The sequence below is a fragment of the Prosopis cineraria genome, unplaced genomic scaffold (assembly GCF_029017545.1).
Source record: "Prosopis cineraria cultivar Desert tree isolate PC_DT_omini unplaced genomic scaffold, ASM2901754v1 PC11, whole genome shotgun sequence".
Lineage (NCBI taxonomy): Eukaryota > Viridiplantae > Streptophyta > Magnoliopsida > Fabales > Fabaceae > Prosopis > Prosopis cineraria.
In genome coordinates, this window is record NW_026555342.1 from 6,289,643 (window position 1) to 6,360,955 (window position 71,313).

At 32.9% G+C, this 71,313-nt stretch overlaps 8 protein-coding genes across 14 annotated transcripts in view; 3 read left to right on the forward strand and 5 right to left on the reverse strand.

The window, feature by feature from the left end:
• Positions 1–1,397: 1,397 nt before the first annotated feature.
• LOC129284844 (uncharacterized) lies at positions 1,398–2,070 on the forward strand. The gene has a single exon (XM_054920335.1). It carries the CDS (start codon positions 1,461–1,463, stop codon positions 1,857–1,859), a length of 399 nt encoding a protein of 132 aa, XP_054776310.1. The 5' UTR covers positions 1,398–1,460; the 3' UTR covers positions 1,860–2,070.
• A 6,686-nt stretch (positions 2,071–8,756) lies between these two features.
• Positions 8,757–25,907, reverse strand: LOC129286783 (protein CHROMATIN REMODELING 4). 3 transcript variants are annotated; one of them, XM_054922824.1, is made up of 12 exons: positions 25,309–25,907; positions 22,838–23,060; positions 21,966–22,067; positions 21,086–21,856; positions 19,353–19,466; positions 16,391–19,228; positions 15,463–15,620; positions 14,132–14,246; positions 12,740–12,822; positions 11,545–11,813; positions 11,180–11,436; positions 8,757–11,057 (listed from the first exon to the last, which is right to left on the reverse strand). In XM_054922824.1, the coding sequence occupies exons 2-12, from the start codon at positions 23,042–23,044 to the stop codon at positions 8,946–8,948; spliced, it is 7,026 nt and encodes a 2,341-aa protein (XP_054778799.1). In that variant the 5' UTR covers positions 23,045–23,060; positions 25,309–25,907; the 3' UTR covers positions 8,757–8,945. The 3 variants fall into 3 exon arrangements, with proteins under 3 accessions (XP_054778799.1, XP_054778798.1, XP_054778797.1); XM_054922823.1 differs by having other exon boundaries at positions 11,180–11,813; positions 25,317–25,907; XM_054922822.1 differs by having other exon boundaries at positions 11,180–11,813.
• Positions 25,908–29,586: 3,679 nt separating this feature from the next.
• LOC129285886 (potassium transporter 10-like) lies at positions 29,587–38,147 on the reverse strand. Of its 4 annotated transcripts, none has more exons than XM_054921842.1 (9): positions 37,831–38,147; positions 37,283–37,482; positions 36,473–36,698; positions 35,703–35,948; positions 33,681–33,731; positions 33,306–33,566; positions 33,038–33,205; positions 32,477–32,731; positions 29,587–30,950 (listed from the first exon to the last, which is right to left on the reverse strand). In XM_054921842.1, the coding sequence occupies exons 2-9, from the start codon at positions 37,403–37,405 to the stop codon at positions 29,905–29,907; spliced, it is 2,376 nt and encodes a 791-aa protein (XP_054777817.1). In that variant the 5' UTR covers positions 37,406–37,482; positions 37,831–38,147; the 3' UTR covers positions 29,587–29,904. The 4 variants fall into 4 exon arrangements, with proteins under 4 accessions (XP_054777817.1, XP_054777819.1, XP_054777818.1 ...); XM_054921844.1 differs by having other exon boundaries at positions 33,038–33,112; positions 37,283–37,591; XM_054921843.1 differs by having other exon boundaries at positions 33,038–33,160; positions 37,283–37,591.
• An 11,174-nt stretch (positions 38,148–49,321) lies between these two features.
• Positions 49,322–50,062, forward strand: LOC129286049 (uncharacterized mitochondrial protein AtMg00810-like). The gene has a single exon (XM_054922090.1). The coding sequence runs from the start codon at positions 49,322–49,324 to the stop codon at positions 50,060–50,062; it is 741 nt and encodes a 246-aa protein (XP_054778065.1).
• A 4,366-nt stretch (positions 50,063–54,428) lies between these two features.
• Positions 54,429–58,842, reverse strand: LOC129284834 (aspartate carbamoyltransferase 3, chloroplastic). Its single transcript, XM_054920319.1, has 6 exons — positions 58,429–58,842; positions 57,237–57,735; positions 57,024–57,163; positions 55,959–56,132; positions 55,200–55,436; positions 54,429–55,028 (listed from the first exon to the last, which is right to left on the reverse strand). The coding sequence occupies exons 2-6, from the start codon at positions 57,715–57,717 to the stop codon at positions 54,921–54,923; spliced, it is 1,140 nt and encodes a 379-aa protein (XP_054776294.1). The 5' UTR covers positions 57,718–57,735; positions 58,429–58,842; the 3' UTR covers positions 54,429–54,920.
• A 4,402-nt stretch (positions 58,843–63,244) lies between these two features.
• LOC129286594 (uncharacterized) lies at positions 63,245–64,567 on the reverse strand. Its single transcript, XM_054922541.1, has one exon. The coding sequence runs from the start codon at positions 64,420–64,422 to the stop codon at positions 63,460–63,462; it is 963 nt and encodes a 320-aa protein (XP_054778516.1). The 5' UTR covers positions 64,423–64,567; the 3' UTR covers positions 63,245–63,459.
• Positions 64,568–66,948: 2,381 nt separating this feature from the next.
• LOC129286876 (uncharacterized) lies at positions 66,949–70,196 on the reverse strand. 2 transcript variants are annotated; one of them, XM_054922958.1, is made up of 2 exons: positions 69,039–70,196; positions 66,949–67,183 (listed from the first exon to the last, which is right to left on the reverse strand). In XM_054922958.1, exon 1 carries the CDS (start codon positions 70,005–70,007, stop codon positions 69,045–69,047), a length of 963 nt encoding a protein of 320 aa, XP_054778933.1. In that variant the 5' UTR covers positions 70,008–70,196; the 3' UTR covers positions 66,949–67,183; positions 69,039–69,044. The 2 variants fall into 2 exon arrangements, with proteins under 2 accessions (XP_054778933.1, XP_054778932.1); XM_054922957.1 differs by having other exon boundaries at positions 66,949–67,191.
• A 952-nt stretch (positions 70,197–71,148) lies between these two features.
• The window catches only part of LOC129285188 (WD-40 repeat-containing protein MSI1), a 4,927-nt gene continuing 4,762 nt past the window's right edge, over positions 71,149–71,313 (forward strand). Inside the window, exon 1 of the mRNA XM_054920765.1 lies at positions 71,149–71,307. The gene's annotated coding sequence lies outside the window, so the exon portion shown is untranslated. The remainder of the gene's footprint in view (positions 71,308–71,313) is intronic.

The following is a 71,313-nucleotide window of genomic DNA, read 5'->3' on the forward strand; positions in this document are numbered from 1 at the left end:
AAGAGTAATCTAAAAGGAGTACAAGGCATAAACAGAGATAATTTTTCTACTTATAAAGTGTTACTTTCTCTGTTAAAAAATATAAAATATTTTTAATCGAATCTCGCCCTTCAATAAAATAGTTACTTACTTTCAAATTAACTCCATATTTTCATATTCATCTCTATTAAACACCCTATAAAAAATATAAAGTCATTATTAACAGGGCTACTTTTAAAAAAAGGTAATGATTACACCTCGAAAGACTAAAAATATTTTATATTTTTAAACATTCAATTTCTTAAAAATATTTTATATTTTTAAGTGGAGGGAGTATCTTTTATTACAAATTTGTTTTACTTTTATTATTAAAATATGTATATTTAATAAAATTTAAATTAAAATTTTTTAAAGAGAATAAAATAATTTTAAATTTCTTAATCGAATTGATGAGCAGTAGATTTCAAGTTGGCATTCATCTCTTTGCACGTGAAGACAAAAATTTACCCTAAGGTAATTTTGAAAATATTTCGGACTAGACCTTGCTGCTTGTGAAATTGTTTTGCTCGAAACGAATCTGGTGACAGACCATACAGAGAGATCAACAATTTTGTTTTCTTAACCTCGAGTGAAAGATTACGTATATCATTTAAGATTACACCACCTCTATTTGAAATATATATATCATTTGAGATTATATACATATATTCTGAAAACTACTAGATAGTTTAGATGGTAGCGTAACATCTAATGACATCTGAGGAGTAAAATATTATTATTTATTTTTTAGGGAAACAACTCCTTTCCCTATCATTATCTTTTATTAACAATGGCCAAAATAGTTAAAAATAGTCAAAATTTTTAAAGCAATACTCAATCTAGGATAATATAGGACACTGATAAATAATTTATAATTCTTACAAAATTTTAGATGAAACCTTAATTTATTAAAAAAATTACACCTTTTTAATTATATTTTTATTAAATATTTTATGTAATTTTTTTGATAATAGAAATTAAAATTTAAACATATCATTTTTTAAAAAATAATAAAAAAATAGGGATATAATCAAAAAATAATTATAAAAATTATCTAATTTTTTATATTGTGAACAAAGTAAAGCTTTTAGAAAATGAATTATATTGTGTTATGAGGAACTAGGTATTTAAAAATAATTATTCAAATTTTTTTTTTATAATAGGATCAGTAATATTAAAAAGAAGATTATTTAAATTCTTTTAATTAAAGCTAGCCAACCATCATCATAATATAAAATTTATAAAAATTATAACACGACGGATATTTTTAAAAAATATATGATTTCACCATACGCTCCGGGTGGGCGCGTCAGAAAACAAATCATCGGCCTATAAATAGCAACAGTCAAAGGGAGAATGCATGCCCCAAGAATCTCCCAATCCCTTTTCACACCCAACAACAGTCACTCCCCCCGCCATACGCCCCCCAATTCAACACTCAAATGTGGTCTCTCTGGTGCCCTAAAGTCACCTCACCTTCCACCGCCGCCGTCAAGATGGAAGAGGAATCAGCCACTGCAGCAACCGCCGCCGCCTCGATTGCCAGCAGTACCGGCAGTTCGAGATGCAGTTGCTGCTGTCTGGTGACAAAACTAGTGAGAAAACTGAAGAGGCGCCGACATAGCAAACGGCTGCGATCTGCGAGCCGGCAAGGTTCGTTCCAATGCCGATACGATCCGCTGAGCTATTCTTTGAACTTCGACGACGGAAGAGGCGGATGCGGAAGCTTGTTGGATGAAGATTACTACAAGTTCTACGCATTCTCTTCGAGGTTTGTGGCCAATCCGCAGAGATCTTCTTCCTGTCCGATTATTCCTGTAGTTGCAGGAGGATCTCACTAGTTGCAGAAATTATATATTGGAGAGAAACTAGAACTGAGTGTATAAAGGAAAAAGTGAAGGTGATATATCGATAGGTTATCCAATTTCCGTTAGATCTTAAGTTTCTTCCGTCCTTTTAATTATTTTCCCGGTTTTTTTTTTTTTTTTACCATTCTGATTGGGTTCATATCTTCATGTGTCTTCATCAATGGTAAAGCTGGGTTTATGATACTATACTTTATAGAGCTGTACTTAGATTTATTCGTTTTTCGTTTTCAAAAGTTATTAGTCTATGTATAATTAATTCAGTTCATGAACATCATTAATGAAGTCCTGAGTTTATTCCTTTTGCTGGGCGGTACAGCAGGGAACTGTTGAGAGTAATAATTCAAATGAGCTATCATTTTGAAAAATTGAAGAAATCACTTATATTTTTGGCTGAGAATTTATAAACCAAAAGAAAACTAAGGTTTGGTAGCATTAAATTAATAAGGTAGAAATGGAATTAAAGATGAAATTTTAATTTAAGCATGATTGATATGTAAGAATTACAATTTCTAAGAATTTTAATTTCACCAAAAATGTTAGAATTCAATTCCATCATATTGATCATAGAATTGCTTAAATTCCCTTGAATTTAATCTGTGGACTCCACTATACTCATCTGTTTTGTCCATTTATAACAAGATAGGTCTTTTTAATTTAAAAAAAAGGATAATTTAGTCTTTTCTTATTTTAAGTATATATATAAATTAATATTATATTAGAATTCTATCTTTATAACAAACATACTTTTAAAATTCAATTCTATTTCGATTCTGATTCTATTAAAAACTCTTCCATCATACCAAACGAGGCCTAAATAAACAGAAGGTTGAATTTGATGGAAAGGATGAATTCCTCACGTGTTGAACCAAAATTTAAATGTCTATTTGAAGAGCGTTCATAATTTATATTTAGTGTTTGATGTTTGACGATACCTTTCAACAATTAAAAATAAAGCTAAATAATTTTGATTTTAACTATTATTTTTCATCAACTTAAGTCGGCATGTATTTTTGCATGCACTCTTGGTATTTAGAACCTTTTGAGTCCTACCTAATCTAAATTGAGTAAGGTTAAAATATAAGAGTAGCAAACTTTCCTAACAAGTATTTGATGTAATTGCATGCTTAAAGCTTGAATTTGCTATTTTTGGTTAAGATATCACAACTCCAATCCAATCGAACTACACGCACGTTGTTTAAGTTGGTATCTTCTAAACAAATACTCGGAAGTTCAATCTCAATATTTTATCTATAAAACAAGGGGCATCTTTTAAACAAGTAGTTTCAAAGTTCGATTTTCAAATATTATCTATAAAACGAATCAAATTAGGAGGAGCCAGTCACTTGCCCCTTGCACTTGTCATCCGCGGAGGATGCTTTTACTCCAACAAAATAAATAAATAAATATTATTTTTCAAACTAATGATATTAAATGAGTTGGACAAATAGTTAAGGATTCCGTTTAAAATTTGAGAATTATATTTATTATTTGGGTTAAAAGTGCATTTTTTTTATATTTTCTTTTGAAGAATGCTAAACACTCTAGAATAATCAGAGGGTCATTTTTATTTTAAATGACTTTTTAAAAGGGCAAAAATCTCTCTTCATTAATGGCTCGTTAACTTTATCATTTTCTATTAATGTGATTTATTTTTTGGTGTTAATTTGCTCCTAAATTTATTTTTTTAGCACTGGACACCTTAAAATTTATCTTTAAGAAGAACCGAACACTTTATACAAAAATAAGTGGGTTATTTTTTGTTCCCTAAACTATTTTTGGTTCCTTAAAATTTTTTGTTCCCTCTATTTTACAAAGCACGCACGTTGTTTAAGTTGGTATCTTCTAATATTATCTATAAAACGAATCAAATTAGGAGGAGTCAGCCACTTGACTTTTGCACTTGTCATCGGTGGAGGATGCTTTTAGTCCGACAAAATAAATAAATAAATATCATTTTTCAAACTAATGGTATTAAAGGAGTTGGACAAATAGTTAAGGATTCCGTTTAAAAATTGAGAATCATATTTATTATTTATTATTTGAGTTAAAGTGCATTTTTTCTTATATTTTTTTTTAGAGAACGTTGAGCACTCTATACTAATAAATAGATCATTTTATCTCTAAATGATTTTTTCAAAGGATAAAAATCTCTCTCCATTAATGACTCGTTAACTATTATTTTTTTGTTAATGTAGCATATTTTTTATGTTAATTTATCCTTAAATTTATTGTTTAAGAGTACTGGACACAATAAAATTTATTTTTAAGAAGCACTAAACGCTTTATACAAAAATAAGTGAATTATTTTTTCCTTTAAACTATTTTACAAAGGAGCAAAGATCCCCCTTTATTGCAAAATGGTTTAGGAAAAACATATCCCAATTATCAGTATAAGATGCTCAACACTCATTGAAAAAAATATGAAAAGAAAAATGCACTTTAACCCTTAATTGATATTTAAAAGAATGTATTCCTCTTGTATATCATTGCCGAGTTTGATGTCCAATGGACTGTACTTGTAGGTTTTGGTTTGACACAAAAATGTTTTTTAGGTATTCAAAGATTTCTTCTAAAGTCTTGGTTGTGTTTTTATTGCTTCTCCTATTCAAGATTATTATGTTGAGAGATAATCTGACACTAAATTTTGTTGTAGTTATTTTGTGTGTCAAAAGAAAAAAAATCTCACATTGTCCACATAAAGAGAGCTCTTAGTGTATATATACTAAGGAATGAAATGGACTAGCAAAATAGATTTGAAGGAGAAGTAGGCTCCTGCGTATGAAACAAGCCAACTCAAGGAAATTGCAGTTGAAAACAGTCAATTCACCCCCTGCAAATGAGTTAAAAAGACACTGGGTTCTTTTTATCAAATTATTTTTGCAAAAAATAAATAATTATTTATTTAAATTAGCTTACTAGAAAACCTTGTTTTTTGGCCATTTGAAGTTTGAATTCAAACCTTAACCGTTTTGTAAGCTTTAAGCAATTTCTTAAACAGATTTTACTAATCAATTTTCATTAGTGTTTTGTCCCCGAATAGCTCTAGAAATAATATACGTGTAATTGAAATTTAATTGTGGTTTATTCCAGTGATTAAAGACCCAACGTTCATATCCAGAATCTTGGCCTATATATAGGCATGCATGCAGACAAAACATTTCGCCTGGCTCTTGAGTTTTTGAGCCGCTTTTTTCCTCCTCCTTGTATGCTATATGTTGTGCTGTCTGAGTTACTTTTGTTGGTTTGTGCTGTTCTGTGGCCTTGCTTATTTGCAAGATGAGCTTATTTAATCCTAAAGAACTGCTGATCTACCATAGCAATGTAACGAAATAGTTTTTAAGGATGATGCCTTTTAGCATGAATTAAGCTTTTACTTTCTTACCTATTGCTAACTAATTTGAGCATTTAAATTTTGATTTGTCATATTGTAAGATATTAACTTCTTCTACTAAATCTAACTCCAATAGTAGAGTCTTAGCTTTTCCTGTACAAAGCAAACTTCAGTTTTCATAAATTAGATTCATGACTTCATGATTTTGATTTTTAATTTAGAATTAATTCAGAGAAGGTACAGCTAAAGAAACTGAACTTTAGAATGTCATTATTTTATCACCTTAAATTACCTCCCCACCCACCAGTCTTCCTCATGGAAGTAGCATTTTTTTATGCCTTACTTTAAAAGTAATATTTAAAAAAATGATACCCTCCTAAATACGAAGGAAAAAAAATATACTAGACCTAAGTTGGTCTAAAAAAATACAATAGACCTAAAGTAAAACTTACTTTTTTTTTATATGTAAAATTATATAAAATAACTCGAAACCTAAGAATCAGACACTGTTTAAGAAATGTTTTACAAATGCATTATTATTAAATAAATACCTCTTTACATTATTAATTAATTCTTATGCAATATTACTATTTATAAACTAAAATTTGTGCACTACGATTCTTATAAAATTTTTCACTTGAAATATTTCAATTTACAGTTTTATTTAAATAAAAAATATTTTGGAGTAGTTCTGGAAAGAGTGGAGCGGGTGCGTTTGCCACGGATCCGTCTTTGGTACTCAGTAGCTCGTTGAGTACCGAAGTGCTCATTGCCCTGGAAAAAATTTGGGCCATCCAAATTTTTTCAATTTTAATTTTAATTTTATATTTTATTAAAATAAAAAATTATATTTTTTATAAATATATTTAACATCAATCTAGACAGTATTGATTTAATTTGAGTGGTTCAATTTAATGTTATAATTTTTATATATTGATTATCTAAATGTACTCTGAACAGTCCAAATTTAATATTAAATTTTTATTTGTAAGGTCTAGATTTAAAGCTTTTATTTTTATTTTTATTTTATATTTATTAAAATAAAAAATTATTAAAAATTTTAATATTGAATCTGTATTATCTACAGTATATTTAGATATTCAATTTATAAAAATTATAATATTAAATTGAACTATCTAAATTAAATTAATATTATTCAGATTAATAATGAATATATTTAAAAAAATTATAAATTTTTATTTTTATAAAATATAAAAAATTAAATTAAATTTAAATTTTAAAAAAAATCTAAACCATCTAAATTTAATTTCAGGATGGTTCAAACTTATTTTGAACGATGAGCACCTCAATGCTTAGCAAGCTGCTAATCTCCAAAAACGAACCTGTTTGGCACGTGCATAGGTCAGCTACATTGTATGAGCAAATTGTATTTTAATTATCATAGAGAAGAGACTAAAATGCGTGATTAATGGTCAACACTAACTCACATGCCTTTAACATTAAACCAGCTGTTAAAAATTCTTTTCCTCTTTCTTTTCGAAAAACTAGTACTTCTTCCTCCTATTTTATTTATAAATCATTTTTAATATATTAATTAAAATAGAAAACATAAAATTTATTAATTATTTTAAAAAATTTAATAAAATTTTAACCTTACCACTACTAAATTATACTTTAATTACATATCCTCTCACTAACATTTGATACAAGCAAAAGAAATAATTTATTATTAAAAGTCAATGAAAGGCATTATAATTAGACCAAAAAAAAATCTTTCTTCTTATGCTTTATAAATAGGATTAGAACAAGCATTCCATAGAATTAAAAAAACGTATTACAAATGGTTTTATAAATAGTACATTTAGTTAGAATTTTTATATGTTATAAATAAATGTAGATTATTATGTGTTAAAATACCTTGACTTCATCTTTTATTCTAGGATTTTTCTTAATCTTGATTTAATATTTTAATTTTGTTTCAAGCTTATTTTTAACTGTTTCAAGAGAAGATATAGAAATGGACATGACATTATATCTTAATTCAAAATATTAAGACGTTAAGTTTACAAGTCTTTTTTACTTGTATATCTTTTTTCTAGCTCAACCCTATTTGACATTGGACTTTTCTCCATTTATCAAGCTAAATTCATTCATATTTGCCCCCCAACATGACAAAATAAACAGTAAAATTCTAACTAAGTAGATGTTTTATACTAGAATTTGAAAAATAAAATGCATTATATACCACATGTGAATGATTTGTTATATGTTGATATAACCCATAAGGATTTTTGAATTTGTTATTTTAACTCTTTTTTTTTTTGGGTACCTTTATTATGAGGGCAGCAGGCATTGGATGTGGAGCTCGATATATACTTCAGAAATAAAGTGTTTTAAATGGTTTTTTTTTTTAGTCTATTTTGTGATTTTGTCCCACTTCATGATGAACAATGCCAGTCAAATTTTCTAAGCACATGAATATGTCAAATATCTTTCCCAGCTGTTAATTTCATAAACAATTTAGTTTGTGATTGGAAGCAAACCAAATCAAATAAAAAAAAACGAATTAAGTAAAAGTAACAAGAGATAAGATCCAGTTAGATTTTCACATGTCAAAGCTATTTGGTACATTGCTAAAAAAAAAAAACTATTTGGTAAAATATATTTGGTTTGTTCCAATTTTGAATCAAATTAAATAGTACTCTTTTTTAAATTATAAAACACTTTTAAATAAAATCTCATGTAAAAATAAATCTTATTAAATACATTTAACAACCTTATTTTTTTAAAATAAAAATATAAGTTTAAAAACATATCCATCATTTAATATATTGAAAAAATTAATTATAAAGAGAGAAAGGATAATATTAAAATTGACATATTTAATAAAATTTTAACCTGCCTAAAGTATCGTATATTTTGAAATGGAGAAACTTTTTTGAAATGGAAAAACTTTTTTAAAAGTGCCATGTAATTCAAGATAGAGGGATTTTAAGTTATAATCAATATGTGATTCATTTCTAACTTCTCACAACATTAATATTACAAACATGTTAACACTAGCTTTGAACTTATTATTATTATTATTTTTTAAAAGAAGATGACGCTACCACTTAGACAACTAGTTGTTGACAAATAACACAACTTATTATTCAAACTAACATACAAAAAACATTCCTAGTTAGAAAAATATTATATATATATATATATATATATTGTATTTGAAGCCCATGAAATATGAATGTCTGAGTGCAAAGAACAACTTGTTTCATGATTTCGTCAATAAAATTTATATATTTCTTTTTTATTAAAAAAAAGGACCAATTTATTCTCTAACCACAGACCTAGTGACTTTTAAGATAGGATGAATATGCGTTTAAGTGAAGGTCCAGCATCATGAAGAATCCTGAAATCAAGTATTGCAACAGGAATCTCATCCTTCACTGAGGCCACTCGAAACCTCATTTCACTTGCACAAATTGTCATGTAAAGACATCTCTATTTCTCATTAACTTGACTTGGGTTTCTTTGAGAATCATATCCCTACTTTAATTACCAGAAACATAAAAAACCGAAAATAAAATAACGAACAGACAACGCTATATTTCATTTTACTTGATGAAAACTTTACACGTTTTCAACCACCCCGTATTTTCTAGTTCACTCATTGTCATAATACCCTACAAAAATTCCAGCGCAAAGGTTGAAGAGGCCACCTTTAGAACCATGAAATTATATAGCCCAATTTTTTTATCTGAGACACTAAGCTATGTTTCCTTATCTCTTAAAGCGTGATCGGATACAGTCCCCTCAGATGATACCTCCACTTCATCAGGCCGTTCAGTCCTAGAGGGATCTGACTGAGTCTTGCTGGAATCTCCACTGTCAGGGTGTTCTACATTATGTTGCTCCTCATGCGAACCCAAATTTTTTGGTGAAGTCTGCCTAGGCAAAATCTTATTTCCAAAGGCACCTTCGGTGGCTTTGAATTTCGCCGGCTTAATAGGCCTAGGCAATGGGAGTTTGCCCTCAGGAAATCTTGAAGAGCCAGAAATGGATGGAACATTTGGACCAGGAGCAACAGAGGATGCCACCAGCTGGAGCACTTCAGGAGAAGGAGACAGTCCTGAACTGCTCGTCCTTTTAAGTTGGTTTGCTGATGAGTGTGACAGGTTTAATGAATTGAGGCCAGATTCAATCTGCTGAAGTCCTGTCTGAGGAAGGAGGGGTAAAGGAGGGATCAAAGAAGTTGAGCAGGAAGCACCGTTGTCATCGATGTTGAGGTCACTGAGGATATCATTGCTGCTTCCGGCAACATCTAGCAGGCCCCTCCGGTGGAACTTAGATCTTCTAAATTTTCCATGCCTCTTCCGGCAGGATCTGAGGTCATTATTGCTCCCAGCAACTTCTGGTAGGACCTGACTGAACTTATGAGTTCTTTTAACCTTCCGCCTTCTCAAACTACATCTGGGGTCATCTGGACGGGAAGGAGGTGGGCTAGGAATCACAAATGGAGGTATTGTAGGCTTATTTTCTCCATAAACCAAGCGAACTGATTGAGCAACTGCTGAAACAGTGGGTGGCAGTTCTGGATCAGAGCGTTTAGCAGGGGAGCTTACTGCTTCTCGTAACCAGTGGGGAAGCTTGTCTTTTGAAGTACTACTCCCTACTCCTTCCTCACCTTTTGAAGTGAAAGGTTCAGCTCCTTTAACAGGGTTAGATGGAAATACAGAGCTGGTAGATTCACCATTTCCTGCATTATTTCGAGTATCACGCATATCATTAAAAGACCCATCAAGAAGTCCAGGTGATTTTTCAAACTTACTGGCGCCTTGTTGATCCTCTTTTTGTTGCCTATTAAAGCTTCCTGGGCCATTCAAACCAAGAGAACCCAAGCAACTGGTTCCATAAGAATCTAGTAAAAATGGCCTTTCAGCAGGTACATAGGAAGAAGTCCCTGGTCTATCAGATTGCTCAGCAGAAGCATCTCCAGGAAATTTTGCTCTGTTTATATCATGACTAAAAGAAGGAAGAGGGGCAAAATGATCATTTTGAAAATGAGGTCGATCTGGTGTCCTAAAATGCGACATACTCGATGAAGGATCACCCACTCCTAGTTTCATGTCAGTCAAATGGTTTTGAAATTTTGGTGGCAAGATAAATCGGCTCCCCTGCAGGGCCCTTTCCATCATTCCATCAGAGATAGGAAAAAGGGCGGATTTAGTAGACTTCGACATCTTGGCCAGTTTTGACACAGGAAAAGCTGGCCCCTGAAAGACCTTGAGTTGTTCCTCTTCCCACCTCATCGCCAAATCTTCAGATGTTTTATACTTTGAAAACTTCAACTTGGGATCTCTAAGCATAACATCCCAATTACCTCTTCCATGTCTACGAACACCAATCCAGAGGCAATCAAGTTCATCTTCAGACCACCCATCTAATTTTGACTTCTTTTTATACAAGCTGCTTGACGCAGACCCAGTTCTCAACATTATGTTTTCAAGCACCTTCCTATGATTTTCTGGGAATGATGTGGATATTGTGCCCTGGCCTAAACCCAACGTGGGGGGCACATCCCCATCTTGCTGATTAAATCTGAACAAATCTTCTGGGGGAATTTTGAATTTAGGTAATAACGGCATTGTTTGAAGGTCTTGTAATGGGCCACTCAAAGCTTCATTTCTGCTGCTGCTGCTGCCTAGTGACAAATTAGGTAAAAGATCCAGATGCGAATTTGGCATGTTCTTAGTTGCGGGTGGAAATCTGGCCAGCAATGTTTCATCAAATGGCAGGTTTGGCAGGCCCATCTTCTCCCGGAAAGCAGAGAATCTAGCCCCTTCAAGTGCATCAGATTCCTTTCCTTGCAAAGCTAGATGAAACTGTGTGTATATATATATATATATATATATAAAGCGCACGATTTATATGGTAAGCTATACCCATAAAGATGAATAAATAGAATTGATCCAAAATCAATACAAAGCATGCAAGGAGAACTTACAGGAAGAAATGGGAGGTTATGATCAGGGATTCTATTCTTGAAACTCTCTTGCAAAATATGTGCCAGTGAATCTGGTAGTCTAGCATTTGCTGCTCCTTCCTGACTTCTGACCTCAGCCTCCATGGATGTTGTCCCAGAGGAAGGGGCAAGACTAAATGGAAACTCCTGTCTGGCTCCCCGTCTATTTTGTCTCCAATTTAACTTTGGAGGATTGCTTTCTGATGTTTTCACCAGGTTGGCATTTGGAGCACAAAGTCCTAGAACAGGTAACAAATTGCTGGTGGGCATAGAGTTTGTGGCGTTTATCCCCTTATAATAGGGTGGAGAATGGTCTAGATTATTGACTGAAACATCAATGTGACTACCCATTATGTGTTTTGATAGCCTGCCCATTCTTGCAATGGAATCATTGTGGCTCTTCTGAGCATCTGAAAGCATGTCAGATTTGTTCTCCTCTAAATTGATAGGACCATCTCCAACTAAATTTATTGGTCCATTTTCAAGATCAGCACTCTTTGCATTGGCAGAAGACTGAAGGAGTGACTCAGCTCCAGGGAGTCCCTCAACAGGTTGAGATACACCAACTGCATTCCTCTGGGCGAGTCGTTCTTTCTGCCGAGCACGGAGCTTAGCACTGTTCAAAATTAATATCAATATCAAGTCTTTTCAGAATTATTAAGGGCTCAGATAATGATAGAGCTAACTGCCATTGTATCTTAAAGTACCAACCAGCACAAAGGTTAAGGATTTTAAGTCCTGGCGAGAGAAAATTACCAAGGGAAAAGTTAGAGGGAGAATGCCATTTGGGTCCCTTGCAAGGAATTATTAATACTTCAGTCCCCAAGTTCAAAAATAAAATTAATGTAGTATATCACATCTGTCAATCTTAAAGACCAAAGTGTTAATAATTCCCTTACAAGAGACCCACATGTCATTCTCCCAAAAATTAAAAGGAGCAACTCATCAGCACTCTAAAGGGATACCAATACACCCATCTATTGCTCAATTGATAAAGCAAGTGACATGGATTTTTAATCAGTCAGGATTGATTTGTCAATAACATTTAGGACTTGCTATGAAGGTAAGAGCTCCATGTGAATCATTCACAGAATTTGTAGAAAGAGATAATTTAAGGTGTGGATCCCCCATCAATTGCATCGAGTCATGCTTATCTTATGATTGCCAAGGGGCCACATAGCTCAGACTGAAATTAAAAAGGCAAAAAACAGACAAAGCATAGTAAGAAAACATAAATGATGGACAAGTTTCTTTGCCTTTTTAATTATAGTCTAAGCCATGTAGCACATTGATAATTGTAAGATAAACATAAATGGCTGAATCGGATGCAATGAAAGGACAATTAGGATAGTGGCAATTGAGGAGATCCATTGCCAATGATTTAGTGTTTTTAAACTGTCAATATACTGTCAAGAGAAACCCCCTGAAAGAAGCCATAATGACCATCCCATCTAATTGCAATGACACAGCCAGAAGTAGGTGTTCTATATCAATGTTTAATCACAGTAAAGCAACTTTAATTCACAAAAGGCATAAACATACAATTTTGCTTTTAGAGCCCGCCCTGCGGGTGTATATTCACGCTCAGGCTCTGGTTCTGGTTCTTTTTCCTGCTCATCCCCACTCTGCTTGAGGCAAAATATAAGAATAACATCAAGAGGAGGATCTGATGAAAAATATACACTAATTTGTGTGACAATGCAATATATGAAGATAAAGTTCCAGAAAATTACCAAAAATATTTCCCCAGCAATAGAGGTTTTATGTGGCAAAAAGCTTCTAGACTAACATGTTAAAATATGAAAATTATACTAGGATAACGAGGCACAAAACGGCTAAAAATCAAGTAGTTAATTGACATGGGAGGATATGCAACAAAGTTTGAAAGATTAGTTTCAGACAGGAGACTTGAGAGCTGAAATACTGAAACTAAAAGAGTTCGAGTATCTGAACAATTCATTGATATTGAACAGCTAGTGGCTATTTTTCATCCAGAAATTGTAATAAAGTCAATTTTCAACCTTTTTAATTTTTGTAATTCTAATCAGAAAATTGAAAATGATAACAAAATTTTTCTCGTTTGCTTCTATTTTGCAGTTAAAAGAATCCACAAGGTTGGTTTTGAATATCAAACAAGATCTATTCTTTAATGATGGAAACTGTACCTTAAATCTGAAAGAAATCTTAAAGATTGGAGATGCTAAAAGCATATCATTCCATCTGAGAATTACTGCAATGATAAATCTTGTTGAAATTGTCTTGTGAGAGCTATCCTTGGTTTTATACAACCATGGAGGTGATGCTCAATGGGAAAATAATGATTTTCTATTTATTATAGAGGTGCTGGCCCCAGAATAAAAAGCCATTCACTCCAGACAAACAGAGAGCAAAATTCAGGGGAAAAAAATGAGCCATGAGGCTAAAAAAATGTCAACATAAGAAATACGATATTAATTAGGATTTGAGTTTAATATTTTTATGTGTTTTGTTTTATTCAACACGTTTTTTATTTTAATTATCCATGGGCTCCACATAAGTGTGTCGTAAGAATTTGAGATGAAAGTAAATAAGTAAAAAATAAAGTTAAAGTCATAAAATAAGAAAATACATAAAAGTACCATATTTCTAAACTTTCCCATGGGAAACTTGTTTTAGGTGTAAGAAAATTTAATTTAGAAATATTGTACTTTTAGCATTTTTCTTATTTTATGATTTTTACTTTATTTTTTGCTTTTATTTTTCTAATTCTCAAATCACAGTTTTCGTTTTAATAACTTAATAAAGGGACCATGGATAATTAAAATAAAACACGTTAAATAAAAAACATTAAAATATAAAATTCCAAACTTGATTAAAATCTCATTTCCTATATTCATATTTAATTCTTCATTTTCCATCTTCCATCACTTTGCAAGCAGAAGGAAAGCAAATTACCTCGCTCAATGTTTCACTTGGGTTGGGAGCATATGCTTCCCTATAAGAAACTGCTTTTCTCTGCCGCTTTCCTCGACCAAGAGCTGCTTCCTCCTCATTCTGATACTTCTCCCACCTAGATACCAAACAGATTCAGAAGTAATTTCAGATAAGCAAGTTTATTCAGTCTGCTTGATAACTAAACTATTCTACTAAAATGCAAGGTAACATGAATTTCAAGATTTTCGACACATACGTCACTATAAACTTGGAGATAAAACCTGTTCTTAGGCTTGTAACAAATAGTCTATTTTAAAAAGTGGGTTTATGGGATAGACATGTTAGAAAATAAGATAGCCAAAGGTTCACAGTTAACTAATGATTTTAAAATGTTTAATTGTGTCAATAAGTGAAAGAAAGGGAGAGAATTGATAAAAGTGTCAAGGGGATCACTAGCTTGCTTTGGGATATGAAGGCAGAATAGCTAGTGACAGTAGTGAAGCTGATAGCAAGAAGCATCAATACAGGTAAATGTATCAGATACGATAATATAAAAATTTTCAAAATTTTAAGATACAAACACGAGAAAATATATATATTTCAACATTTGATGATACAGGTATAGGTATCTTGATTTTTAAACAAGTATTTCTAACATAACATAAAAATACTTTTAACAATCAACTAAAATATTAAGTTTTTACCAACGAGCATGCAGCTTGGCTGGTTAGAGGCTTTACTAGCTTAACTAGAAGCGTCAAATTCAAGCCTTAGGTATAAAGCTGCATTAAACACTAGTTGAGAGAGCTTGCCGCCCTTGTGGTCTGATCTGGCTTAGTCGGAGTCCAAAGGACTCCAGATATCAGGTGTACATGCAAAACATATATATATATATATATATATACACATATATATTTTCAAGTTTTTAGTAACAAAAAATTTTTTGAAAAAAAGATCATCATACAAATGTTAGAACATGAGATACATACTACAAAGTATTGTACGTGTATCATACCGGATACATTTACTTTTTTGAAGTATTGGTCTTCATACGAACAGCCATAACAACCTTCCAGAGTTTGCTAGGCTCTAATTACCCATCCATATAAAGGGGAACCCCCTAACTCGTGAATGACAGTACAACAAATGATCAAGTTCTCTGTTCCTCTCATTCTCTCTCTATTGCTCTATCCTTCTTTTCCCACATTCTAATTCCCTCCAAAGTTCTTAAAGCCTCAACAAGCATTATATTAATTATAACCAAGTGTCGAATTTATACTATAAATAAACTCAGTGGTTGGATGTCGTAATATACAACAAGGAAAGGATGTAACCAAATAGAATTTCCTTACCTCACCCGAAGTAGTCTGTCCCATTCATTTTCTTCAGTACCATTCACCATATTATCCTCTTTCCTTTCAGAATTTTGTGTAGAGACATCATCAGTTCCGCAAGGAGGTGATTCACCTAAACCCTGTTCTTCAGCTGGTTCATCATTCCATTCAAGGGACTGATTAAGACAAAGCAAACTTCAATCAGAATAAATTATAGAATAATATTCACTTTTGGCATCTATTTAAATGTTTAGTCAAGGAGGTGCAACTTTTTTTAACAGAAAAAATATCGTATCAGGAAGAAATTACAAGGGAGGATAAACCATCCTACTACAAGGAAAACTAAAGAAATGAGGACAGGAAAGCAGAAAGCCACAAAAACCATATATTAAACAATTTAGACTAATCTCTCTGCATATACAAGAGAGCAGCCTTGCGTTACTAAGCCAGTAGCAGGGTTACAAAAAGAATCAATGAAAAGCATCCCATTCTCTAAACATATATCTAAGACGCAACTTAAGGGGAAAAACTTACAACTTCATTAAACTATTTAGAGGCTAATGAATACCAACTTATGGGATAATGAGACTTCTATCAAGTTCCAAAGAAGATTAACAAGAACAGGTCTTCAGAACATTCAGTATGAGGGCAACCGAAACTGAAGCAGCAGCATCAATTTACCTATTTAGCTTGTACACATACTAGTGATAGATGCAACTTCAAAAGATTAGGTAAATATAGAACCAAGTAAATTGGTCTAAAACATAGATATATCAATGTATGGATAGCCCCAGAAAAAAAGCCACCTGAGAGGGAGATAGAAAGGGTTTACAAGTAGAAGTGGCAAAAATATTGATTCACGTATTTCACAATGCACCAAACGATCAAATTTAGCATAAACAATTAACTAACGACTTCAAGCTTAGGTATTCAATAAACACTTCACCTTAACTGAACCCAGCAAATCATTCTCAGAATCTCCTTCAGCAACATCATTTGAGCCATCTTGAAGGTTTGAACGATCAAGCAATTTTAAAACTGCACTTTCATCCCACACAAATTTGCTGCTACCATCTGTACACTTGTCCTTATATACATCTCCCAAACCACCAGTCCTCTTTCGATGCTTATGTTCAACATCCACAACTGTCTCTTCTTTGTTGCCATTATTTTCACTTCCATTCATCCCATTCTGACCAGGAGAATCACTGAAGAGTTCTTCAGTACCCCATTTCAAAATATCCTCTACTTCCTTTTGAGATCCAGACTTATTTACAAAAAGCTGATCAAGCATCAGTTTCTTCTTAGCAAGCTGCAAGATGCGCTCTTCAACACTGGCACGAACGACAAGCCGATATACTAAAAGTCTATTTGACTGTCCAATCCTATGCGCTCGATTCATTGCTTGGATATCAGCATGTGGATTGAAATCAGAATCATAGATAATGACAGTGTCAGCTGTTGCCAAATTTATCCCAAGACCACAGGATCGTGTGGATAACAAGAACACAAATCGACTTTTGTCTTGGTTAAAGCGTGCAATTGCTGCTTGACGATCAGCCACAGAAACAGAGCCATCCACTCTCTCGTAAGTTTTAGGCCCATACTCAATACTTAAGTAGTCCTCTAGGATGTCAAGCAGCTTGGTCATTTGTGAGAAAATAAGGACTCTGTGTCCTTCTTTATGCAAAATCTTCAGCATAGAATGCAGAAGAGTCAATTTGGCCGAAGCCTTTATTCTCATTTCATGAAGAAACTCAGCTGATCCAGAATCAGGCTCAGTTCCTGGTATGAGATATGGATGATTGCAGACTTTTCTAAGTTGCATCACAATGTTAAGCATAGATTGCTGTGCAACCCCTTTCCCGATATTACGCAATATCTGATAATTCTTTGTAAGCATGGCACGGTAATATTCGGCTTGGATAGATGACAACTCAACAGGAACCATTCTCTCTGTCTTGGGTGGAATATTTTGCATGGCATCCCTTTTAAGCCTACGGAGCATATGAGGGGCAACCAGTTTTTTCAATTCGTCAACTTTCTCAGCAGTTGTAAGATCATTGAATTTCTCCTCAAATGTAGACAGAGAAGGAAATGAAGCTGGTTGTAAAAAATTGAGTAAGTTGTACATCTCACCAATGTTGTTCTGAAGAGGGGTACCAGTCAAAAGTACACGATGTTGAAAAGAGAATGTATTGAGCAAGCTGAAAAGCTTACTTTCAGAATTCTTCAGTCGATGTCCCTCATCGACCACAAGAACTTCCCAGGGAACTCCACGTAAATGAGAAGAGTCAGCAAGCACCATTTCATATGTAGTCAAAAGAACATTAAATTTATAGGAAGCAGTTCTTTTATTAAATCCACTGGGATCACTAGCATGCCATTCATACTGGCGAATTATGGCTCTTGCTTTTGCACAGCCATGATATTCCACAACATTCAAGTCTGGAGCCCATAATGCAAATTCAGCAAGCCAATTAGGCATTGTGGAAAGTGGGACCAATACCAAGCAAGGCAGTACAACTTTGAATTCAAAATACAATGATGACATGAAGGCACAAGCAGATACTGTTTTTCCGAGCCCCATTTCATCAGCAAGTATCACATTTTTGGATCTACACCAGCATTTTCTCAACCAGTTCAAAGCCTCAAGCTGATGGGGAAACAGAGAACCACCTTTTAGCTCATGAGGTTGTTCTGGAAGATTAACTACATCATTTTGATGGTCATTGTTTTTCCTAGTTGAATTATCCTTCAATGCATCCCTTTCCAGGGTAAGGGTTTCAAATTTGTTAAAAAGATCGAGTAGATGTGAAGAAGCCTGGAGAACAGGCTCATCTAAACTTTCCCAAGTGCATTCATCATAAGGGAGTCCAGTCCATTTTACAAATGCTTCTGACGTTCCATTTTTTGATGTACGGATAGCAAGCAGCCGTTGAGGCTGCTTCCAACGTTCCTCACAGATATTTATTATAGCTGTCCCATACTTGGCCTTGTAATTTTCTAATTTTCTCTTTGCAAGAATTTTCAAATGGGATTCAGAAATCCAACTATTATGAATATGTGACTTTCCTACCCACTTAACCAAAAATTCATAGAAGACTTTCTCCTGGTTTAGACATGAAGGTTCAGCCACGTTAGCTTCCTGAACTTTGTTAGCAACAGCACTGCTCATCCCCTTATCTGCATCCACCTCTTTTGATTTGGTTTTGGGAGAGACCTGTGCTTCACAATTTTTCAGAAGCTCACTATTGTCCTCGCTTCTTAAAGTAACATTTACATCCTCCACAATCTCCATCTTGTCATTTGTTTTTGCCAAATGCTCAGCACTTGCAGCAGAATCATCATGTTTTTTATTATCTGTCGCACTGGAATCTAAATCACCTGGAGTTTTACTCAATGAATTTATGGGATTGCCTTTTTTACTGTCTTTTGTCATTGATCTTCTGTATACATTAAGTCTTTCCACTTTATTATTGTTTTTCAAGCTTTCTTTATCAGCAATCTTGACAACATTTGGACAATCATCTGGGATATTTGCAGCAGTTTCAACATTCATATCATTACCACAAGCAGAACTATTCTCTACTAGTCTGTTTTCATTTTCTGGGATTGGCAGATCCCGAGTGTCTCCACTTTCTGGGATAGGGAGATCTCGAGCGTCTCCATTTTCAGGGATTGGCAGATCATGAGAGGGTAGATCATCCAGGACAGTCACAGATAAAATTTGTGATGGTTTTGTGTTCTTATCCTGAACTCGACAGCCTAGAACCCGGTCAACCTGTGATACATACATAACAGAAACTACAAAATCAGTCATGATCATCACTTGCAAGAACCCAGGGAGAATACCGCCTCCATTAAACTAATGCAAACCATTAACATAAGCTATTTGAGATAGTTACCTGCAGAGATTCACCTACAGTATTGTCCTCATGCGTTAAAGTTTCATCCACATGACTAGCTGCCTTATCAAACTCACATGCTTTGTTTTTATTTGCCTGAGGAATCTCCTGCATCTACTTATAAACCCAAATGTGTGTCATTAACACCGCAACAGAGTAATTGACAGAAATAACAACGCCAAAATGAAACATAGGAAAACACAAAAAGTTCACATATCAAGGATGAAAACACACTTGTATGCAGCAATCCAATAGATCCAAGCAGTTTTTCAAGTGTCTGACACTAAGCTGGATGGGTACATGACTTCTTTTTCTATAGGTACTTAGTCGTGCAGTAGTAGTTATCAAGAATTAGAGCTCAACTACTTCTGCAGGTTTGAGAAATAATTTTCAATATAACTTTTTTAGAAGAAGGAGGATTCTCCATTTCCCTGTTTGGCAGCATCCAGAAGTTGTTTTGAAGGGGGGAAGTGGAAGTGGAAGAGGAAGAGGAAATGGGGATGGCAATGTGTTTTAGAAACATGTATGATATGAGCATAGAATCCTTATACAACTTTTATTTGAAATATATATATTTATAATAGCAAAACCAAAATATCATTATTCAACCGAAAAAATGGAACCGCCGTCAGACCCACTCTCCACGCTAAATACCAGCAGCACCTCCACCGCCAGAAACCAGAACCAGAACCCACAAGTCTAACCAAGAAATCAATGCTTTGTCAAACCAGAGAAAGAAGATTGCAAAGCAGACAGAGACATCAAACATGGAGCAGCAAAAAGAGAACTGCCATTGAAATCTAACAACAATCCGAAAATCACAAAATTGAACAGATCCAGATGCAGATATATCAAAACAAATCCAAGTATATTTTTGAAACAAACAAGAAGCCGCCTCAGGTTCATCAACCATGATCATCATCCTCACATCTCCATTGCAAGGCCCTCGACACTTCTGTCAGCACCTCATACAAAGAACACATCAAACATTGGTGGGACAATCACATGAGGTGTCTCAGACCATCGTTGCCACCACCTAGAATCATCATTGACCTCTATTGCTCTCAGCCATTGTTGTCATCATCAACCACTAGGGTTAACGCAAAGCTATATCCGAGACAAAATTGCAAAGAGCAAGATTGTCCAAAACATTGCTGGTTGAAGATAAAATTGTCTCTAAAAATGAGTTCCATGGAACTTTTCCCACTTCCACAAGGTTGAGCATGGAAGCCACTTCCACCAAAATGGGTTGGCACTTGACAGTTGAAACTAACAAGGATGTCTTGCAAGAAAAAGGGAGATCAACATAGAGCCACAGCACATAAAAATTCACGTTTAAATAGAAAACCATATCAAGTGAAAAGCTGACATGAATTTTTATGGCATCTTTGGCAAGACAAATTTTAGTGTAATGCATCATTGGCCTTTGTTTCTTCCAAATTTTCACTTCCGGTCTCAGAGATTTCAAGTAAGATGAGAGAGATAACAAGTAAAAGGCATTCCAAATCTTCTTCCTACAGCATAGGTTTTTAAGATGAATTGACACTTGATAATTCTAATTAGGAATAACTGAAGGCAAAGGGGACAACGAAAGAAGAATAGGGAGTCAAAATGGTATTAGATTAGGAAGCATTTCAATAATTATTCATCATTTGGACACCAAATGAAATGCTTATGCAGTCACAACCAAACATACTTAAACAGAAAAGAATTCAAGAGAGTAAAAACAATACCTCATCTTTTGGCTCAACATCAGAATCCTTATTTCCAACTTCCTCTCTTGATAAAGATGCAGAAACACTATTGTTCACAGACTTCTGCTTCTTGTGCACTTTATTATTTCCAGATTTGCACTTCATGGAAGTCTTGACAGTAGATTTACCCTTTTCAGTCTTCAAGTTCTTTTTACTGATATTATTATTAGCCTCATGCTTCCTCTTTCTAACTTCCCCTCCAACAGCAGCAATTGCAAGAACAAGTTGTTTTCTTGAAGGCACGTCATCACAAGATAAATCAGGCTTCCCATCCACCTGTTCATCATCTGCATCTAAATTAGTACTTTTAGGAGTTGACAAAACTTCATCAGCTGTTGAGGTTGACTTCCTATCAACAGGAGAGACTGTTGGGGGCATGTTAGATTTCTTGTCTTCATCAGCATCTGCACATGATGAAGTTCCCTCGATCGAAATCCCAAGAGACGGATCACTTAGCTTGTTACTACTTGTTACATCTAAAGGGGAAGAAAACAATTCCTTTCTTAAGAATTTGTCTCCCCCAGTTGAAATAGATTTTCCTTTGCTGGAAGACCTTTTCTTTGATATTAGTGTGCTACCAAAAATCTGGGATACTTTGCCCATATTAAGTGAACTAACTCCATCTTTTGCTTTTGCAGTGACAACTTTTGACCTGGCTCGTTTTGCAATTGAATCCAAATGGTTTATCGGTTTCAGTCGATCATTTCCTTGAGAGCAGCTTGGGCATTGCCACTTTCCCATAGGGATGCGCTTCAGAGGATAAATTATAAATTAGAAATGAAGTTTAGACTAAAAGTAAATTCTGAATATCACCATTTAATGTTGATAGACAGCCTTATATTGGCTGAAATGAGCATACCTTAAGAGGTGGAGAAAGGCACTGTAAATGATAAGTGCGAGGACAGCTATCACAGCACAATAAGTTTCCACCAAGATCACAAATTACACATTCATAGAAATACTGGATCCAAAGATTTAGGACATCACAGTTAGCGCAGTCAAAAGAATCATAAAAAAAATTTTAAAAATACACTAAAATGATGCCTTAAACTAACTATAACTCTGTAGAGCTGTCCCCTCTTCAAAAGTTTGGTTTTTGAAACTTGCTATTTCTAACTTGAGATGATTGTGGGTTGGTAATATGGTCCCCATCCCCAAAATAAATTTAGCAAGCAAGAAATTCCCCATCCTCATTAATCCGTTCAATCCTTAGACCCAATCCCATTTACTTGGAAAATTTTCAAGATAAACATGTTTTTAGGAAATTGAGTCCCATTTAGATGAAATAAGTTCATATAAAATCACAAAAAAGAATCATGTCGTGAACAACTAATAATTCAAAATCTATATAATGCCAGTTGGGGGGTACTTTTTATTTTTAATAATAGATTATATAGATTAATACCATAAAAACGTGTGCATAAATATTGAGAGATAGATATATAAACATTATGGATCTAAAAAAGGGTGGATTTCATACGAGTGAGACCCATACTAAGAAAATATCCAAAAAATATCCCCATGCCCAAGTCCAAGTGGGTAAATTTTATGTGTACCCAGAGTATATGGGTATTTAGTCCATCCCCATCTCTAAATTTCTAATTAGAATGGAAAAGAACATCATCCACCACACGTTCCTTTAATTCCCTCCACTTTTTAAGCCGAATATTATCCTTGGGTTAAACCTTCACTTGTACATGTGATCAATTATTCAAAGAAAAGGTAACTCACCCCATCATTTCCTTTCTTCTTAGAGGAAAATTGACCGGTAGGTACTTCAGTCTTTAGCGATCGTTTTGTTGAGGCGTTCCTAGAAGAATCAGGCACTATTGAATTGTCTACTTTACCATTGGAATGTTCAATTGAAAGTTTTCTCCGCTTGCGTTTTAAAACCCAGTTCCTGTTGATCATTCTACTTGACGATTTGTTCTCCTTCATTACTCATATAAAGGTCCTATAGAAGAAATCAATTTCTTGAACTTTCAGCATCCCACGGGGCAATGAAAATTCAATGCAAAAGAGAATGAACATTTGATTGAGACAGGTCTTTTACTGGTAGACTTTATCCAATTATTGACTGTTGCAGTGCAGAGACAGAAAAATTGAAACAGGATAACAAAGTATTACAAGCACATAATGCAAAAGTTTAAAATTTGAGGAACTTGCAGCATTAGTTAATAACTAAATGATGAAATTCCCCTTAAATTAAGTCTCGGAATAATCACAACATCTGGTTTAAATAATCAATCTAGTCCATTTTGAGACAGTTGTACAATGTGAAATTAGAGATCTTGTCCCCGACCTAATATTTATCAGTTGATAAGACAAATTCCAGCCCCTTTGGAAGTCAAGAAAACGTCAAAAGGATCAATCAGGGGGGAAAAGGGACTTGTCCTTGGTAACTAAGAGGAACTAGTCCAACAAATTAATCTTGTGATAGTTTCAGTCTCGAAGGTAATTAAACACTGTTGCAAAATGAGTTCAGTTAGTTCATACATCTTGGGCTCATCTACGTTATTAAGAATCATAAGTATTTCAATTTATGTTTTCTTAACATCTGAGACATTCAGAAATCCTGGCCTGACCAAGTCTGGGAAGCATTTCCCAAGGTCTATAATTATCCCATCATTATGACTCAAGGGAGTTTCCTAAGTTCAATAAATGAAAGCTCATAATCTATAATTATCTTGTCTCCTTCATTGCTCCTCTCTTCTTTACTATTATTATGCTACCACTATGTGTTATTCTTAACACATATAACAGTTCTCTGCTAAAATTTAGAAGCCTTCCGTCTCAAATTTAGTGCCTGTTTAAATTTCAGTTTACATATGGCAAAAGTACATTTAGGGGATCCAGCTATTCGTTGGATTTGGCAAAAACACATTCCAGATATGGTTTGAATATACTTTTGATAGTTACCCAAGCAAGCCCTTAATTGTCATAAATCAGTCTTAGTTAAAGAAAATAAGAAATAGCACGATGCCCTCAAAATGTTATTGGCCTAAAAATAAGGGCCAGACTAAGCTTCTTTGAACATCAGAAACAGCAGAATGAAAGATAAGAAAGAAATCCAAGTTTTCAACTATAAGAAAGGAAATCAAAGCCGATATAAGATTTTGCTTGATAATGAACAATTTAGGAATTTCCACTAGAGAAAGAAATAAAAAGTCAGAATTCTGTCATCTAAACTGGGTAATATTTGCATTTGGTCAATTTAATTGGTGTATCTTTCACAAGAGATAAACATGCATTTCCTTTAATAATACAAATAAAAAATCAACGGCCTGCATCAATCCCATTACAAATGCTAGGCCACTGTTTGCAGTTACATTAATAGTAAGCAGGAAATATTTCCAAAAAAACATTATATTAACAATTAGGCCCCAGCATGAATTGTCTGGTGCAAATAGTTTTAAGCCCAAAGATTAGTGAGTGTGTGAGTTAGTCCTTGAAAATAACAAACTCTTCGCACATTAGTCCTATTATCAAGTGACTCAAAAATGTTGAAAGAACAAATGTGCAACAAGTTAATATTTTAGGACACTAATCCATGCACTAGCAGTTTTTCATGCTAAATTTAAATGACAAAATAATTACTTTGCTTCTTCCAAAAAACAGAAAAAGCAGTGCAGGCTTAAAAGCTATGGATTCCCAGGGAACAAAAATTGAATCTGTACAACCTAAGACTACAAGTGCACAGGAGGAAATAACTAGAGATATTATAGTATTAGCTATTATGTTGGAATCCATTTATATTCCAAGTCCAAAGCAGGATCAGATTATTTACACTAGCATCAACTGACTACTGTGGGGACCCTCTCTTCCACAACCTATAAAATGTGCTCAATTCAACACACGCCTACCTTCCTTCAACAACTGGTGAATGTATGCTTAAGGACACCACAAAAACAGAAAAGCTACAGTTCAACAATTCACTCTAGTTGAACATTATGCACATTGAACTCAGACTAGACAGATAGAAACCTCATTTAAATTTAAGCAACTACTTTGCTCAGGAACTACTACTCCAAAATCCAAGCACTATAGCTGCTCGCTAAAAGCAGAAACTTCGCAGCAAAGACTACAATTACAGGTGAAGTAGCTTTACCAATTAAGGAGACATAGATAGATTCCGGGCAATAATTAACGATGCCAAAAATTCAGCTAAAACGATAAAGAAACAGCAAAGGAAACAAATTTACCAGCATACCAATCTTGCAGGTGGATCAAAAAGCATGAATCAAATAGATTGCATCAGATAAGGAGATGAGAAGTAGATAGTAGGCGTGGGGGAGAGAGGTGGGAGATTAGGGCATAGAAGCGAGCGAGGAACGAGAAGGGGCAGCCAAAAGAAAAAATAAAGAGAGAGAGAGAGAGAGAGATAAAAAGATAGTTGTTGATGTTGGCTTTGTAGATAGAGAAAGAGTGTTTGTTTAGAGAGAGAAAGCATACTACAAATACGGAATCGCCGGGGTCATAGTCCCCATGGGACGGGGTTACACTCTGACATGGCAGGAGAGAGAGAGAGAGAAGGCGTGGGATGTTGTTGTTGATGTTCTCGTTGAACCCTCCAAAGCGTTCGACCACTCCAGCTCCGCCACGTGGCGAAACCAGGAGAGTTTGCTCCTCTTCCTGCTCTCTCCTCTTCGAATTTGCTTCGCTTGTGTTGCTTCCCATTCTTCTCTTTTTTGTGTTGAGGTTTCATTCTCGCTTTCCTTTTCTGTGATTTGCTTTTTCTCTCTCCCTTTCTCTCCCTCCTCCGACGATTCTGAGAGCAAGCAAGTGCTCTCTTCTTTCTCATCATCGCTTCGCCGCCATCAATTGCTTTCTTTCCCTTTTTTTTTTTTTTAATGTGTGTGTTGTGTTCGCTCCGATTTTTTAATTTCACTTTTGATCTTTTTCACTGGCAGTTTTGAAAACCGTTTTTGTTTTCTTTTGGAGGTCTTCTATAAGTTTTCTATTCCTGATTTCCTTCTCAGATGATTTTTTAAAATAAATTCGGTTATTTTTTAAATAATTCAGATTTTTATGTAATCATTAGTCGAAATTTTGTTTTATTTTAAGTAAATTATTTTCAGAATTGTTCATATTTTAATTTTGTTTTTTAGACAAAGAAAAATTGCCAAGTTAGTCATTCAAATTATCTTATTGCAGGATTTTTTTTTTTTTCAAAGAGAAGCCATGGTTATTTAGTAGACATGCTAACTTGACATGAATGAAAGATCTTTTTATGGATAATTTATGAAATTTAATTTACCAATTTATTGTTAACTAAGATTCATTCAAACTACATTTTTGAATGAATCTTACTATCATATGAACTACACTGTAATTTATTGTAAGTTTTACTATCATATGATAATTAATATGGATGTTTCTCAAAGACACATCTAATTTTGTAAAACAAAATCATATTTTTTACCAGCAAACAAAAATGATATTTAAAGACTTTTCTCAATGAACTCTGTCCATTATTGTCAATGGGCAAAAAAAAAAAAAAACTTAAGTTCATGGCAAGTCCATTTTTTTTTTTTTGAGCGTTGACAAATAGAGCCAAGTTCTTGAGCCAACCAAAAAATCTCCGCATAGTAAAAAATAAATGATACTCCGACCAAAAGAAAACATATTATTAATATTTTTCGTATAAACAAAAATAAAGTAATATATTAACTACGGGAATTTATTACTACTATTAATATTAATATTAATATTAATCAATATTAACATTTGTGTTAATGTTACTATCAACATCTCTCGCAACTGAATCTTCGTTTGTAAAGTTTCATGATTTGAAATTGAGTAAAGATCCTTTTATATGTAACAAGATAATGCATTCAATACGAAGAGGATAGAAAATAATCATTGATCCATTCCACTAATTTGGAATTTAGGATAGAAAATATTTTAAAATTTTTTTGTTAGATTTCTTATCTAAAAAGAACAGATGACACACAAAAAAAAAAAGACTCTACAAATATGCGTATAAAGTAAAAGGATAATTGAATAGTCTAATTACTTTGAAGTCCCAACTCCTTTTTTAATCAAATTTTTTGGTGAAATAACATTATTTTCTTTATGAGAAAAAAAAAACCCCATCAACTATCAATTTTCAAAGTTTCAACGGTCCGTCTGTCAGATAATTGTTGAAAATGGAGTGACCTAGAGATCAATGATTATTTCACCATAAGAAATAGTAATTTTAATTATACGATGGTAATTAAAATTTTAGCAAAGACAACTCCTGTTAGAAACACATTTGAACATTAAATATGAACATTTTTTCAATGGGGACGTTAGTTTGTTACATTGTAAGGGAGTAACTCTCTTTATTAAATTCAATGCCAGTTGGTTCAGCTTTTTAGTTTTAAAGTTATCACCAATGAAAGTTATGTTGTCATTTCATATAATTAAAGTTGTTGTTTCTTAACCAACGAGGATAAATTTAATAAAAAAGATTAATTTTTCATAACATAATGGATCAAAATTTGAATTGTCATTGAAAGATGCAGTCATATTTAGTGCCTAATCATATCTCAAATAAGATTACCTCAAATAGAATGACATTTAAAACCCAAACCTAACTTTTTAAAATGATAATTGTCAGCGTTGAAGTTTTTATTGTCACCTTAAACAATTGAAGTTGTTATTTCTTAAAGTGAATTAGTCATTGATCTTCACGTTATCTTTTATCCAATAATTAAAGTTGTTATTTCTTAAAGTGAATTGGTCATTGATTTCAACGTCATCTTTTTTTTTCAATAATTTCTTGATAGTGGTGGAGGGCGATCAATAGTGAAGAGATTTTTTTTTCCCCACAAAGATAGTAACACCAGTTTACCCCAAAAAAAAAAACTTAATATCAGAAAAGGAGTGGGAGAGTTGAGAATAATTAGGCCGTTTTGGACAGAATTTGCCATATGCCTACTTCAGTGGCCATTCTGCTGTTAAAGAAAAGACTTTGCGCCTGTGATTGTGAATATATAAAGCCATAGAAGTGACTCCGAGAATAGCAAAGCAGGGCCCAGCTGACAGAACCTAATGGATTCTACCCATAATTGTTGTCTCTATTTGACACAGCCAAGATGGGTGCAGCGAATTAAACGTTTAATTGTGAAAATTATATTTAAGAACCTATAATTAATATTATTGATGATTAATTTGTCATTATTTCTTAACAAGCTTGCAGACATTGAAAAGATGGCTTTATCTGAGATGTTTGGGGTCACTGAATATTTACCCCTCCGATTAGATAACCGCTACTTCTCTGCCTCTCCCCTTTCCTCCACTGGTCCCCTAGTTTTCTTTACCCTTCTTTTTTCTGTGTTTTTGGGTTCCAGTTTCGAAAACCTAATTTGGAATTTTCAGCTTTTTCTCAATCCTATTTTATCCTTGTTTGAAAATTTTATGCTTGAAGACAGCTATCATGGAATGAATGGTAGTGCCATGATATGTTTTGTTGGCCATAGGCTACTTCGTTTTACACTGTTTTTAAAGGGTCATTGCTATCCCCACCTGGCCGTGTTTATGCTTTTTGTTTTTCGTTTTAGTTTAGTCAGGGATCTTGATCTAAGTTTGCTTTGGGTTATCTTAGTGATAATTAAGGTGTAAAAATACTGACTTAAAAATATTAAAAGTTATTACAAAAATTTATATAATTATTAAATGCAAGCATTGTAAGATCCAATTAGGATAATTCTTTCAAAAATATTTTGTATATTCACAAAGACTTGAACTCGATATCTTACATTTATACTGCCTATGTTTGACAAGGTCAACGAGGTCAATTTGTACATTATAAATTGTGTATAAGTTTATTATTATAAGGCTACCTACTATACCAGTCAGTAATTTCTCTCATCTGCCTTCTCTACCCTCTCATTTTCACTATACTCTTTGCTCAAGTTAAGAGAGTCTGATAGGTTGCAATGAAGGAAGATAGTTGGTGTTTCTTTATTTGAATGAAGATGGAATTCTATGAGAAATAGCATAGAAAAGGGTAACAGTAGAAAATGATATGTGAAATAGTTAATATATACACACACACACACACACATATATATATAGAGAGAGAGAGAGAGAGAGGAGAGTGGGAAAAAAAGTGATTTCAAAAATGACAAGAACTGAAAGAAAAGCTGCCCCAATTTCAATAAAAAATTTATTAGGTGTTAACAATAATTTCATACAATACTCTCCGAAAAAGATTTGAAATCTAAAAGTACAAGGAAAACTAAAGCAAAGGGAGGGGGAAAAAAACCTATACACAGTTATACTTTCTGACCACTCTCTGAAGGCACAACTCAAAAAAAGAAAAAAAAAAAAACCAGTTTAGTGATCATGTACTCATTTTGATACATTTCTATTACCGCGAATAAATGTGAGGCGCAGACAAAAATTGCCCACTTGTTATTGGGGAGTCATGAGAGAACCTGCATGCATGACTTTACCATGACAAAAGATTAAATCAAAGCTTCAACACAAAATAAGAAATAAGAGATTACGATCCATTACGCTTGGTGCCGCCCAATGAGCATGGACTTGAAAGAATAATGATCTCTCCAATCTGAAGGTTCAAGCGACTTGCCATGCAAATCATGTTCAATATCCAAGCAGATTATTGAAGGGATCAACCTGGCCAGCCGTTCGAGGCTTAAAACGAGTTTCTTTTCTAGCCTTTTTCCTTCCATTTGTGACACGATTGCCATATTCTACACTATGCTCAACGGTGCACAAAATGGCAGTTTCAAAGGATACATCTTATTGACCATGGACCAAAATAAAGAGAATGGGAGGGGGAAGGGCTATACATAGAATATCTGACCAACATTTAGAAGACTCTCATGAGGGACATTGAAGATGACACTATGCTCCCTGCATATCTTCCTAAGGAATGCATATATGTAATCAACAGCTATTTTCTTGTAGAACTTTGAATCCCTCCTAGCTCTCACAACTGTGTTCCCGAGTATGTGAACCACTCCTGCACCCCTGCAGCTTTTCAAAAATTCAAGTTCATCAACCTCAGGATGGCCACTTGATAGACCAGAGGACCCGAGAGTATTATTTACATGGGATGGAGATCTGGCTGGCACTATCGAATCCACAGATGAAATGGTTAAATCCACCAGAGATGAAAATGTGTTTTCGTTGTTATTTAGCAGCAGGCCATCTTTTGACTGCTCTGTTTGTTGTCCAGGTAAACTGTAGTTATCTGAATCTGAACATCCTTCCATCATAGACTCAAGCCGGACAAAAATGAAAAGGTTGTCGAAGAGTTTTCTCTCAAAATCCTCATCTTTCTTATGCAGGTCTTTATAGCCATATCGTGCCACACATCGGAAAATGTGAAAATTTTTGGGTCCAATTCGCTTGACAAGGAATCGTTCATCTTCAGGGACAGTATAGACGGGGAGGTATTTCACACATACAAAAACAACAACAGAATGGAGAGCTGGCAGGTTGGTGATGAAGTGGGAAAAGATGTGGGGTACTCCACTTGCAAGCTCGGTGTAGACTAAACCAATCCCAGGGACACGAACAAGCCCTAAACTTGGACCAAGCCCAAGAAGCCATGCCATTGAGACCCTACTATGCATTTCAAACTCATAGCGTTTCACGGTGCCATAGTGCCAAACATACATAATAAGAAGAAATGCTGCAGCAATTACAAGGGGAACCCACCCGCCTTGATCAACTTTGAAGAGGACAGCTGAGAAGTATGTGCATTCCACTATCAGTGATAAGCCAGTGAAGATGAAGACAAGAATCCAGTGGCAGCGCCATACTAATATCATGATTAGAATCATAAGCAATGTTGTAACCAGCATAACTATCACGACCGCAGTACCTGTCATAACAATAACACTATTGAATTGACCAGACGCTTGAAAAAAATTATGAAATAAGTTATATGTGCAGCAGTGAAATAACAAGTTGCTGAGAATCAAATAGTTCCCTACACTGCAGGTTGCTTTTGAAGGATTTAAGGAGTTTATTGATGCTTTGATTCTTATTATTTTAAATGTCCAAGTCATGCATAAATTAATGAAGGGAATTTTATTGATAATAAAAAATTAAACTAAGTATAACACAACTTTTTATTTCAGGGGAAGTTCATATACAACAACAACAATAACAATAACAAGCTTTATCCCACTAAGTAAGATCGGCCATACGGATTGCAGGATGCCATTGTACTCCATCATCAACCAAGCTTTTAAAAATATTGTTAACTAAAAAATCTCGTTTACAAATCTTCTCTTTAGTCTTCCTCTACCCCTCTTATTTTGAAATTATAAGAAAGCTGCATAATTTTAACAAAACTCAGAAAAAGTCCATGTAATTTATTCTTCTCCTAGACTGCAAAATTTCCACTCATTGAGCATGATTACTGAGATACTTCACATATCTATGTAGATGTAGGGACTGTAGGATGAAATTTCCCCCTCAGATATCATGGAACTCATAAGCCATGATATAACCAAATAATTTTGAGCAACCTAAAGCTGGTGTTTTGGGTTGCTGGGGCCAAGGTGCTTCACTTCACCAATGAGGATTTCCTCCTTTATTTCTGAAAGAAAGGAGATGGAAAGATGATCCCACCTATCTTTCTATCTCATGGGACTGTTTAAAATGATCCGATATGGATCCTCTACATTCATGTTTGTGGATGTAGACCGTATTCAGTGAGAGAGACAACGAAAATGGTATATGTATGTAATTATGAGGTGTGAACTTCATGCACAACTACATTATTTTGTGTCACTCTCTTTCCAAATGTATGAATACATTAAAGAACAAAATCAAATTTTTAATGGTTACTCATTCAAAATTTTGAAATGTAGGCTCTAATACCAGAAGAACGTAAAGAGTTTAATGGTGTTTTGATTCTTATTGTCCCAAATACTCAAGTAAATGGATTGATGGTCAAAAGATCAGTCCATCCCAAGCGGCCTAACTAACTTGCAAAAATTTAAAATATATTATCTTATTATAAGATATAGAAAGATAAGATAAAAACCTGACAACACTATGTCTTCTAAAATAAATAAAAATTATTATTAAAAAAAGCTACAGAATTATGATTAAATTAACATCAAAATATGATAAATTACATTTGCTGTAAAGGACATTCTCCAAACAGTTTTTATTCAGGAAATGAAAATATAGAACTCCAATAACGCCGTTTCACAAGAGGCTCCATTTTAATAAATGCTTATGAATTATTATCTTAGACATCTCGAAATTTTTTGGCATCAAGATCATTCGAGTATTAGATTGTCTTCTCATAAACCATGATACTAGAAATTCAATTTCAACATTTAATCAACAGCACATAACATATGCCACAAACAATGGGAGGAAAAAGCTTACCATACGCATTTCCAATCTGATTTTGATTTTTGAAGCCAGCAGTAACAGAGATGCAAAGAATCATGAGGATCCAATTAATATCTGGAATATATATCTGGCCAAGGAACTTCTTCGATGTGTGTACAACTTTCACTCTTGGAAAACAACCATGTGCTAGGGCTTGCTTGATAATTGAAAAGGTTGCAGTTATTGTGGCCTGGCTTGCAACTATAGCTGCTGCTGTTGCTACCACAAATACTGGCCAATATATTCTATCTGCAGAACTAAGGATTATCAAATTCAACATCTAACAAATGACCAGTTACTGCACGAAGAAATAGAGCACATTATTCTAATTATAAAAATCTTTTAATAGTTTCATCTCACTGAAATACAAACGGTAGTAATCCCCACAAACTGGATGCAATCACACAAGCAATTTGGACCAAGTGCTTCAATTCATTTATTTCTAGTTAAATTTGCTAAGTAACTAATTTGGCAGTTGTCAACAAGATTCTAAATATGACAAGCCAATGTACACTACAAGCACAAATTCAGTAGAGACTGAAGCATATAACAAACCTGGAATGGAGCGATAAAAAGCATCTTGTGCATGATCCATGTTATTCATTAGGTAGGCAGCTTGTCCAGAATAAGCTAAAAGAAGACAGGGGAACACAAGTAGAGTAAATGCGATCTGTACAGCTGAAACAGGAAAATGAGCTAGATCGGCAAAAAGAGCCTCTGTCCCTGTAATGAATCATTGCAAGTTGTCTAAACATAAAGTACCACATACTTCCGTTATTAATGATTCTGAACAAGAAGGAAATAAAACAAATACTTAATTTACCTGTTATGCTGAGCATGATACCTCCAAGGGAAGTCCAACCATCTTTTCCTCCTCTTCTAAAATATCTATAGACATACACAGGTGAAAAAGCTTTTAGAACAGTGGTGCCATATTTCTGGATGTTGAATATGCCTATACCTCCGATCAAAAGAAACCAAAGAAGGACAACCGGAGCGAAGAGCCAACCAACTTTATCTGTACCATAGTGTTGCATGCTGAATAAAGCAACTAATATTACCACAGCAACCAGCACAACTATACCTGCTTCCCAGAAAGAAATAGGATTTAAAGGACAAGGAAATTAAACTCATTTGAAACCCACAAGGACTTAATTTCAAAACAAAGAAGTAGAAGAAAAATGGTATGAGATCATACTACTGTTCATTCCAGGCTTGTTCACCTTGATGCCACCAGCAGCTGATAAAACTACAACAGAAAAAATGTTTTCAGGTCAATTGGTAGCACTAGAGACTTACCAAAGGTGATGCTTAAGAAACAAGAGAGAAGCTTACAAAGCAGAGTAATTGCACTGAATTATAATTTTCTGGGCCTTCTAGCAATTCAACATACTTAACAGAAATATTGAAGAATGTTTGAAATCAGAAATGCATATGTATTCTCCAATCACCCATATTAATGTTTTTCTCATATAACTTCATCCATAAGGAATGACGATTTTAGCAAGCACCATAAGGGCACAGCACAGAAATGCCCACCTCCTAGGAAATAGAAGAGCAATCTAGCTAAGCTTCAAATTTTAACCCAATTAAGACTTCAAGGCAGGTGAAGATCTGAGACAAGTTAATTGAATCAGTTATAACAAAAAATACATAAAATTATCACTGTGTCTACCAAGGTTTCTCCTCATCGTTGAAGGTATGATAATCCTTCTCTTGCCAAAGGTACCAACAATATCACAGAGATAGGATAAGTACTTAACCCCATAACTTGTTCTAGGAGACTGTACAAAAAATTTGCAAGCAGGCAATGCAAAAGATTGTTTTCATTTGAATGGAAGAATTATCTAAAGAGTTGCAACCAACCAAGAAGAACTCTTAAGGAAGTTACTGAACAGCACTTTTTGGTGAACAGTCTATATAAAGAGTTGGTTGTTAATAGAGCACAAAGATGTTCTGCAATCCATGTAGCCAATGTCACCTAGTGAGACAAGGTATTATTGTTTTTATTGTTCTTATTGTTGTGTGGAAAAGTTATCAATAAAATGCAGTTAATTTTTCTTAGGGAAAACACAATCTTTGGTCTTTATAGTTTCATCAGGTTTTGTTTTTAATCCCTATAGTTTCAAAAAACTGGATAACTTTTGTTTTTCAGGCCGATAGTTTTTATTTTTTCAATGGTTTTAATCCCTATAGGGACCGAAAACACTGGAAGAAAAACTACAAGGACTAAAAGCAAAACCTAATAAAACTATAGAGACTAAAGATTAAGTTTTCCCTTTTTCTTACAATGTTTGTTTTTAAATCCTTCCCAACAAGGTCATCAATACATAAGGAAAACTTTAATAAAACCTCAGAGCTCAAAGTTAGATATCAAAAGTATTGCCACTAGTATTCCAAGGCTCCAATTAACTTCATGCATCAAATTTTTCCTATCTTATTAATTTCAAAGCCAGATCACCCTCCTCATCCAGGTGAAAACAAGCTCATAAAATATAATAGCAAATCAAACAGAACAATGAAATTCCATAATCATGCATATACATATTATTTGAAGATAAATTACTGCAGCATTGCAGGTTTTGAGCGAAATATAGCTATTTGAGAGAACAATTCTAAGTATTCTGATTAGATTCCTACAATACACAATAACATCAGATGACCTTTTTTCTCTATTATATAGTGGCCAATGGAATAGATTGTTAAGAGCAAGGCACCAAAGTAGAGGAGAAATATAAGAATATCTGTAATTTTATTTGGCAACTATAAGGGCAATGAACATGGGAATTGGGGATGCATCCAAAGAAAAGAAAAGAATGGTCTTTTGCAAAATAAACAACCATATCCCCCCTCCCCCAAAAAATCCCCTGGAATAAATACACCAAAAAGAAAAAAGTTTTACTAGTAATGTATTAAGAATTTAAGATCATGTGTTTTTGGTCCCTTTCAAGCTCCAACACTGAATCAGTTTGCGTTACCATTTCAACAAGTTCCACTTGATCAATAAAATAATTCAACAACAGAATAATTTTAAATTATAAGCCTTTTGCGTGCCACTTCTCTCAGTCCAAGAAATCATTTTGCTTTATTTTAGCGTGGTGAATCCGCACGTTCAATATATGAAGGTATACATACAGAAATATATCTAGCAATTATGTCGACAGTTGATGACAAAAGGATAAATGGGAACAAGAAGATCAGCTTCAAATGGAAGACATACCTGAAATGGCAGGGGTAAGTATACCATCTCCAATCACCATGCAGGTGCCAACGAGGACAAGAATAAGAATGGCATTCTTCTTAAATGCATTTTCCTCTAACCACCTTTTAGTTTTTGCAGCAAATGACCTTTCATGGAAGGTAGAATGACTATATGTTGTTAGCTCCTCATCAGTGCGATGTTGGTTAGGAATTGTTTTTATTTTAGCATGTCGGCAAAGCAAGGAATAAAGTGCAAAAGTTCCACCTGCATCACAAATATGTAAGTTTGGAAAAACTCATAGCAGCACTGCAGTGTTGAATAGACAGATAAATCTAAAACACAACCACTTCAATATACTAGAGGGGTTTAGATACAATAATTGCTGAAATCCAGATTGGTTCTTTTGTCAGAAGTTGCTTATGTATAGATCCTTAGATATCATTCCCAGACTAAACTAAGTAAGGAGTAGAAGTTTTGGAATTAAGAAATCTATATGTTTTCAGAATTAAATCAGCACAAACATGATTATGTAAGATGTGATAGCTTACTTCCAAAGAACCTATGCTACATTTGATGACACTAAATATGAAAGGAAATAGAGATTATAGTTGCAACCACTTAAAATGCAACCTACTCCTAATCCAGCTCAAATATCTTAAGACCAAAATCAATAAAATCGTCCATATTTTGGCCATTGTCATTGTGCTCTTGATCAATGAAAGAGCATGTTCCAGAGTGAGAGAGTATATAATCAATGAAAGAACTCCAAAATTAACAAAACACTATACCTTGGCCATTGTCATTTGCCCTTAATACAACAAAAACATATTTGAGGAGTGGCACCAGAGTGAGAGAGTATATAATCAAAGAAAGAGCTCCAATAATGTCCTCTTGATCTGTAATTCCTTGAGGGAACGTATTGTAGAAAACATACAGAGGGGAAGTACCCAAATCTCCATAAACCACACCAAGACTCTGATATGCAAGCCGCAGAAGTAATAGCGCAGAAAATTTCTGAACAAATCAAAACATCAGCCAGGAATTATAACCAGCATGCCTATAGCTGACCAGGTATATTTCTTTTTTATCAGTAAAAATGAATGAGAAGATATAAACTAAAATTTACTTTACAATCACTTGCATGACTTCACACATAGAATTCAAATTCACATCCACAAATCCTAAGCAATTTCAAAAGTATTGACTATATAACAAGCAGAGAAATCAGTATTGCTGCGGTGTATCTCTTTTGATAAACCTACTTAATTTGAATAGCAAACCAATCAATAACTAGGAGTTCCAGCCAAAATCCAACATCTCATTGAAGGCGAATTAGAGAGCTGCTCGGAGAAAGATACTACAGAGGCCTAGACTAATTACACTTACATATGTCACATTCCTTGTGCGCGCGCGCGCGCGCGCTGTTGGGGGGGGGGTTTAATGAACGGTTATTACAACCGTTTACTTGTGTTCTGGTAAGAAATCCATTAAGGACTAACATTTTGCGGTTCCCTCGACTAGATATTCAAATTTTGTGCAAGTGGGCAAGAGGATGAAAGAGAGAAAAATAAGAAAGTTAAAAGAGAATAGCAACATACCTTTTCCCTGTACATATTTCTGAGCCTTCCTGCCTCTTCATCCATAGGCTGGTCAATCTTCTGATCCAAAACCCACATGCTACCTTTGTTATCACTGTCTCCATCGGCCTCTAATGAAGCCATTTAGATATTTCTTCGATAAGTTCTAAGTTGTAATCAGTAACAGTTCCCCTGCCTCTTATTCCCTTTCCTCAGCTCCGCTGACCACAAGCAAAATATACAGGATAGTATTCGCAAGAAAGTCTTCTACTCTAGCGTCACTGGGAAAACACAACCCGCTCCAACTACAGATCGAAACTAATCGAGAATCTGGAAATGTAACCAGAACCGAATATCATCAGACTGAGTAATTCTATTTACAAATTGCAACCATGCCATCTCTGAAATAAGCTTGAAAGTTCTACTAAGCCAAAAAAGATAGGAAGAAGAGAGCCCAAGATTTCAATTTTTGAAGAGAGAAATACAATCAAAGCTGGAGAAGTAGATATTGAACAAGGCTTCACCTGCCAGACAATAGGAAAAGACAAAGCGTTCATCTTGTATATTACCTGTCAAAGAGAACACCAAAATGGGGTCAGCCGAAGAAACGGTCCAGCCTGAGCCACAGGATCACGAAACCCAGCTAGGTCTCACATCTCCAAGCACCAGCACTTGGAGATGGACACAAATTGAAGTCGGTTCTCGAGAAGGCGAAGACTGTAAAACAGAAGAAGAGAGATATTGGCGTATTGTTACTCAAGATAGCAAGCGTCTTTTTGTTCTTCTTGTAATCCCTCCTCGAACACAAACACACAGCTCTGTCCTATGAGCTAACAGTAACAGACAAGATAGCCACTGCACCGCAAGTGGGGGGAGAGAGAGACGGCACGGAAGGCCTCTCCGATATAGGGAGGGAACATAGGGTGAGACAGAGGCGGACGAAAAATGTGAGTGGGGCCCGCGTACTGTTCTTTGTAATAAAAAATTGTTGTGTGGGTTTCTTTTAACATTATAAAATTAAGACTTGAAAGTTACCTATTGTGCAAATTTAAAATCCCACTTTAATCAAGGTTAAGTTTTTCTAGAAAATAATATATTACCATTAATTATTTGTATTTACAAGGGGAGGGGTTGTGTTTACTTGTATATTAAAATGATATAAAACAAAATTTAGATACATATAATATATAAAAACCATTTTTAATAAAATTTAATACATGATTAAAATTTCGTACTATTAAATGTACGTAATAAGTCTAACAGTGTCAATTTATTACCATTACTATCTTAAATCTAAACACAGTAATTGACAAATTTTATAAAATCATAAACGCATGTATATCTTTTTTGCAGCTTATAAAAATATAGTATATCACGCACCATTGTTCATCAGGTTTATTAATTTCATTTTTGAGAAAATAAATAATATTATGTTTAGTTAATATTTTAAAAATTAATATTGAAAAAAACCAAAATATATAATTATTACCGTCAGTTTCCAATTTTTTAAATAAATTAATTTTATATTTAAAGCTCACACGCGTGTGTTAATAATATAGGTGGTTAGAATCCTAAACCTCATATTCGACAAAGGTGCCTTTGCCATTTTTTTTTTTTTTTTTGGGTTAAAACCATCCAACCTCACGTTGAAAAGATGTGATGACTAATGATTCGTGGAATAAATTATCTGGTACATCCAAAGTTATTTGGGTTTTTAAGTGTGTGTTTGGAAAACTTTTTCAACCTAGGTTGAGGGCCCCTGACCTAAGTTAGGAGTAAAAAAATCCATCGGCACATGTTTGTTAAAAAAAAGAAGATTAAACGCACGATCTGGCTAAAAAGACGTTCTGGGTGAAGCTCATTTGAGGAGCTTTTAACCAAGCGTTGGGTGAGAGAGATCACATTGGCAGTATTAAATGTCTTTTAAAAATTTGTTCTTACCTTTTTCATCTTTATTCTCATGAGAGTCTGTTTATTTCTCAGAGTTCTCCTCTCGTCTCCTTGATCTGTCAGTCTTTAAAGGTTCAAAAATTTCATAAATTTTTTCTTGAGCTGGACCTTCTCTTAAATATTGAGATCTTACTTGAACTTTTTCAAAAGTCAATACTCATCTTGTTCCTAAACTTGCTCTAACCTCAATGCATTCACCTTTGATGAAGAAGCAACATGAGTCATTATCACAATTACAAAGATCAAATGAAATAATTGTCCATTATTATATTATATTATAATTATATTATATCTTGTTAGTATATTAATACAATTATGTATATATAAATATATAAATATATATATATATATAAATTGTTGGCAGTTTATAATTAAAAAAACATTGAACATAATTAATTTTAATTTTTTCAAACAATTGATTAATATCTTAGATTAATTAACTAAATCACTTTATGCTGCCTAAATTAAATTACTATATATACATATACACATATTTTGTTGGCAATATTAAAAATTAAGATTTTTGATTTATCAATGTATTTTTTATTTGTAATCTAATTATTTAAAAAATTATAATTTTAAGTTTAATATCTTTTCTTAAAAATATTAAATTAGTCACAAAAATATATATAAAAAATTTCATATCTATTTTTATTATTATATGTTTCAACTGATTTTTAAATTAAATTATTTAAATAAATTTTAGTTTGTTCAACTGACTTTAAAAAAAATATTTAAATATAAATCACGATAAAGTCATAGACTTTTGTTTTAACTTCAATTGAATCTTAATTTTAATTATAAATTTTTTAATTTAAACACACACTAAGTAGTTAAAGATTAAAGTGACGGGGTGTAAGTAGGAAATGTGAATCACAAGTATTCATGTCGCCATCACATTATTCAGTTCTTCTTATAACGCATTCTTAAAGTGGCTTAGCATTTTTTAATGACTAGATTAAATTGTTAATTAACATTGGAGAATAGTACATATTTAATATTTTCAATTTTATTCAATATTTTATTTTAGTTCTTTCATTTTATAAAAAATAAATAAATAAATTACCTGTTAAACTTTGAATCAAATAGCATGATAACCTATAAACTTATTTATTGTACAAATTATTAATTTAAAAAGGGTGTAATTTGGTTCCTGATATTAATAAAAGTTAGTTTTAACTATTAGTTAATTATAAATAATAGAAAATGATATCAAAAGTTAAACAAAATGACTCAATTTTTTTTATCCCTTTCTATAATTTTTGCTATCTTTTTATGGTCAATTAATGATCAAGATGGACTTTGTTAACTGGATGGGTCAAAATGTATTATTTTTAAAATTTGAGAGAATAATTTATACAATAAACAAATTTAAAGTTTATAATACTACTAGACTTAAAATTTAAAAGATAATTTACTCATTTAACATTTTATAAAATATCTTTTCACACCTTTAACTCCCATGTTATCAATTTCATTGATGAAAAATATTAATATTGTAATTTTAAATGCTAGCAAAAAAATTTCTCAAATGATATTTGAAATCAACCATGTTTCTTTTTTAAAATTAAACTTAATATATTAGTGTTTGAAAATACTTTGTCAAAATTAAAAATCATGCTATTGACATTTTTTATTAATGAAACTAATAATGTTAGGATTGGAGAATTGAAGAAATATTTTATGAAATTGAGAAATTAAGTTGAAATCTTATGTAAAGTTGAACATGTATGTTTGTTTTTTTCCTAACCATTGTGAGGAAAAATAAAATTTCACCATTTTTCATAGCTTTTCTCCTATTTTTTTCGTCTATAATTTTTTCCCATCCAAACAAAGGTTACATATTTTGGCATGCTATACAATGTGTTAATGTCTTTGTTGATTTAATGGAGGGATTATTTAAATTTTTTATTTTGAGCGGAAAGAAAAAAAAAATAAGTCATGAAATATCAAGGGGAAATGCTTAATCAACAACAGAACACATCATACATCCTTATATAGGACAAGAATTATAATTTATTTAGCCCAAAAAATAATCTATGTTTAACAAAATAAGCTGCCGCTTTTAAATAAAAGGAAATTACATTCAAGGGCCTAACAACAAATTTATTTACAAACAAAAATTAATATAAAATAAATTATTATTAAAACAAAAATGTGAACTTATATTTTTTAAAATAAATTTTTTTATTAATTCTTATTTATAAATAAATTTTTTACTGAATTTTTTAGTACAATTCATCACTTAAACGTTGACTTTGGAAAACTTCTTCAATACCTTGGATCTTTAGACTCATCTCACTCACATTGGAAAATGAGAAAATTTTGATATAAATGCTTGGAGAAAATTACATTCAAGAATCCAAAATTGACATAGCCGCAGCTTCTTGTACAAAAATATTTTAGGGTCCGTTTAAATTTTAATTGAGTATGATAGATTATGAAAATAATTGATTGAGTGGTAAATTTTAATCATAATTAATTATGTTATAACGTAATATGTTTGGATACTGTTTTTCTAAAATTAATTTTGATAGAATTGGAGATATTTAGATAATTTAATCAAAATTAATTTTTAGCTATATAAATTACTATATAATTTAATTTTTAAATATCAAATATTAATTTTTTAAACATACAAAGTTTAAATTTTATTAAGGAAAAAAAGGAAAAAGAAGAGAGTTTAATTTTATTTTTATTAAATTATGTGCTTTCTTTATAATTTTTTCTTGAGCCTATCTTTATAATTTTCCCAATGTTTTTGACATACTTTCATCAGAAAGCTATCGAAGTAGCTTAGGGAAAAACGCAGGTATGGGCTCAGAATCAATTTTCATTCTTTTCTGACCGTTTGGCTAATTTAAATTTTTCCCTCTATCCAAACACACACTTAGATTTTGTAAGCTTTGAATTAAATTAAAATAGTATTTTATCATTTGAAGATACTATAAAGTTGCGGAGGCTGTCTGCATGATAATTTTATGAAGCAAAAAGAATAATGCACTTTTCATTCTCAAAGAAAATAATTTTTGAGATTTGCATCTGCCAACATTAAAAGTCACAAGTCAATCGTCGTTTTTCTCCAAAATAATCTTTATTTACATGTAGGACCAAACAATTGTTTTCTTTTATTAAAATAAACAATCGTTGTTTTTTCATTAGTAGTGGCTTGTGATACTCACAATTAAATAAAGAAACAAACGCATTTTGAGGAAAATGAATGAATAATAAAGAAATAAATAAATAATAAAAACTGTGATATTCAATGTAACTGTTGAACGCCGCATCTCATCACGTTCTACGCATCAGGCATGATGAGTTGAGAGTGGCACCAGATGCATTGAATGTCTTTTTTATATTTAAAAAAATTGCACCTAATTTAAGTTTATTTCATATCTTTATTTTTAATTAGGCGGGGAGACAAATAGATAATTATTTACATTTATTTGATTATTTTCTTAAAAAAAGTTATCATGTTTGGAAGGGAAAAAAAGGGGGGACGCTAAATGACAAAAATAACAATAGATTAATGTTGCCAAAGCACAAGAGCGTGGGTATATTAAAATTTTAATAGCCTATTATAAAAATAAATGAAATTCAATTCAAAAAGATTATGTCAGAATGCATGAGGATGACAAGGAAAAACCCGAGGCATAAACTAATGAAACCCAAAGTCCACTCCTTACCGGTCAAACCCGTCAATAAATATGGGTTAAAATATATTTTTTATTACCTAATTTTATAAAGCATTTTTTCAACTCTTCAATCTTAATACTATTAGTTTTCACACACACACAAATTATACATTAAACTCTTAAATATTAATAAAATATTTTTAAATATTGATATATCAAATTTAAATTTTTAAAATAATAATGATTGACATAAAAAATAATTATTTGAAATAAACGGGTGTTAAAGAATTGAAAAAATATTTTATAAAATTAAAAAAATGATAATAAAATCTTATTAAAATATATAAATAATAATTAGATCCCTTAAAATATCATAATTTCTCTTAAATCATGGATACTTTTCTAACATTAATGATCTTATGTTAAATAACTAAATTGCTCGTTATTTAAAATAAAAATAATGAACCTAACTCCATTTTTGTCAATTATAATTTTTGTTTAAGTAATCACAACTTTCATTCTGTGAATCACAAATTTGAACAAAAAATTTCAACTTTTCATGTAAAATTTCTATTTATGATTGATAAATAAGTTTTGAAAATAACCAATTCCAAATGCAAGTTTTGTTTAAATAATCACAACTTTAATTTTGTGAATTGCAAAAACTGGACAAAAATCACAACTTCTCACTTGAAATATCTTTTATTATTGAAGTCTAAGTTTTAAAAACAATCAATAACAAATTTTATTATGTGAGTTGTAAGAATTAAATAAGAAGTCACAACTTTTTATATGATTTTTTCATTATTATTGAAGTCTAAGTTCAAAAAATGACCAAGTATAAATGTTATTTCAGCAATCACAAATTTTATTCTATAAATTATAAAAATTAAACAAAAAATTATAAGTTCCCACATAAATCCATTATTTTTTTATTCTAAATAAGAGATAATTCAATTATTTAATCTAAAATTGTTAATGCCAAAAAAATATTCAGAAATTTCAAAGGAATTATGACATTTAAAGTGACCTAATTGTCATTTATATATTTTGATATAATTTTATTGTCATTTTCTCTTATATGACCATCAAATGTTATAAGAAATTAATATATTTTAGGTTAAAGCGTAAGTTTTTATCTTCTAACTTTATAAATGATTTTAATTTGATCATGTAATTTTATAAAAATATATTTTTATTCTTCTAATCTTGACACTATCAATTTTTATGATTACTTTTGTTGTCAATAATTATTATTTTAAAAAAATTGTTGATGAAACTAACCATGATAGGGATTAAAATCAAATTGGACCTATTTGAATGAATGGGGGGAGGGGGGGGAGACAACAGTTAAATAGCTATATTAAAACACCATATTAGAATTAAATTACTGTCATTTAATAATTTTCTAGGATAAAATAAAGAAAATGTTAACTAATAGGCATTCATGTGATTTATATTAATAATCAAATAATAATTCTTCTAAAACGGGTTATACTGAATACGGGAGAGAGTAGTAATGTTCTTGATTCAAAGTCTTGAAAAAAGTTTGATGATATGCTATTCTTTATAATTTAGAATAAAAGGTCTTATTTGGTGGTCTTGAAAGAAATAAGTAAAATTTTAGCATACACGAATCCTACGCACGAAATACATTTCCCTTTTTATTAAAGGGAGAATTTTGTCTAAAAATCATAAATGTGACATATTTTTAAATAAAACCTACTACAATATGAAATTTTAATGTAAGATGTTGAACCTGAATTGAAATAAAATTTTTGAACAAAATGATCAAATACAAATTTTCCAAATCCATGATAATTTAGTTAAAGCATAATAAATTCTAACCCAAAATATTAAACTCTTGCTATACACAAAACATTAATATTACCTTTATAAAACCTCAATGATTTTTATAATTATTTACTTTTTATTTCTTGCTCAATGATTTTAGAATATAAAGTCAAAAAATATTATACTTTAGAGATTATTTTCACCTCTGTTCTTGTAATGTGTATAGTTATTTTTGAATTATTAACTTTTTATTTTTTTTAGAATATTAATATTTTAAATTATGCCATAGCCTCCTGAGCTAGGGTCCTGACTTTGTCGCTAGTTGTAATGTATTGGATGTAACAAGTAATGTAATTGATTTTATAAGTTATAATAATTATTTAATGAGTAACAAATTCATTTCACCACATGGACTTTTATTGTTAATCAAACTACATTGCTTGTTAAATGTTTCACTTGTTAATTTCTTCAGATGTCTTGTTACATTGCAAAACATTGAAAGAGAGATATTTTGGTCATCTTATTTTAAAATTTTATTTCAACTCATGCCTAACATCCTACAGTGAAATGTTAAATTGTGCTGAGCTTGATTTGAAAGTATATCACACCTATGGTCGTTGGATGAAATTCACCCTTCATTAAATATGATAGAAAAGAAAGATACTCTTAATCTTAATTGATAATAAGCTAACGTTGTGTTTGGATTATTTAAATTTGAGACAATTTCCTTATTTAAATACATGAAATTTTATGAACCCAACCATTTCTCATTATATTTTTTTATAATTTTAAATTCTTTTTACATTTTTTGTGGTTAGTGCCTTTGTCTTTCTTCCCTCATCTTGCATTTTTGTTTCTCAGCGGTTGAATAATAGAATAAACTTGTCACTCATCGTCTTTTGTTTTCACTTTAAATTTCAATTTGTCTCTCATTTTCTTTTAAAATTTTAAATGCATGAATTTTAAATATTTGATTCTAAATATGAAATTTAACTTTGTTAAAGATATGTAACGGTCTTATATTATTTGTTGATTTAATTTGTTATTAGTTATTGGGGGTATTGTTGTATTTTGCCTGGAATTCATTTGTATAAATACTGGATATTTGTATCTATTTAGTTTAATGCAAAATAGTGTTATTCATTTTGAAATATTGCATTCACTCTATAGTGTTATCTGTAGATACATTATTTTCATCATGGTATCTAGAGCTAAAACTTGTGCCAATTCTTGTTCTTTGGATGCGTCTTTCAGTTTTTACCGGTTTATCAAGAATTAGGCTGTGACTTCAAGAAGTGAATAAGCACAGAAGCCCAATATTTAGACGCACCGTGTCTTTTCCCTGTAGCTCAATTGTAGCGTTCCTTGTATAATCTATCATCTTCGAGAATCGCTCGTCCTCTTCTCTCGTCTTCTCTAAACCCTACTTATCTCTCACAAAGCCAAAAATCTGAGAGGATATGGAATTATGAGAAGAACGACAACTTAAAAGATAGCTCGGTGGCTGCAATGATCAACTTTATCCATCCGCTCTATTTACATCCTTTAAACACTCAGGCGATGGCGCTCGTTCCACACGTGCTCACCAGACCAGAGAACTACCCTGTCTGGAGTCATGGGATGCGGATCGCCCTTCTTGGCAGACACAAATTGGGCATAGTCGATGGATCTTGCTCGAAAGAATTGCAAGATCCTTCTCTACACAACTAGTGGGAACGGTGTAACACTGTTGTGCTGTCTTGGCTGCTAAGTTCTGTCTCGAAAGAAATAGCTAGTGGAATTGCCTTCTCTCAGAGCGCACATCTCGTATGGATTGACTTTAAGGAACGATTCGATAAGGTTACATGTTCATGCATTTTCTCCATTCACTAAGAGATTAATTCTCTTACCCAGTCATCTTTTTTGATTTCTAGTTACTTTACCAAGCTTAAGGAGCTCTGGGAGGAACAATCTGCTTTAGTCGTGATACCTTCCTGTAAGTGTGAAGCCTCGAAAGTATATGCTAATGTAATGCAGCATCAATGTTTACTGCAATTTCTGATGGGGCTTAGTGATTCCTATAGCCAGGCCAAATCACATATCCTCTTAATGACTCCACTACCAATGGTGAATCAAGCTTATAGCATGATTATGGAAGATAAAGCACAAAAGAATATAGTTGAAGTAAATTAGCCTCCACTGATTGAAGGCAATGCCATGGTTGTGGGTAAAGGGCAAGGACGTGGTAATCAAGGACGTGGAAATCCCTCCTTGAAATGTACCCACTGTCACAAACGAGGACATACTAAGGAGAACTGCTTTGAAATCATAGGATTTCCTGAGAATTTTCGAGGAAATAAAACTAAATGCCTTCAGCCCAGAAGAAGGTTGAAGCTGCTAATGGTGCAGATGATGGGGAGCAAATTGTAGCACCCACCTTCACTTAAGAATAGTACTAACAGATTCTTCAATTGCTAAAGAAGGATTTGGAGCCTAATGTGCACACCCTTACTGGTATAGCTTTACGTGATTCTTCCTTTTTTAGGCCTAAAATTCATTGGATTTTAGATTCTGGTGCTACTACTCATATGGTGAGTGACTTGGGATTTTTAGATTGCTATAAAGAATATTCAAGTCCTATAAAACATATTAAAATACCCAATAGCCAGAGAGTCCCAATTACTCATATAGGAAATGTTTCCATAGAAGGAATAACATTAAAAGGCGTCTTATATGCACCCGAATTATGTTTTAATTTAATCTCTATTCCTAGGCTAACAAAGGAAGAAAATTGTTTTGTTGCTTTCTTTCCTAACCTCTGTTTGGTGTAGGACCTTCAGGGTGGCAGGATGAAAGCGATCGGTAAGCTGAAAGAGGGTTTATATTTTCTAAATATTGATAACCATGCTACTAATGCTACTGAAAATGTTGTTACCAATGACTTGATTGATGAATGGCTATAGCACTACAGACTGAGCCATCTTTCCTTTCCTGTAATGAGACATTTACATTTGCTAAGAGATGATTCTCATCTGAATAATAAATTTTGTGATACTTGTATTCAGTATAAACAAACCAAATTCTCTTTCCCTTCTAGTTCAATTAAAACCTCATTCTATTTTAAGTTGTTACATATGGATGTGTGGGGACTTTATAGGGTGCCGACACATCAAGGACATCAATACTTCCTTACTGTTGTAGATGATTTTTCTAGAGCTACTTGGCTGTTTTTGTTGAGACATAAGCATGAGACTATTGGCTGTATTAAAAATTTTGTTGCATATGTCTTAAATCAATTTCCTATTCACATTAAAAGAATTAGGACAGATAATGGAAAGGAATTCATTAATAGTGAACTATGAATTTTCCTTGAAAGTAAAAGGATGTTACATGAAACTACTTGTCCTTATACACCAGAGCAGAATGGGGTTGTAAAGAGGAAACATAGGAGTCTTTTACAAGTCTCAAGATGTCTTATTTCACAATCAGCTTTGCCAATTTAGTATTAGGGGGAATGCGTTTAGATGGCTGCATATCTGATAAATAGAATGCCATCTAAGATCTTATAGGTTAAAACCCTCTATGAAATCATTTATTAGAAAACTCCTGATTTTACCAATATAAGAATTTTCAGTTCATTGGCATTTTCTACAAATTTAACTGTTAATGACAAGTTTCAATCTAGATCTGAACCATGTGTTTTTCTGGGATATCCAAAGGGTCAAAAGGGATTTATTTTGCTAAATTTACAGAGTAAGCGCCTTTTTGTTTTCAGGCATGTTAAGTTCATTGAGAACAAGTTTCCTTTAAAGATGATGGAAATTTTATACAAAGTGAGGCAAAGCAGTCATTTGACAATGTGTTTTGGCATGATTTTGATTTATTGCAAGTTCAAAAAATGCATGGTAATTCTCGAACTATTCAGCCCATTACAGAAAAATATTCAGATAATAATGATTTAGGAGAACCACATAATATTTCAGAAGACAACTTGATTGAACAGCCTACTTTAGAACAAGATAGAATAAGATCGGTCAGGGAGAGAAGGCCTCCTATATGGACCAAAGATTACATATGTTCTGCTACTGTTTCTAAAGTTAAATATCCTATTCAATCTCATATATCTTATGATTATATCTCTCCATCACATAAATGCTTCTTGTTATCCCTTGATGCTAACACTGAGCTCAGGAATTATGAAGAAGCTATACAAAATAAGAAATGGGTGGAAGCTATGAACAATAAACTTAGGGCCCTGGAAGAAAATAAAACCTGGACTATAGTAGATTTACCTAAGGGTAAAAGACCTATAGGTTCTAGGTGGGTCTATAAGATCAAGCATAGAGCTGATGGGAGTATAGAAAGGTATAAGGCTAGATTGATAGCAAAAGGATTTAGCCAAAGGGAGGGGATAGACTATCAAGAGACTTTTTCCCTTGTGGTAAAAATGGTGACTTTTAGAATTGTACTCTCTTTGGCCATTCAATATAATTGGTCTCTGAATCAAATGGATGTCTTTAATGCTTTTTTACAGGGTGATCTTAATGAAGAAGTTTATATGACTATCCCATAGGGTTTTCTTAATAAGGGGGAGACTAAAGTTTGTAAACTTAATAAATCCTTGTATGGATTAAAACAAACTTCTAGGCAATGGAACCATAAACTAACATAGGCACTGAAATTAGGTGGTTACAATCAAAGCATGCATGATTACTCACCGTTTTCTAAGCATTTTGATGATGGCATTATTTTGATCCTTGTGTATGTTGATGATCTCTTAATCACTGGGAGTTTTAAATCTGGGATTAAGGAAACTAAAGAGTTTTTACACAGTAAATTCAAGATAAAGGATCTTGGTCTGTTAAAGTATTTCCTAAGAATTGAAGTGGCATGTTCTAAAAGGGGTATTGTCATGAAGCAAAGAAAGTATGTTTTAGACTTGTTGTTTGAGACAAGAATGAGCGGCTGTAGGCCACTGACAATACCTATGGCCTCTAATTTGAGGCTCACTGCATACGAGGAGGGAAGAAACAAGAAGGAAGAGCTGTTGAAAGACCCTGGGGAGTATAGGAGACTCATTGGTAAGTTAATATACTTAACAATGACTCGTCCTGACATTTCTTTCTTTGTCCAGAGTTTGAGCCAATTCATGCAAACTCCAACAAAGGTTCACATGGCAGCTGCAAAGAATGTGCTGAGATATTTGAAGAATAACCCAGGACTTAGAATACTTCTAAGCTCGAGACACAGTACAACATTGAGGTGCTTCTGTGACTTAGATTGGGCAGCGTGTCATACTACAAGGAGGTCAATTTCTGACTATTTACTGAAAATAGGAGACTCCTTAATCTCCTGGAAGGCAAAGAAGCAAGAAATTTTCTCTAAGTCATCGGCTGAAGCTGAATATAGAGCACTTAGTGTTGCTGTTTCAGAGGTTATCTAGGTTTTAGGGGTAATGAAGGATCTGGGTTTTCAGAATATAGGGCCAATAAAGGTATATTGTGACAGTAAGGTTACCATTCATATTGCAAATAATCATGTTTTTCATGAAAAGACAAAACATATAAAGGTGGATTGTCATTTTGTTAGAGAGAAATTATAGCAGAAGATTATTTCTTTACACCATGTTCGTTCAGCAGAACAGGAGGCTGATGTTCTAACTAAAGCATTGGGAAAGAAATTACATGATAGATTTCTCAGCAAGTTGCAAACTATAGATTTGTATAGATTGAACTTGAGAGGGAGTGTTGAAGATATGTAATGATCTCATATTATTTGTTAATTTAGTTTGTTATTAGTTATTGGGGGTATTGTTGTATTTTGCCTCAAATTCGTTTGTATAAATACTGGATATTTGTATCCATTTGGTTTAATGCAAAATAGTGTTATTTATTTTGGAATATTGCATTCACTCCATAGTGTTATCTGTAGATACACTATTTTCATCAAACTTCTAAAATTGTTTGAAATGAATGTCCCCTAAGCAAGACCTGGAACAATTTTAAAGAGATCTGAATCTTTAACTACTTGTGAGACTCTTTCTTGTTTTTAACTCTATTTTATTTAATTGTGCATATTAAAAACGCTATAAGAATGGGAGCGCCTAGGGTGAAATTAATTGAATGATTAAAAACCCCATTCAATAATTTTCTTCTACACATGCAAGATCTACCCCTGGTAAAGGTGCTATTTTGGATAAGGTTTTCCAATTATTTGAGAACATGTTCTTCAATTTTATGTTGTACACAACACATCGATCTATTCCTTTCGAAATTGCATCATTATATGCAGTATAGTGGATAAGAATAAATGAAAGAAGACATATGAAGGTATAATAAATTATTAAATCTTTCGAAATGAAGAAAAGTTTAATTTAATGATTCTCAATTATAATTTGTACTTTTGTGTTGCCCCATATTTGATAATAATGTTTGGCTATCCTTTTTTCCGGCAACAACGTTTCGCTTTTGTAAGGTTTCTGGCACAAATAATTACTACTTTAAATAGAAGAAAAAATGTTGAGGTCTCTCGTTTTTGTTTCGCGTCTACTTAAAAAACATATGAGTATTTTGGTCTTTTCAAAACATAAATGCATTTACTGGATACAATTTTTTTTATCTCATTTGCATCCGTATTTCAAATATACTCTTAAGCTCTATTTCCACCCTCACTTTCACTTCCATTTTTACTTTTATTTCAATTAAAAATACTTATCCGCACTAAACAAGGATATTATTGTAAGGATTTCTGAGAAAACATTAACATTATCCTCTATTAATTTTAGTTAGTTATATTCAGGCCTGCTCTAATTTTAGTAGAAATGTATTGAAAAGAGGATTCAGATTAAGTCAAGGCTCAAAGCGTATTTTTAACTTTACGTTACGTTTAAATTAACAAGGATTTAAGTTTCAGTAGAATTAATAAATTCAAATTTATTTTTTATTATAATTTAGTTATAATTTTTTATTTTTTTTATATCTTGATTATTTGAAATTTTAGTTACCGTAACCTTCTAAATCTCTTAACATTTTCATTGTTATACCTTTATCACACTCATTTCATCTCATATTTCTCTTCTCATCTTGCATCAATTGAAAAATAAAGGCAACTTTATTATTTTAAATCTTTTATTTTTGCTTCGAACTTTAGCTCTCTCTCCCCACCCTCTCACCTCCTGAAAATTTTATACTATTCAAATAAAAAATTTTAAATATGATAATTTAAATTAAAAAACAAAATCCAAATCCATGAATCCAAAATATCACTTTAAAGTATTTTTGAAGGAGGTATGAACATTTTAAAAAATTATGACACAATATAGTAAACAGCCTTTTAAAACAAATAAAATATTGTTTTAACCGTCAACATGCAGCCAACTGTTGATGCATGGTTGAGACTTATTTTAACCCAACATTGACCATCACAAACCCAAAAAAAAAAAAAAAAAGCAAAAGTGCACTGATTTCAAAAATTACATGTTACTATGTTGTTCTACAATTTTCTCTCGGGTCTCAAAAATAAAATGCCCTTTAGCTTTCTCGAGATTGTTTGAATGAGAAAGTAAAAATATGGCATTAAAATTCTTGAAAAGTAATGAAATTACCATCATTTAGTTTATTTAAAAAATAATAAGAAATAAAAAAAATTAGTTTTCATAAAGATAGTTTTCCAATTTTTCAAAGAAATAAAAAGCAAAAATTAATCATTAAAGATTTGAAATTTTGACTAGCCTTTAAATTTTGACATATTATAACTTGATTCTTATAGTTTTAACTTGATTATAATTCAATCATTAAATTTTGACTTTTACAATTCAATTCTTATAGTTTTAATCAATTAAAATATTGCACCCTGTATTTTAAAAAATAAATTTATAAATATTAAAATTATGTTAAAATTTAAAAATAATATTTTAAATTACTAAACCCTTTTAATATTTATAAAAATTATAAAAACTAAAATTTTAATATAATTTTAATATTTATAATTTTATTTTTTAAAATATAAAAATTAATATTTAAATGGTTAAATTTATAAGGATTAAATTACAGGAGTTAAAATTTAATTATTAAATTATAACTAAGTTAAAATTATAAGGATAAAATTTAATCACTGAATTATAACTAAGTTAAAATTATAAGAACTAAATTATAATGTGACAATTTAAAAATTGAGTTATAATTTAATTAAAATTATAAGACCAAGCAATTAATTTTTTCAAATATGAAACGAGCAAATCTAGCATGGACTTGTCACAAGGTACATGAGTGTAAACTAATACTGTATATTGGACTTGAATTCATCCAAAATAGGCATTTAAAAAATAAAAATGCACAAATCATGCCTAGCAGTAGCAGGGTAGTCTACTCCTATCATTGTATTGTTTTTCATTTCTGACATTCGTGCTCTCTATAGGGAGTCAACGCCAGCCTGAATGCCTCATATCTCATTTTTCACAGTTAAATTTAGGGGTATTCATAGATTCGGTTCGGTTTAATTTTGGGTAAAAATCAAACCGAACTGAACCATTTAATTTACTAATAATTGAGACCTGATTGATTTTTATGAAGTTCGATTTTATTTTCGGTTTGGTTTGGTTTAATTAAGATCTTGATCAAGTTTTAATGCACTTGTTTAATTTTTTTTCCTTTTCTCCATCTTCATAATGGTGCTATGTACTAAAATTAAATTTAATTCTTTTTGACTCCTTTTTTTCATAAATAGAGGTATAAAAATATAATAAAATTTCAATGTGATAATAATAATTAATCATAAAAATTGATATAAGTTTTTAAGATTAAAATTATTTAATATTATGTATTTTCATTAAAATCCTTTGAAAATATTTATCTATGTATTTATATTTTAATAAATAATGAAAAACTTATTCTACAAAATTCAAAACAAAATGTTTCTTGTAGATAAATTGAATGCTAAGGCTTTTAGGTTGTAAATAATTAAATGATGATCATAGCATGATTATTATAATTACTTAATATTATGCATTTTTATTCAAGTATTTTAAAAATGTTTATTTATTACTATAAAAAATTCAAAACAAAATGCTTCTTGTAGATAAATGGTTATATATTTTACAAATAAATAAATAAAATTTTTTTAATCAAGTTTGGTTCGGTTTCTAGTACTCAAAACTGAACTTGAACCAAACCAATTGATTTTTATATCATAAAAACTGAAGCAGACCTGATTGTTATTCGATTTTGATCGGTTTTTGTCGGTTTGGATTGGTTTGGATCGATCCTTTCAGTTTGGATCGATTTTGAACACCCTTAATTCAATTCATTGAATATTGTCAAATATCAAGGAGAAATTGAGAATGAGATTATGAGATGAGCAATTCACCAAAACACTTGACAGGCAATGCTCCTAAAAATTATTCTCTTCTAATTCATTCTATTAATAAAAACAAAATATTCATTGACAATAGGCTATACTATTATAAATTTTTATTTTTTAGGCAGTTTTTATTTTTAACTTTTCTTCATAATTTAGAGAATTTCGTGATTTAACTCCCACAATTTCCTAGTCGTTTATTTCTGACTTTAGACATCCATCAATTTCTGTTAAAATCTACTAAACTCCATTAAAATTTCAATGATAAACCTCAAATTTTTAAAAATAGACCCAAAAAATAAAATTTAGAATTAGAAAAACATCACCAAATGCAAGTTGTATAGTTTGATGTTTAAGTTCTCCAAGACGACAGATGTGCATTGTCAAAACCTATATAATAAGCAAAGAGACTAACTTAGACTAGAGGGACAATAATTGAACATACGACCGAGGAGTGTTTGGTTCAACTTGTCAAGGAGTCGAATCAACTTATCCTAAATCTCAAATTAAAGTCCTACGACATACAGTCACGTTAAATATAAAATATATTCAAAGCATCCCCAAGGTATATGTGATGCTGCTATTGGTAAAAACAGTCCCAGTGTGGGTCCAGATTAGTCTGGATGAATAGTGATAATATCCTAGATTTTCCAAGGTGCGATGAAATAAAATAATAATAATAATTGAATACTTTGAAGAAAGGAAGTAACTTTTTAGCCACCATGAACTCGGAGTTTAAGTTGGATTTATTCACCAGTTCATTGCTCCCCTCTTTGACACCTTTTAGTTAGCATGCTTAGTAAACGACAGATTGCGGATGGTGCAGCCAAAAAACAAGAGACACATCAAATTCAAGAAACCACAAGGGAGACTTGAAAGCAAACTAGTTTAACTGTGATACTGATAGCAGTATCGTGATTCGTTTTGAAGATAAAACGAAAGGTTCCTTACCACCCAACAAGCAAGAGTTTTAAAAGGGCCATCCGAATATACAGACCATTTTTGGCCTGCCTGAAGTAAGCAGCTCTGGGATCAGAATCAACATCCGCGGTGATCTGCATGAATGAAATCAGAATCCATTGAGTAAAGGACAAGGCTGATTAAACTGAAGTTCAGTAAGTGTTTGCTAGCAAACATTTGAACACAAAAATATTGAAATACTGTTTAGGTCCTTAAAAAATGGCATGATCAGAACTCAGAATCAACATTTATTAGAGCATGCTTACTTCATCAAGTCTTGGAAGAGGGTGCATCACCACCGCATGCTTCTTCATTACTCCGAGAACATCCTTATTTATAATGTACTTGCCTCTAGCCTCTTCATAGAGGTCAATCCTCTCACCAAATCTCTCTTTTTGAATACGAGTTTGATAGACCACATCACACTCAGAAGCCACTTCCATCAAATCAGAACTTTCTTCCCACTCCACTCCCATTGATGTCAAATAGCTTTTTATATCGTCCTGCAGAAGAACATGTAAGAGTGAATTAACATTTTTTGGCCTCTAAAAATGAAGTTTGTTTCAATTTGATCCTCCAAAGTTTTGAATGTCTTATTTCACCTCTCCTGAGTATGGCATCTTCAATATACAGACAATCTAAAGAAATGCATGGCATGGTTCAACGTGTAGCTGGTATGACTGTTAAATGGCCAGATGCCATGACAGATCACCGAAACAGCATGTTATGACTAATTTAAGTGGAACTGTGCTTTGCCATGACACGTTTCAATGACAGTTGGGAATTTAACAACCATATCAACTTTCTCATTAGACTACGTCATCTATCTCTATAGTAAAGCTTTATGTGAAAGTGAAAAATACTCTATTAATGGTGAAATACTCTTTGAAGGATTGAAAAAGGGAAATCTTTTTGGGGATCCGAAAATGTTCATTGGCTCAAAAATCAAAGAAACAACTATGTTAGCAACTTCTCTAAATATTATTTGTGCTGAATCAAAAATCAAAGCATGATAAACAATTTACCTTCATTTTAACTACATCAGGAGAGACAAAATAAATTTTCACATCATTGTACTTGGCAAGCAAGTATGCAAGTGAGCGAACTGTCCTTCCATTAGCAAGGTCTCCCACAAGCCCAACTTTTATTCCATCGAGTTTTCCTATCTCTCTATCAATGGTGTAAACATCCAGAAGTGCCTGAGTAGTTTGAAAAGGAACTAAAATTTGATCTCAGCTTCTCATACGTTATGAAGCAATACTTCAAAAACGAAGTTGCGTCGTGCCAATCACATGTTTCAAACTCAACAAAACATTTTAATTCATGCCAATGTCCATACAGCATAGCACTTCATTTATACCATCAACCACAACACAACACAAGACATCACATTAAATATACCCTCGAATAACTATGAAAATAGCATAAAAAGCTGTGAAAAGGGAAATTGCTTCTTGGTGTTATTCCTTGGTTCACAACATGTAGAATCATCTTTGGAAGAATAACTAAAAGGTAATTGAAACACTGTAAATAGGAAGCCCATAATATATAATTCATAATGGATCTAAAAACACAAGATTCACCCAAGACATACCCCAAAGTGACAATTAGTTACAATCTGAGGGTTATATATTAATCAATATATATACAAGACCTGTAGAAGAAAGAGTAAAGTGGAAAGTTTTAAGCAAAATGGAAAGTTCCCTAAATCAATGTCACAAGTACAATATCTGCCATGCAAACCTTGGTCATTCCCCAGCAAGGGCCGTAAAATTCCCTCATACTAAATTAATTTCTTCCTACAGATAAATCGATGCTGCTCCTACTCCTACGATTAAAACTAAAGACTCAGATTTTGACCTTCAAGGAAAGAGCTAGTTATATTGCCGGTGTTGGGTCAATCTTCATGTTACTAAGCAAAGCCCTTTGGAGAAATAGAAGAATGAAACTATGAAAAGGAATAAAAAAAATCTAGTAGCCTGAATTGGTTTTTCAAGCAGAACAATCTATCATTTGTCCAGCCTATATGACATTCTTTTTGAAGCATAAATTTGTTGCAGTATCCTATACCCTGCCAAATGCAGGCCTACCTGGGTGGGATGCTGCCCAGGACCATCCCCCGCATTAATTATAGGAATGCTGGCTGTAGCAGCAGCTCTTCTGGCAGCACCACTTTCAAAGTGCCTCATCACAATTATATCAGAGTAACCCTCAACTGTTCTTATTGAATCTACAAGCAAATATTTGAGAACCTTCAGAAAAAGCATCCATGAGGAACTTGAAATCTGAAGTACAAACTTCACCTTCTAATGTCTCTCCTTTGGCTGCTGATGAAAACTCTCTTGCATTTTCAGTTGTTAAAACCTCACCACCTAATCTTTTCATGGCAGACTCAAATGAAAGTCTGGTTCTAGTAGAGGGCTCATAAAATAGGGTTGCCATAAGATAACCCTTTAAAAGTTGGCTACCAGGTGCATTCTTTTCAATGTTTTCCATCTCTCGTGCAACTTGAAATATGGCATTCAGAGTATCTCTGTCAAACTGTTGTGCTTCAATAACATCATCAAGATGAAATTTCTGCCCCACTGACAAGGATGATGGGTGTTCAATTTTCAGAGCCTGACAGTGGATGTGGTTTCTTTGTGATATTAGCTTCAAATGATTGGACGGCTTGTATGACATTTTCCAATGGCAACATAATAAATCTTTAGTGCGTTCTGATATATTCAGAGCAAGTGTCTCTTTGTGCACCGTGCAGGAGAAAAGAGTGGAGGAAGCAGCCATTGCAAAAAAAGATGAAACCTAAAAAGCACAGAACTGTAGGTTAGATTTCAAATACCCAGAAGTCCCAAAATAAGCTTATTAGCAGTAATTCAAACCTAAATCAGCAAGCAATTCTTCATATATAAGACTAGCAGACGAGAAATGTCACCATGTCACCAAAGGGCTACAAAATACCAACCAAAGCAATCTAATTGAAGAAAGCACTGCCACTCTAAATTCTCTCCAAATGTGTTAGTTATTGAGCATTATTTATACAATAAAACAAAACAACAACAACAACAACAAGCCTTTATCCCACTAGATGGGATCGGATTGAGCATTATTTATAACAAAGAAAAATTAAAACTAGCAGTGGATATGACAAGAAATAATGTCGGAAGGAAAGAGCAAAAAAGGTTTTCAGAAAAGACGAGGAGGAGGAGGAGTTAAAACAAAATGGTCAGAAATAGACCAAGAACACAGACAACACCGATAAACAGATTCTTCTAGTGCTTTTGCATTCTCTTGCCCTCTTCACTAGTTTCATCTCGACTCGTGCATCCCAACAAAGGCGTGCAGAGTAACAATGTTATTTTATCTTATTTATTATTGTTTTTTCTTTTCGCAGTGAAATGCAACCATCGAAAAGATAAGAAAAGCATCAAACCAGAATAACCAATTAGAAGAACAATCGATGATTCAAACTATAGTTCAGAAAATCGAAAACCAAACCTGCGCAGCTCTGTTGGTTTGTACTGTCTGGTGGGGTCGAAGTCGAAGACCAAATCTGCTTCTCTTTCAGTGCGGTCACAAGTAGAACACTGGAAAGAAAGGAGAAGCCTTTTCTTCAATACAGGATTCCTCCTTGAATAGTCCGTTGGAGTTGGAGACTACGGAGTGATATGCTCATATGCCCTGAGGGATTCGGATTCCTTCTCTGCTTCTGTGAAAAAAGAACAAGAGTGATGCAGCTTCAAAATTCAGCCGTTAGATTAATCTTGCCGCTGTCGTAATGCCACGTTACTCAAAGAGGACATCTGTTGCATCAGCAATCACACTATCTAGCCAGTTAGCCTAACGTAACTTCTCACTCACTGACTGCTTGCAACCCCGTCGGAATCGACGCCGCCGATTACCACGGAAGCCGTGGCGTGGACTCAGCTTCACCAGCCAAGGAAACCATGTTGAATCTGAATATCTCAATTCATATATATAATAAAATATGATAGAATAAAGTAATTCATGCGTACCTGAAGAATTCATGAGTGTTAGAGAAATTTCGATTACCTCGAGTATAGGCAGGTACACAACCCTCAGGTCCCCAGAGCCTTCAGAGAGTTCAGAGATAATGGAAGTAGAAGAAATGAGTCGTGTCTTTGTGGTTACCGACTAATCGTCTTATATAGATCAGATCAGTAACCACCTTATTAATATAATTAAATAATTATATTATCTATTATCTCTGACTCAGTCGAGTTAAGAGATAGGAAATAACTGACGGCTACTGGGTTGTGGGTTGGGCCTCTGCCCATTGGGTTCACTTGTGTGGTCCACCTATCACGGTCCACACAAAATCATAAGGACTAATTTATTGGGCTTATTAATTAATGCTAATTCATAAATAATATTCCAACAAACCAAACTAGCTCAATGGAGTGATGAGACACCTATCGATGATGCCCTAATTCAATGCCTAATCGAAATGTTTTTTTTTTATCACCTCCCTCGCCGTTGTCAACTCCGGCTCAAATTCCCTCTGCTCCGCTAAGTTTCAGTGCTGCATGGCTTGCTTGGCGTGAACTCTCAACTAAAAAGATTCCACCCCCCAACAAAAAATTATTCCAACATGCAAAGGTAATATGAACTCTTACTCTCTAGAAGAAGAATTTTGGTCGTTTCTTGAGAATTTTCACTCTAATTTCTTTTTAACATGCATTCCGAAGATGATTGTCTTTCGAATGCATTAAAAAAGATGATGATGATCCTGTCTTTGGTAGTGTAGTTCAGCAACAATATAGTTTTGTAGTGCGTTTTGTAAATGCAAAGAGAAGAAGACAGTTCTATGCTTGAAACACCAATTTCTCTTGATAGTCTAATCTGTCTTGAAAAATGCTCAATGAGCAGAAGTTTGAAGAACCTATGCTATATGTTTGATGAGTGGGAAAGCACAACTTTGAACCCTTAAATAGGCGTTTCGGTATAAGTTAGTTTCTTTCGTTGTTAGAGTTCCTCTCTTTTATCCGCCATTGTTAATCTCTCTAATTCCAAATATTGTTAAAAAAACGAGCAGGTAATCCTAATAATGTTAAATTTTCTGACTTGTCATTAATGCTGTTGATGTTTGTGCTGAAATGTTCAAATATTGATGAGATGGAATTATGAATGAGTAAAAACATCGAAAGGGATCTGAAACAAGGAAAAAATTAGAGGACGCTATATCAAAACTGTTAAACTACAGGATCAGATTTCATTTTTTTTTTTTTAAAAAAAAAACTATAGGATGGAAAGTTGTGTTTTCCCTTGATGCATTTGACCAAGATCGACGAAGCTATAATGAGTTGATCAATGAAATGCAACTCCCTTGATGGTGACAAGTGTTTTGAAGCAACAACAAGAGGATGAGCGAGAAGGGTGCTCAAGAACTGAAGCTCTTCTGGGCATCTTGGAACTGCTTAGAGACGAGTCAGAGAAGAAGGATCAAACTTGATTAGATACGTCATACGTGAGTGTGGCTTCCAAGTTCTTGTCTGCAAATTAAATAGGAGAAAGATGACGTGGAACTCGAGCATCAGAAAAATATTTAGCAACCTGGGACAAGACAACGCGAATGCGAAAACAACTGATGTTAGCGACTGAAAAAGGTCTCAATTGATGATTATATATGCTGGAGAGAGTTTTCTCAGGAGCAAAAGAAAATCAGGAAAGGACGCCCCAAGCTAAAGTAATATTATCATTTATATCAAAGTTTTGATATATTCTTCCTCAAAGTATTTTTTAAAAATTCAAATATTTAAAAATATAAAAAAAATTTAATATTTTAAAATGTAATTATTATTTTTTATGTGTTTATAAATCATTTTATATTTATTTTAAAGTGAAATATCCTATTAAATAAGAATAAATATAAAAAATAATATTAATTTAAAAATAAATAACTATTTATTAAAATAAAATTTAATTAAAAAAAGCCTTATAATTCTTTAATCGAAAGAATATATAGTGTTATACACACTCTTTCTTAAGTCAGCATGAAAAACAGATTGTTATAAGTAAATATCTATAAGTTTCTGAAAATTATTTTGATATTTTTTTCATCTCATTTTTCTTATAAAACATAAAATCTCATCTCTATTTTTTTTTAAAAAAATAAAATTTATGAAATTTACAAATTCTCAGTTTTAGAGGATACATTTCCTTATGATAAAAAACCATTGTATGTTTTATCTACCCGTGAGGTGACCTCTCCATATAGTCCAGATACGGACTCGTATTATTAATTAATGGTTGTTTCTTCCGGATCAGTTGGTTTGTTTTGTCTGCCATGGATAACAATTGAAATATTGACTGACTCTTCCGAGCTTCTAGATGGAGACCCAACACTGTTATTGCATGATAATAGTGCAAGACTGGTAATCACTGCATGGTGCAGGAGTGATGACATTGGAATGAGAGGCGCTGGAACGTGCATTTTCTTTGTCTTTGATTTGTAGTGGGAAGTTGGGGCACGTGCAACAAGCATGTGCTGAGCACAAGATATCAGGTAGTTCAAGTGAACATCCACACACATGAGGTCAAGAACATACATCTAGAGAGGCATCCATGAACACACATTAGATAGTTGTTTTTACGTCGTGCTGGGAAAAATGTTCATACAAGTACGCTTTAAATCTACCCTAGAGAGAACCCAATTCTGCTGAACAAGCACTTAAAGCGCATGGAAAATGTGAATAATGGTCCAAGTGGGAAGGGCAAAAAAGGAAAACAAAGTGCAAATGAATCGAGATGACCAAGCATAACCTTATAATGCATGATAGAATTGATTCAATGATCCTACAGCCTTTAACTAAAAGAGACAGCCTAAGAAAATTGTACAACAACAATAAACCTTATCCCACTAGTATGATGAATTACATAGATTGCATGATACCACCTTTATACTCTATCATCAATCAAGTTTTAAGAAATATTGCAAACTAGCAGTCTAAGAACATTGTAGGAATGGCATAACACAGCAATACTGAGTAGATGCCTCAAAGGCTCAAATTTGAAGTATCTGCAGACAAGGCAATGAAACAGAATAATAAGGTGCAGTGGATCCCTGAATCAGGGATAGGGTTTTGTCCTAAGCTCAATTTGGTCCTTAAAAACGTATTCCTCCAGATGAAGCTAAATTTTTACTTATGTGGAAAGAGGTACAGGCCCATGGTCTTAACAGAGAACTAAGAAAGTAGTAACCACCAGTTACAGAACATAACAGATAAAACACAAGAAAGAACGTAAACCAACAAGAACCCTGGTCCTTTAATGATCTGGCTATCTGAGCCTGATTGGTCATATCCTAGCATTATCCAGCCCAATTGTGGGTAGCTCTCCCAACATCTTTTTTTGCTTTTACACAAAATTGAATCTGAGATTTCATGCTTAAGCGGTCATAACTCTTCTTTCTATTAGGACCAAGTACCAATACCTGTTGGTACATGACCATCGACATTTGAGAGGCCAGGCTCTCTCCATTACTTCCAAAACTAATCCTTAAGCTTGTCCTCTGTTACTCACCCCTCCCCCAATAAGAATTCTGCACACTCTCCATGCTGGCAACTCGCGTGTCTCATTCTTTCTCTTCCTCACGTAAGTACCACTACCTCCTAATACTTTAGTGCTAGGGTTTATCATGCAAAATAGACCTACAATGTCTTAATTGCAATAGAAGTGAACATTTTCTAAGGCAGAGGACACCTTCTACAAAAACCACTAGATTCCAACAAGGATCAAAACAAAGATTACATCATTTATAAATCCTCTCGATTGACTCTACCATGAATTTAATAACATTCCACTAGACTGTCTCACTTATTTGATTCTCTATGTCTTTCTTCAATTCTCACTTTCTGTTCTTGTAAGAATACTTTTACAATTTTCTATCTAATAAATGCACCAATGTTTAAATCCACAAATGAGGAGAAACACTGCCTTTGCGGAAGGTCACCTTTGTAATCTGTTATTTGGTACGTTTTCAGTTTTCAAACAATCTACTGCACAAATATTGGACCACTAACAAATATGCCCCCACGTTTTTAAAAAACACGGAGCAACACCAAACAAAAGAAAACTGTGTTATACAACAAAAGCAGGCTCTAACACAGAAAAAGTTGGGTCTTCCAAGAATCGAAGACGTATATAAGGAAGTCCAATTACCAAAACAAAACGTACTATCGCAGATAAAGCTATGATTTACAAAGATAATGCCTGATATTGTTAAAGAAAAACGGATATTTTAGGGATTAAAACTTAGGATCAGAGATCCCTAGCAAAAATCAGAAACCATGAATTGATGAAATACAATTAAAATTAATATCATATTATTCTCTTGGAGTATGCAAGATGCACTATCAAAGAAACAAATGAAAATACTGCACAGTTTCAAAATTAACCCAACAATTTATAAAGTCTGCCCCCTTTCTTCTACACCAATTCATTACAGGATACGTAAATGAACTTACATTCCAAGTAAATTCAATTTTCACTTGGTAAAGTCTCCCTGCATCATACATCTAAATTTTCCATTTGAATGCTGCTTTTCAGAGGCACATACTCTCCAAGGTAGCCACCGAGATGATCATGCAGAGCAATCTTATCAATCCCTTGATGATGGTAACTTTTGCATACATAATAGAACACGCTCTGCACTAATAACCCAACCAGATTAACAATTACTAATACGCCCACTAAGAATCCACCGACCACAATCCGCGTGAACACCCCATAATAACCTCCGCCGTGCACAACAACGGCGCTGAATATGCCTCCAATTACTCCACAGCAGATCAGATAAACAAACACAAGTAAAGCTGCATACTTGGTCCTCCCCTTAAGCAACTCGTAGCTCTTCTTCATCGCAGCAAAACCATAAACTGGTTCCAGAACCGACACCACGCTGGCCAAGTGCCACAGGGCAGTGATATACACATGAACAACCAAGAACAGAACGAGAAGCACAAGCAGAGCGAAGAAGAACAAAACGGTGTTCTGGGTATCAATTGCTATAATCATCAGAATCAGGCCAAGAACAAAGACCAAGTTATAAGCAAACATCAAGAGCGACACCCAGAGAAAAGTAATGAACAATCGCTTAAAAACTTTAGGGATTGCAGATAAAGTCGAGGAGAAGGACACGGGCTTGGAGGTATAGAGAGAGGCCACGGTGAAGACGACGGCGGCGGTGGCGAGGAGAGAGAAAGCAAAGAGAAAAATGAGGTAGCAGAACTGAATAACGAGGAGGAGGGTCCATTCATGAGGGGTCTGAGACGGATCGTCATAAGGGGATTGAAGCTGAGCAAGGATGGGATGAGTGAAGAGGGAGTGAGCTAAGATTGCAAAGGAAAGAGGGAAAATTAGGGCTACGGTGATCAAGTAGAAGGTTTTTGGGGATCGTTTGGGGATAGAGATGGATTCTCTGAGGATATCTGGGATGCTCAAGAATTGAAGCTCTTCCGGGGCAAGATCCATCTGTTGAAGGCGAAGTTGTTGGTCGATCTGGTACGGTACAGGGATTTGAGAAATGCTCAGAGACTGCTTAGAGAGGAAAAAAGAATCGAACTTGACTTGCGGTGGATGTGGCTCCAATTCCAAGTTCTAGTCTTCGTGATTCCAGTCGGCAGGTGGAAGAGGGGAAAAGATGACGTGTTAAGATGGCGTGCCTCAGCCGACTGTGGCCCGCGTTTAGTTAGAAAGAGAAAAAAAATAAATAGATATCCATTTTTAAATAATTATTGGGCTAAAAACACTATCAATGCTTTGAAGGTGGGGGACGAAAATAAAGTTTTATAATAGTTAGGTTATTAATAAAAAATTTTAAAAAATAAATTATAAATATTAATTTAAATAATTATAAATAAAAATTTTAATTATAAAGTAAGAGTTATATTTAAATTTTAAATATGTCATTTATAATTATGATTTCTTAATTAAAAAGTATATTTACAAGTAATTTTGTGAAAAATTTTGTTAAGACTTAATTGTCATAAATTTATTATTTTAAAATTTTAATTTCATATTTTTTTAACTTTATACAAAAAATTTATTTTATTTTTTTAATTTTATATCATGTTTTCTCAGTCTTTTAATACTAGCTCTGCTAATTTCATAAAAAATTTTTATTAAAAATTTTAATATTTTCAACTATTAATATATTAAAATTAATTTTTAAAATAATAATTTAAAATAAGTGGTATTAGATTTAAAGTATTGAAAACATATATTTTAAAATTAGGAGGATAAATATTAAGTTAGAAGAATAAAAGTACATTTTAATCTAATTACTATTTAATTATTTTATTCTTTATTTAATATTTCTTATTAAAAACACACACGATACTTTATATTTAAATTAAAAAGTCACCTTTTTTCCAATTATGTTGCCTTTGCTATTTCATCGTTCAATCCACAAAATAAAAATTTATAGGCTTATTTCTCAAATTATATAAAAACGGGTCACATATTATTATTTTTATTTAAAAAAAGGATTTGGACACTTAACCATTTTTATTATTATCAAAAGTATCTTTACAGCATGTAAGATTAATCTATTAAGAAGAGGAAGCCTGAGTATTATTTAAAGGTTTGTCTTTTTTAAATATTTTTTTTGTTAAAAAATGTAATGTATTTTTAATTAAATTTTATCCCTTAATAAAATAGTTATCTATTTTCAAACTAACCTTATTTTTTTATATTTATCCTTATTAAACACCTTATAATAAATATAAAGTTACTATCAATAGATGCACTAAAAAAAAAGGTAATCAAAACATTTCGAAAGATTAAAAATATTTTATATTTTTAAATATACAACTCTTTTAAAAATATTTTATATTTTTAAATAGAGAAAGCAATATTTTTTTATACACACGTTCATAATTAAGTGTCATTATCTTTATATTACCCGAGCGCTCTCCCCTACGCCAGTCAAGCAACTCATATCTAACACAAATTTAAATTTAATTTTTTAATTGATTGAAAGAAGAAATTTCGTTTATTTTCACCAAATTTTGGCTTCCCATGCATACATAATTAAAAACCTTAGACATTCACTATTAATATTTTTCAATTTAATTATAATACGTGAATTTTTTTTACACCATACTTCCTCTAGTCCTATTTATAGGGGAGAGAGAAGGATTTTTTTATTCTATTTATAAATCATGTCATTAAATTTTTATAACAAATTTTCTCTTTTATCCTCTGTTATATGTTATTGAAGTATGTATATTTAATGGGAGTAAAGTTAAAAATTTATTAAATTTTTAGATAGAGTTAATGAACTTTAAAGTTTTTCTTGATACAAGTGAAATATGTTAAAAGCAACTAATAAATAAAACTAGAGAAGTACAGTGTATTATTCTTTTTTTTTATAACTATAATAATTGGTCCTTATAATTTCATCGGACTTTGCTTTTAATCCTTATAATTTGTTTGAGTATTTTCAGTTTCTATAATTTTAAAAGATTGAGTGACATTTGTTTTTTAAATTCCAATAGCTTTAATTTTTTTTAATATTTATATTTTTTATAAGAATTAAAAATACTGAAAAATATTACAGGGATTAAAAGTAAAATTCAATGAAATTATAAGGATAAAAAATTATGTTTTCCATTTCTTTTTTAATGTCTGCACACCCTTTGTTTGAAAAAAAAAAAGAAAAAGTAAAAGTAAAAACATTCTTTTTGCCGGATGAATCGGCGAAGCAGAAAACAAGAACTTTATTACAAACACTAATAAAAGTTTATTTAAAGTTTTGTCATCAAAATAATTAACTTTTTATTACTTTGAAAAAAGGAAAAAAAGAGGATATAAAGAAGGGTAAATGCTCACTAAAGCACAACAAAGAAACATCAACAGGCAACTTTCATGGAGACTGTCGTTCAGAACAGAACACGGTTTCATGGTGTCCTGAAAAGTCCCTCTAAAATTCATTTCTTAAATTTTGTTTTTAAATGTCAACTATTTCCTCAGGCACAGAGAAGAATTTTGAATTAACATGAAAAATAGCGGCTCGGAATATTTACCAAACAAAACAAATTGAATATAAAATGAGCAGATTTTGACAGCAAAACGTGGTCTCGTAATTGATGGTTAAGCTGGCCACAGAGTCAACGAGATTTCTCATAACCGAAAAACAAGGGGGAAGGAGGTATCAAGCTAGGGCTTGAAACCAAGCGAAGTCTCGTACTGCAACTTTAATGCAGATTCAGTCCAACCATCTGCAGAATCTCTGCATGGCTAAACAAACATTCTTAATAACATCAATAAATGTATCAATATCAATATTAAAATAAAAAATCTATAACATAACAGCAATAATAGACACATGCTTAAAACCTTCAAGTAGAACAATTTTCAACAAAGCAGGAAAAGAAATGGGATTAGGAGATCCATAACCAAGGAAAGGATTCTGCCACCCGCCAATAAAAGACTTGCGAGACCTTAACAACTTTTTTTAATAAAAGAAGAGTTTATTATTCAGAACATTTCTTTTTTTGTTTTTACTGAATTATTCAGAACATTTCAAAGGCAAAAGAAATGTTCCATTGGAACCACTACATTCTAACTAGAACCATCAACAGCAAGATTAGTTCTGTAATAAATGATACTTCTCAGCTTTTTGATGAGCTTAAGCTAATCCATTCTTTTGGCCTTTTGTCTCATCTTTCTCTTGGCAGATTACTTTCCGATGTTTCACCAAGTAGAATTATAAAGAATAAAATCTCAAGGCTAAGCCAGATACACAACCAATCTACGACTATGAGTGTATCTAAATAAAGACTAAAAGACAAAGTAACATTATGACAGCATATAAACCAGAAGCACCAAGCTCGTTATTAAAGTAGGTGATTCGTCCCCTGAGATTAATTAAAGTAGTAATAAGAGGAGGAAAAGTGATACACAGCAGAAGAGCAGCAGAAAATGTGAATCAAAATAAGTACAATGAGACCATCATTCTCCTAGAGTATGCAACATGTAAGCATCACTGTTGCAGGCCACATGCCGAAGTTTGTACTATACTTAAAAGGAGGGAATTAGCAACAGAGGCAAGACATAAACATAGAAGAGAAGTTTATCCCAGCATAGGTTTGCAAATGCGAATTTTATGTAGTTTAACCAAAACGACAGTAATCTGTCATGACATAGGTGGATGGCAAACATAGCAATAACATGGATTCAAATTGAACCAAATTAACATATTCCGTATCCTATATCTTTTAAAGGAATGTTACAATTATCCTTCAGATAAAGAGATTACAAAAGGAATAGTTCAGCCTACACTAGCAATTGTAAGATGCTCACCTGGAGCCATTATATGTGAATAGAATGAGAAATTTAATTACTATTTTTTGCAGGATTTTGTCCTTGTCAATGATACACCAAGAGTGAAGAGGATTAACGAAATTACAGTCGCCGGACTTTCGACAGGATTTACAGCCCCGAAGAACAGCTGAAATATGACACATTTATAGAGTGTGTAGAAAAATGGAAAACAATCAGCTATATCTTGTGCCAGTTCCCGGTGCTTTCCATGGAAGACAGACAAAGTAAGGAAAAAGAAAAGCCTTTGCCAAGGCAACAACTTGACTCTGAAGCTTGAATATTCAGCAAGCATGCCTATTCCATTAAAGGGATTAGCTAATTAATAAACTAACGCAAGGCACCACTGACCTAAACCGAGAATTTGCCTTCAAGATTTCATCAATTATTAAATTTGATAACCCCAGAAGTGATTGAAAGTTGAAAACACTTCACTTTCTACGGGCATTCGCCTTATAAATGAAATTTTTTTGTTAGCCAATTAGAAAGTTTACTTTTATATAACAGAAAAAAGGGATAATTTGAATTAATGATCAGAGAAAATCTTCTACAGGGTGATAACAATTAACAATGTCAACAACATATCAGCCGCTAAAAAGGCATTCTCTCGATAACTTATTCAGAACAACAAATAGAAACACTGCACAATGTCAAAAATTCAACATACAAACTATAAAATCTGTTGCCGCTCTGTTTACGTTCTTTCAATGCAGAACAAAGAACTGAAATTACATGTCACCGCAATTTCCCCTCAGCAAACTCACCCTGCATTACACAGCCAAATCTTCCATTTGAATGCTGCTTTTCAGGGGCACATATTCTCCGAGATAGCCACCAAGATGATCATGCAAAGCAGTCTTATCGATTTCTTGATGATGATAACTTTTGCATACATGGTAGAACACGCTCTGCACTAACAAACCAACCAGATTGACAATTACCAACAAGCCCACTAGGACCCCACCGACCACAATCCGCGAGAACACCGAATAATCATCTCCACCGTGCACTACAATGGAGCTAAAGTAGCTGCCGATTACTCCACAACTGATTAAATATACGAAGACAATAATCGCCGCATACTTAGTCCTCCCTTTCAACAATTCGTAACTCTTCTTCATTGCTGCGAAACCATAAAGTGGTTCCAACACCGACACCACGCTGGCCAAATGCCACAAAGCGGTAATGTACACATGAGCAACCATGAAAAGCAAGAGGATTACAATCAAAGCACAGAAAAGCAAAAAGGAGTTCTGGGTATCGATTGCTATAATCATCAAGACGAGGGAAAGAACAAAGATGAAGTTGTAGAGGAACATCAAGAGCGATACCCATAGGAAAGTGATGAACAAGCGCTTAAAAACTTTCGGTATAGCAGATATTGTTGAGGAGAATGAAACGGGCTTCGAGGTATAAAGCGAGGCCACGGTGAAAACAACAGCGGCTGTGGAGAGAAGAGAGAAGGCAAATAGGAATATGAGGTAGCAGAACTGATAAATGAGAAGGAGGGTCCATTCATGAGAGGTCTGAGATGGATCGTCATAAGGAGAATCGAGCTTAGCAAGGATAGGATGCGTGAAGAGGGAATGAGCTAAGATTGCAAAAGAAAGAGGGAAAATTAGGGCAATGGTGATAAGATAGAAGGTTTTGGGAGATCGCTTGGGGATTGAGATCGATTCTCTGAGAATGTCCGTAATGCTCAAGAACTGGAGCTCTTCTGGCGCCAAATCCATCGTTTCAGGGGAATTTGATTTCCGATCTGATCAGAAAAATAAAAATCTTCAAGCAGAGAAATAAAAATTCTCGAAACTCAGAGAGACGTATGAACCAATCTTGGCTTGTGGATTTGAAGCTTCATTTCAAGAACACAGCCGGAGAGGAGAAGAATAATACGGAGAGATGGGAACTTCTGGGCACGTTGAAAGTTGAGACGTGTTTTTTTTATTTTTGCCAACAAACGTGTTTATTTTATTTTAATTGCAATAATGTTATAATCAATTTAATTCAATTGTTGAAAGGGAAACGTTAACTATAATTTTTTTGGCTCCAATATATCAATATAAAAAAATTATGCCAATGGTCTTATAAAAAAAAAAATCATGCCAATGGTAAATTGTCTTGTAACTTATTTCATGTAAATTCCTACTATAAGTGGGAGATGATCTCACTTGTAATCTAGATCTAGAATACTGGTCTCTCTAATTATTTTAAAAAGAAAATTATCGTCACTTTAGTAGCTGTTATTTTTCCCTCCTACGAATTTAGTTTGGTTTTTTCCGACCCTCCCTAAAATTTTATACTCTCCAATTTTTTTCTTTAACTTTTGGCAACATTCACTTGATGACTTACTACAAAATCCAACTTAGCTAATGCTTGTTAAAATTACTCATCCACGCCACAGGTCTCTTCCCCTAATTTTATATTAAAAAAAATTCTTACAAAATAGGATGTGGGGAGTTTTAATTAGGTTAAATGAATTACACTTTCTTCCATCCCATTTATGAAGCACATTTTAAAAAAAATATTTGATTTCATTTATAAATTATAGTATTATTTTTTAAGTAATATTTAAAAAATATTTTTAAAATTATCTTTCATAAAAAAAAAGTAACATGATATCACTTTTTAAATTTATTATATAAAAATATATTTAAAATTTCACATATTTTTATTTTTTATATTTTTTTACATTGATATTATAAAGTTGGTAGAAATACCGGAGGAATATTATTTTAAAGTAGATATGTTCCATAATTAGACTAAGGTATGCTCAATTTATAAATAATGCTACAATACTACAAGTTATTTTATATGTGTGTATATATATATTGTTGAAATTTATTTTTCCGCGAAACGAATTCCGATTTTTCAATTACCCGCCTAGGGTTTAAATCTTAAATCCTGTTCTGCCGCATAAGGTTGTAAAATCTAAGCAGCCAGCATCATGGGCATCTAGCCGTGTCTCTATTCCCCACTTAGGCGCGAACCTACAAGTCTGAAGCTGCGGAGATTTGAACCATTTTTGGATTTCAGGTAAAG

Bases quoted from the DNA above. Each gene is read 5' to 3' on its own strand.
- LOC129284844 (XM_054920335.1), top strand. From the start codon at position 1,461: ATGTGGTCTCTCTGGTGCCCTAAAGTCACCTCACCTTCCACCGCCGCC.
- LOC129286783 (XM_054922823.1), bottom strand. From the start codon at position 23,044: ATGAAGGAGAACAAATCGTCAAGTAGAATGATCAACAGGAACTGGGTT. The intron at 22,068-22,837 runs GTGAGTTACCTT...CTTTGGATCCAG, and splicing joins AGAAGAAAGGAAATGATGGG to TATTTCTATGAATGTGTAAT. The intron at 11,814-12,739 runs GTATGTTTATGC...AATTTTGAACAG, and splicing joins CGGGCTCTAAAAGCAAAATT to TGCTAAGCTCCGTGCTCGGC.
- LOC129285886 (XM_054921842.1), bottom strand. From the start codon at position 37,405: ATGGCTTCATTAGAGGCCGATGGAGACAGTGATAACAAAGGTAGCATG. The intron at 36,699-37,282 runs GTATGTTGCTAT...TGATTTGTTCAG, and splicing joins GAAATATGTACAGGGAAAAG to AAATTTTCTGCGCTATTACT. The intron at 35,949-36,472 runs GTATAGTGTTTT...TTTGTGATGCAG, and splicing joins GGCAAATGACAATGGCCAAG to GTGGAACTTTTGCACTTTAT.
- LOC129286049 (XM_054922090.1), top strand. From the start codon at position 49,322: ATGCATGATTACTCACCGTTTTCTAAGCATTTTGATGATGGCATTATT.
- LOC129284834 (XM_054920319.1), bottom strand. From the start codon at position 57,717: ATGGCTGCTTCCTCCACTCTTTTCTCCTGCACGGTGCACAAAGAGACA. The intron at 57,164-57,236 runs GTGAAGTTTGTA...ATTTGCTTGTAG, and splicing joins CAAAGGAGAGACATTAGAAG to ATTCAATAAGAACAGTTGAG. The intron at 55,029-55,199 runs GTAAGCATGCTC...TCATTCATGCAG, and splicing joins CTCTTCCAAGACTTGATGAA to ATCACCGCGGATGTTGATTC.
- LOC129286594 (XM_054922541.1), bottom strand. From the start codon at position 64,422: ATGGATCTTGCCCCGGAAGAGCTTCAATTCTTGAGCATCCCAGATATC.
- LOC129286876 (XM_054922958.1), bottom strand. From the start codon at position 70,007: ATGGATTTGGCGCCAGAAGAGCTCCAGTTCTTGAGCATTACGGACATT.